Source organism: Eumetopias jubatus, unplaced genomic scaffold (genome assembly GCF_037043125.1).
Source record: "Eumetopias jubatus isolate StellerSeaLion01/CBP00866 unplaced genomic scaffold, mEumJub1_p1.0 scaffold_4, whole genome shotgun sequence".
In the NCBI taxonomy this organism is placed as follows: Eukaryota; Metazoa; Chordata; class Mammalia; order Carnivora; family Otariidae; genus Eumetopias; species Eumetopias jubatus.
In genome coordinates, this window is record NW_028274810.1 from 3,798,495 (window position 1) to 3,868,850 (window position 70,356).

Below are 70,356 nucleotides of genomic sequence, written 5' to 3' on the forward strand. Positions count from 1 at the left end.
CAGCCTGAGCAAACTGGCTGAGGACTGAGGCTTCCCATGAGGGCAAACAAGCTGCAAATCAGCATAGTCAAGGATTGGAGGTGATCCGTTCCTCTGCTGCCTGCTGGGGGAGAGGGTGAATAATCTTCAGAGAAAGACAACATCGTCCAAACAGGCTATCGTTCTTCACGCAACAGGTTCACCATTCAATCACAGTATTCTAGGATTGTAAGGGAAGAGAAGCACGAGGGGGAAAAAGCAAACCATGGAAATTAACTCATGGGTGATGGAGATACTGAGTTATCAGATAGGAACTTAAAGTGGTAGGTCTCAGGGGCACCTGGCCGGCTCAGATGGTAGAGCATGTGACTCTTGATCTTGGGCTTGTGAGTTCAAGCCCCACATTGGGTGTAGAGGTTACTTAAATTATTTAAAAGTTACTTCCAATTACTTTAAAAAGATAAAGTGGTATGATTCGGCTGTCCAGAAAGTAGGTGACAAGATAAAAATTGTCATCCGAGAAATAGAATCAATTTTGAAAATCGGATGAAAATAATAGAAATAAAAGATGTAATAGCTGACATTTTAAAAAGTCAATAGTTGGGTGTCATAGCAGTTTGGAAGAGAGATTATTAACCTGGAAATATGTAAGTAGAAAGAAACTCTCCAGACTTAAGCGTAGAGAGCTAAAAGCAAGAGAAATTGAGAAAAAGAGTGTTACAAAGATATGGGCCGTGTCCTGAAGGCCTAACATAGGTATAATTAAAGTCTCAGAGGTTGGAGGAGCCAGAAAGTGGGGCAGAATAGGTTAATAGGATAGGTTAAACATGCGACTAAGTCAAATAAATCTCACTATACAAACAATAATAATAATAATGTTTATGAATTCAAAATGTACGTTGAAAGAAAATTAATGCCAAACACTCAAAAATGAGGTGAGTAAATGGAACTGAGATGTTCCAGAGTCCTAGCATTGTCTGGGAAATGTAAGAGGTTCTAATGTATCAGTCTTTTGCATAGATTTTAGAGGATACATGAAAGTAACTTATTCGTGTACACAGGAAACAAATATTGAACTAAATATTTAGTATTTATTGAATTAATATTAACTAGAACTAAAATAAGTCAGCCTTTTGGGAATTCTCAGTTTTTAAAACATAATTAACTTTATTTATCGATGCTGTATATATCTGTTATGTCCATCTGGTCTAATCTGTCATTCAAAGACACTGTTAATTAACTTTATGTTTGATGTTAAGGTTGTAAAAATAGAAAGTAGACAGTGACATGTGATAAAGGTCTAAACCCTTGTGACTATCAGGCAGAGCAATGTATTTCCATCGACCCAGGAAGTTTCTTGGCAAAATATTTCAAAGAGGACACCACTCTTCTCCGCGGATCCTTCCTGGGAATGGGATCACACAGGAGCATCAGATAGGCACGTTTAAATGCATATGTTTTAGATGTTCAAAAATGGCTTTATGGTGGTCATCTTTTGCTGAACACACTGTTGGAGGGGGTTGTCCGCGTTATTGCCTTATCCATAGTTTGGATGTTTTTACTGCGCAGTACTAATCCATTCTAAAAGTATACAAGGGTTTGGGTATGGACAATGTGTTGATGGACATGTGGGTTTTATCCAGCTTTGCCTAGTATACATGACATCGCACCAACCTTTGTGTAGAAGCCTCTTTGGGATGTAGGCATTCGTTGTTCTCAGGAAGTAAATAGCAATATTACTAGGAACAGGGTAGGTATATTTTTTACGTTTGCGAGAAACTGCCAAATATCAGGAAAGTAGTTGTGCTTTAAGCACACTGCAGTCAGTATCACACAGTAACCTCATACACATTCGCATGGGGGAGGGAGAGAGAAAACAACTTTAAAAATCTGTTTTCCTAGGCTTTTCGTCCTCACTTTGTTCCAAATATTAAAGCCTCTGTGAATGTGGCTGGGGTCACACCAAGTGTCCCCAGCAGCCTATTCGGGTCTGGCTGCGGAGCCACACAGAGGCTCCAAGGCAGCCCACCCAGGAATCACTGATAAACGCCAGGTAGGGATAGACCTTCCCTCCCCAGTCATGGCTCTGTCACTCTTGGGGTCTGTGCCACTAAGAACGCTTTCTTGCGCTTCCTTTTCATCCCGCCGTTCCATGGCCTGGATTTCACTGGACACTGTTCGATGGGCATGGCCACAGGCCTCTTGTCAGTGGCTTGAAAGCAGCCCAAGGCAGGAACCGGGGGGACCGCTTTTGCCCGGAGGATACCAAAGAGACACCCTTCTGCCGAGAGGACCGCGGAGAAGCGCAGAGCGCAAGGGCCGGCGAAGGACGAGCGCGCGGGTGAGGCGCCGCGGGGCGGGCGGGAGGCCGGGGAGGGCGCGTCCTCCGGGTCCTGGGAGGATTCCCGGCGCCGAGCCGCGGCCACGAGCCGAGAGCACCGACCGCCCCCGCGGTGAAAGCGGCCGCCGACAGCCCAGGAGGGCGGGTGACCCCCACGGCCGGGCGGCGGGGGCGCCTGGGGCCTCAGACGCCCCTGACCGGCCCCCTCCGGGAGCTGGGGAGTCGGCGGGGCCCCCTCGGCAGCGGGGCCGTCGTTCCGGATCTGGAAACCCTGCGCTCGGTGCGGATCCCGGAGCCAGACTGCCGAGGGCCCCCCGGGGCTTCGCCTCCTGGGGGGAGACGCGGGAGCCTAAGCCGGCGCCGCGGTCCCTTTCCCTGCGGCGCCGCGGGGGCTCCCAGGGGCCTTCCGCGCTTAGAAAGACGTCGGTGGCACGACCGAAGGTGTTCAGGGCTCGGGCCCGCGAAGCAGCCACCCGTCCCGTTTCCGTAGTGTAGTGGTTATCACGTTCGCCTCACACGCGAAAGGTCCCCGGTTCGAAACCGGGCGGAAACAGCTCCCTTTTGCCCCCCAGTTCTCTTGTTGTTCTGAAGACAGAAGGGAGGACCGTCTGAGGCAAGGCGGCCGCGGCGGGCGCAGCCCCATTTTCCATTCAGAAAAGCAAACACAAAGCAAGGCTGCAGTTCCCTTGCTTCCTGAAAGCCTACTCGGCACCTCACAGCCTGGCCTCGCTCGTCCGCCGCGAGTCTCAGCCGAGAGCAGCCCACAGCCAGTTCGTCAGGCCCAGAAGGGCTCCCGGGACCAGGCCCACTTCCGGGTTCCGCTACCCCCCCCCCCAGGAGCCCCCCTAAGCTGCTCCCCTGGCGCCTCAATCCGCTCTCCGGGCGGACGGGCCCCGTGGCTCTGAACACCAACCAAGTCTCCCCTGTGGGGCACACGTGGCCTTCCCGACCCCAGCACGCCGGCGCAACGGGTGCATTTGCCCCACAGAGCAAAGGAAAACCAACTGCGCCTGGGACTCCTAGAGGAAGAGTTTCAGGCGCCTCCGAATGAGCCCGCAGGTGCCAGCATCAGGAGAGCCCCTGAGCTAGCTGGCAGGTCCCAAAGTAGAGGGACTCTGCTCCCCACCCGCTGCGAGCCAAGTCCGCCACGCACTCACCGGGAAACCGAGGCTCGGACAGAGAGCACGGCCTCCGCTCTGCCACACACAGGGCTCGAGCTAGACTCGAACGTAGCACAGGCCAGTTACCTTGCGGTCAGACCTCAGAGCCCAAAGCGCCTCCGAGGCTGGGAGAGGTGATGAGCAGCGGGGCAAGGGCTGGGAGCCTTGGGCCGCTGGGAGTCGCCCCCACTTTTGCTCCCTCCGTCTGGGAAATCTAACCTTTACTTGCAGGGTTTTCATCTGCAAGGGCCAAAGCAGGGATCCTGTGTGGATTCCTGGTGATCTGTGCCATCGGATTCGGATTTTCACCGCCCCGGCTCAGGTTCCATTCCCAATCAGGGAGACCTTTGGGCACTGTCTCCTCACTTAGGATTTTCCTTTTCATCCCGGTAAGTGCGGTGTACACCAACGGGCATGTGCAGAAGTGCCTCTACACTGAGGCCCTAAATACCAGAGGTCCAGACTCAGGGTCCTTTGATCTCCTGGCTGGGAGAGGAGAGCTGGGATGAGCAGCCAGGGCAGCGGCTCACCTCCATTCACCTCACAGACCTAACGTCTCACTTCAAGGGTTTTCGTCTAAAGAGAACCTGGGACTTGACTTTATCACTCCTTTCAAACAGACAAACAAACAAACACGCCTTGAAACATACAAAACAAGTTGCAGGAGTGGTGACGTCCTGTATCCCTCAGCTAAGTGCCCCAGTTAGCATTTGCCCCCATTTCCTTTCTCTCTCTCCATAGATATGTTTGAAAGTACCCTGCAGACATCTCAAGAGAACTGGCTGGGCCACTGTTGCTCCTTTCCTTGGGCAATGTCCCTCAAAACCAGCCTCTGCAGGACCTTTCCTCCAAGGCCAGGGGAGGACATTGTCCTCTGGAGGAGGCCCCTCTCGTCCCTTCAGGAACCAGACACCTGTTGCCTTCAGGCTGCTAGAGAAGTTTCGGGCAGGCCGAGTGTTACTTGCCTCTCCCAGATGGTGCAGGCCAGCCGTGTCCTGTGCTTGTAGGAACACGATGAGGTTGTCATGCCTCCAGCACCACCTGCCCTCTGGACTCCTTCTGGTGGCTTTGGTGGGCAGTGGGTCCAGGGCCAGCCTGAGCTCTAGAACCCCCCAGCCCAGGAGACACCCTTCAGGGAGGTGCAGGTGCAGCACCCCTTAGCTCCTGCCCTCCTGACTCTCTGTGCCCTGCAGGGATCTTAAAGGGTCCTGGCCCAGCAAAAGGTGAAGAATCCTTTCTGGTGGTGGGAGGATGAAGGGAGCAGGTGGAAAATTCTTCAAAGGGAAGGGGGAAGTTTTCAAGAGCTTTCCAGAGTTGTCTGTGTTGATGCTGTCAGGTAGGTGGCTGTCCTGTGATGATGGTGCTTAGTCTTGCCTTGTCCTGGCGTTGAGCTGGTCCTGGCTCCAGTCTGAGTCCAAGCAGACACAGGCAATTTCAAGTTTGTATTCAGTTGTGCCTCTCCCCAAAGTGAGGAAGTGCCTGACCTCCTATTTCCAGGACCCCAGTGGGGGTCCAAAGGTGCTATTGATGCCATTGATGGGGTTTTCTCCCTTCCTTCTTTTCTTTTTTTCCTTTTCCTTCCTCCCTCCCTCCCTTCCTCCCTCCCCCCTCCCTCCCTCCCTTCCTCCCTCCCTTCCTCCCTCCTTCCCTTCCTTCCTTCCTTCCCCTCTTTCTTTATCCCCCCCCTCTTTTTTTCTTTCTTACTTTCTTTTCATGTTTTTTTAAGTAATCACTACACCCAAGGTGTGTCAGCTGGTACTCACAATCCAGAGATCAAGAGATGCGTGCTCTACCAACTAAGGCAGCCAGGCACCCATCCAACTTCCTTTCTTGCTGAATCTGTAACTCAGGGAAAAGAACAAAAACGGTTTAGCTGTAGATAGGTTAGTGGTCTCGGTGCCAGGTCCAAGAAAAAAAAAATCAAGTGAAGTCTCGAGTACTTTTAAAACACTTTAGAGGATCTAAATAATTGATATATAATGGCATAGAAGATGTTTATATCATGTCGTATTTCTAAAGAGGACTCCTTGTGTGCATCAGACTGGTTTAATAATTTTGATCTAAAAACTGCTTTATGTTGTCTTCTCGATTTTCTAATACTGTAGAAAATATTGGTAAGATAGTATTCCAGTTTATACAAGTCTTGGGTTTATTTTCTCTTCAAAATCCCAGTGACCCTTAGCTGCCTAAATCTCCTATACTGGTTTTACTGGTCCAACAAACACACTTTAATCCAATACTATTTAAGAGTTTATACAATACGAAATTATGTGTTTCGGTAGGATAAATACATCATATGATACTTTTAATGGAGATTAAGTCTTATAATTCTGGAAATCATAGTGACTCAATTACTCTTACAATTCTGGGGGGGTAAACCTTTTTAGGTATCATATATGATCCCAGCATGCACTTCTCCATTATGTGTCAGGTGCATTTGCAATTTTAAGATCGATTGTGATCTTTAAGTTCTCCCAATGATACTAAATTGAGTTAATTAATGTAGCATCTTAGCCTAGAGCATTTCTAATGAGGAGAGAAGTCACAAAACACCTTTAATATAGAGCTGCTGCACATTTTTAGACATTAGATAGAGTGGCTGATGGAACAGGTTAAGAGGAGTGAACCTTTAGGAGATATCGGTGAGTGTAAAAAACACATGCGATGTCTGCTCCAGCAAGTAAAGGGCTATCAGTGAATGGTAGGGCAACTTTAAAAGATGTGAGCGATTCGGGGGAGGAAAAAAAAAAAAAAAAGATATGAGTGGATTATTGGAGTCCCTGAAAAGACTGGAGGGAAAGAAGCAATTTTTGAGGAAACGACAGAAGAATTTCCAATCATAAAAATCATAAACCCACCCATCCAAGGAGCCAAATGAACACAACGAATGAGTACAAGACACACGAAGAAAACCGTTTCTAGTCACATCCTAATGATATTGCTCAAATCCATGGGAAAAGAAAACCAAATCTGCAAAGCGGCCAGAGGAGAAAGGCGTGGTACCTACAGTTTTCTGCTGGATGGAAGGATTGTGAGAGGGCACTGGAGCAACCTCAAAGTCAAGGAGGATGTCCCCTCCAAAAGAGGCTTTCAAAAATGAAGGTGAGTGACACTGACAGACAGAGGAATGTTGAAAGACCACGTCACCAGCTAGAGCAATTGCTCTTCCAGGACGCTACTCTGTAGAAATATTAGTCAAGTACGCGAACGGTGACGACAGCAGTATTGGTAACCATAAAACCCTAGACTCAACCTAATGTACAGAGTATAAGGAAAGGGTTGAAAAAATACTGGCACAAAAGCAGGGTGGCAGAAACTGCACTGTTAAAAGGCATTCGGAGGGTTGTACTCTTGCGAGGACTTCGGGATTCCCGGCGACCTGCTTTCCTCCAGAGCTCTCCCTCGTGGCCTTCCGATCTTGGCTTCGGTCCTCCTGTTGTGCCCGTGCCCAACGACACTGTCTTGTCCCTTCTAAAAGAAGAACCACCGCGTCCCTGGGTGGGCTCGAACCACCAACCTTTCGGTTAACAGCCGAACGCGCTAACCGATTGCGCCACAGAGACCTTCGCGGAGCCCCCGCCCACATCCCGGTAGAGAGCAAGCGCGCGCTCAGCGCCAGGGGGAGCCACCCGCCTTCCGTCTCAGGCGACTGGGGCCCGAGGGGAGCTGACGGCCGGTGGCTTCCCGGGACCGTTCTGTCCGTTTGGTCCGCCGGCGCCCGCCCTTCGGCGCCGCTGGCGCTCCGCTCGCTCCACTCGGCCGCCGTCGGTGTGGGGGAAGCTGGAGAGAGGGTGAGGTGCGGGCGGTCCGAAGGGGGCAAACGCCAGGAGGCGGCAAGGAAAAGCGGGGGAGGCGTGGACGGGACAAGGAGACTTCCCAGGACGCCCGTGCAGAGGCGCCGGCCGGACTGGGGGACCGGAGAATGGTTTTTGCGGTTGTTTGGTCTTTATCGCGTAGGAGAGCTGAGAGGAAGGGAAGGAAAATCCGAGAGCCGGCGGGGAAGAGAGCACAGCACCCGTACCTGCAGTTTGTCCGAAAAGAAAACAGCGCAGTAACTGGAACGACTTTGCGTCCAGAGTCCTGGAGCGACGGCCAAAGCCTGCCGCCGGGAGGGTGGCGCGCCGTGATCGTATAGTGGTTAGTACTCTGCGTTGTGGCCGCAGCAACCTCGGTTCGAATCCGAGTCACGGCAGCGCTCTCGGGCGCTCGCTGCCCCTCCCCTTTTGCTTTGGGTTTAAGCCCGCCGCGGCTGCGCCCCTTACCTGGGGGCCAGAGAGCCCTGCTTTCCGCAAGGCCACTGGGCGCCGGGAGGTCTTCTTCGTTTCCCCCAAGGAAAGGAAAACTCCCCTCGGCCCTAACCCGGGGACCTCCTCCGCTCTGACTCTGAGCGCAAGTCAGCTGCACGAAATGGCTTCTCTTCAGCGCGGCTCCCAACCAGGACAAGTCCTTGAGTCCCCGACTGTCCAGCGAGGAGCCTCGTGGGCCGGCGTTGCTGGGAAACGGCGTCTCTTTGCTCCTCAGAAAAACCTTAAGGATCTTCAAAGACCAGAGAAAATCTCCCATCGGATAAGTGACAGACCCTCCATAGACCCGCTGAGCGCCTCGAACCTTGGCTCCTGGGAATCTCTGCTTCGGGGGACTTTTTCAGTCCTTGGCCGTCGTCCTCCTTGTCGTCATCACGGCACCCTCTCTAGTCACTCGCGGCATACCCTCAAGGATGGGAAAAGGCCTGTCGGCAGCCGCTTCCCGCCAGATGGTATTCACGGGGATGCCGCTGAGAGTTGTGCTCCTCCCCCATCTTGGCCAAGACTGGGTGTTTCCTATCCTGATCATCTGAGTCGTGCTGCTGGGAGTAGTGCTCTCTCCATGTGATGTTAACATCCGTTTCTCTGGCGGCTAAAGATATTGAGCTCTCTTTTAGGTGCTCTGTAGGCCTCGGGTGTCTTCGTTTCCCAAGGATCTGTTCATGTCTTTTAACCATCTAAAAAACTTGAGTTGTCTGATTTTTTTTTTTTTTTTAATCAGTTTGAAGGAGCTCCTTGCACCTTATAGTTACAGGTTTGGGGGTTTGCTTGCTTGCTTGCTTGTTTTGTCAGATATGTTTTGTGAACATTTTCTCCCCGTCTGTGGCTTGCTGTTTTCACGGTCTCGGGGGCGTCTTTGGATGAGAAGCTATGGTTAATGTTGATGAAGTCTAACTTGTCATGTCTTTTTTTTATATACATATTTTTCCCTGGGTCTTGTTCAGTAAATCTCTGCCTACCACCGAGTCACAAAGTATCCTCAAAAACTGTTTTTGCCTTTAGCCTTTATGTTTTACGAGGCACCTCCAATTAATTTCTGTGCGTAGTGTGAGGTAGAAGTAAAGCTGTTTCCCGCCCCCGATATTGAACCTATTTCCTTTCCCCGTCGAACCGTTTCTGTGGCAAATGAATTCACCAGGTCAGCTGGGGGTCAGTTTCAAGTGTTTCAGCTGAGTCCATTTATCTATTTGTGTCTCCTGATGCCACCGGCACACTGCACGGTCTATAGGGACTCAGAGTGACCCTTCAGGTCCGGTGGCGCAATAAGCTGTGGGGGCAGCAGGTGTGGGGGTGGGGTGGGGGTGCAGAGATCCGGAATCCAGTCCGGGGCCGCCGAGCCATCCTTGAAAGCGGTCCCCGTCTCCCCGGAGTCTACCGGGTGATGTTGGGGACCCCGGGGTCTCACGCCGGGCGCCTCCCCTCCCGCGCCCTCGCGGCGACGTCGTGTCCGCACGCGACCGCCTCGGGAAGGCGCGTCTCAGGGCAGCTCTGAGGGGCGGCGGGGCCGGGCCGGGCCGGGCCGGGCCGGGCCGCGCCGCGGCGACTCGCTCCGGGACTCGCGGACCTGGCGGCCCTCGGAGCGTCTGGTGCGGGCTCTTGTTTTGGAGGGAGCGGGGAGGGAACGTCCTTATGAAAGGGGTCCTCGGAGGACAGGTGACCTCCCCGAAGGCCCAACGCCTTCCACAGCTCAGGGGACAATGTCACTCCCGTGGGAAGCCTGCAGAAGAAGAGCCTTGCACCGGCTCCCTGGTGGTCTAGTGGCTAGGATTCGGCGCTTTCACCGCCGCGGCCCGGGTTCGATTCCCGGTCAGGGAATCAACTTTTGCGCGGGAATCTTCCTTTCCTACCCGGAGGTGTGGTGTGCGGGGTGCGCCCCGCACCGCTCGGACTCTTCATCTCCCGCGCCGGGGGGTGGGGCGGCGGGCCGCTTTTCAGGGCGCACGCACCTGGCTTGCCGGCCTCCCCGGGTCCGCCGCCCGCAGAAGTGACCTCAGAGCTTCTAAGCAGCTGGCTCGTGTTTACGCTACGCGGCAGAGGTTCCAAACCCTGTGGGGCCGCCCCAGGGGCGCAGAGCAGGCCGAGCCCCGAAAAACCCAGCTCTGCAGGCCAAGCCACGGCGCGCTGTTCGCGTGTACCCCAGACACCGGCCCGTGGGCCCAGCTCCTCAGCTCAGTTCGCGCAGAAAAGGCTTACTACGCGTTCGGAAGCCGTGCCTGGACCGATAGCCGCGAGGAGGGTTGAGAGGAAGGGGAGCGCCGGGAGGGGGGCGGGTCCTCCTCGAAGGCTGTCCCATTCGCAGATTAAGCGGTGTAGGGAGGTGACGCTCACTGACCCAACACAGGAGGCAAGGGAGGCGTGCACTAAATGGAAAACTGGTATTGCTTCCGCAAGCCGAAGGTAGGGGTAAAAATCAACAAACACCAGGATACCAAAAGGATGATACCACAGGCAAATCCCACCGTTTCTCCGGGGGCTGTTGCATTTAAACCCTGTAAACTGTACCAGGCACTGGGCACATTTTCTTTTTTCCCTTCGACACTGGCTCCGAAGACCTGTTGGGGTAAACGCGACGTCTTCTGCGAGGCACGAAGAGAGCGAGCGAGGGCCGGGAGAGGTGCTGCGGACCGAGGCTGCAGAGGCAGCGGGAGCCGTGTGGAGATGAGGCCGCGCAGGGGCTGCGGGGCGGTGGGTGCGGAGCCGCTGCTGAAAGGCGGACGGTCCGAGCGGAGAACTCGTGGGTTCTCCTGAGGCGGGTGTGTGTTGGGGGCGGGGGGGCGGGCGGAAGGGGGTCGCTTGAACTCCTTTCGGGAGCGGTTTGGAAGAATGGCGAGGGTTGGGTTGGAGGGGAAGGTGGTGACCCTGAGCGTACCAGAGAGGGAAGGAAGGCTGCAGAGGGGGGTAGGGGGGAAACCTGGGTAGGCAGGGAGACTAGAGTTTGGATGGTGTTTCTTTCACAACGAGTTTCGTCCGTTACATCCTGAGTGCTCTTGACCCTGTGGTCGTTTTTAGCCCCCATGTGGGTCTTTCCTCCTGGGCTTGTCAATCGGGGCACCAAAAATTGCCCTTTTCCCCTTTTGTTCATACTCAGACCCGGGGCTTTTGCACAGTGTGGCATCAAGAGGCTGCTTTTTAAGAGACGGGACACCGTGTCGAGAAACACCGATGACGTGTTGGAGGTGCAGAATGCCACCCGGTTCCAGCAGGCGGCCCCGGAGGGCTTCTCTGGTGATTCACTCCAAGAAGTCCAGGAATTTTAAGTTCATCCCTGCCATCTGGGGAATGATAAAGGTAGAGTTTTCAAAGTAAGAGAATACAATCTACTTCATTTCCGATTGCAAGATGGTTTTTGGTTTGGTTTGGTTTGGTTTGGTTTTGGGATTTTTTTGGGGGGGTGGTGTTCTTTGATTTGTTTTTCCTGAAGCTTGATCGGTACCTTAAAAAAAAAAGAGAGAGAGAGAGAGAGCGCCTAAAGGTAGATGTCAAGCTTGGCACTAACATTCGCACGTGCCCATGCAAAAAGTAAAAACAGAGGCATCAAAGCTCCTTCTGCTCCTAGGTGGATTGCCAGGATAATTTTGTTTTCTGTTCCAGGACCTTGAGGGCTAGGAACACAGAAATGGACATTTTCAGTGCCATCTAGTCCTGCCCCTTCAAGTCCCAGGGCTCTTTGGACAAGGCGGCCTTGGCACTACAAACATCATCAAGAAAGGGAAAGTTTAAAACACCCATGAGAATAAATAAATAGAGTAAGCAAGCACACAAGCAAGCAGGCGCCTGGCTGGCTGACTCTACGGAGAGCCTGGGACTCTTGCTCCTCGGGGTTGCAAGTTCCAGCTCCACGTTGGATGTAGAGATTACTTGAAAATAAAATCTTGAAAAATAAAGTAAATAAAAAGCCCCTGAGGAAACTGTGGCCACAGGTGCTCGACCTCTATTGGATTTAGCCTTGAGTACACATAGCCTGGGTAGTCTGGGAGACCTTAGGCCATCAGCTTGGTGTGGTATGTCCCAAGAGCCTGCCAGAGGAGAACATATTGAAAGGAGAACATACTCATCCTAGGGCTGTAGAGATACCTTCCAATAAGATTTCCAGGGAATCAACTAGCGTCTAGAATTCAGTTACAAGACCTAAGAAGGAAAGCTCAGGTACCTGAAATTTTAGAGATGCTTCCATCAGTCCTTGTATCAGAGCAGACATGAAGACGGAAATTAGGAAATAACTCTGAATCAAACAAAACTGAAAAGACTGCAGCTATGGCACAAGGTGTGCTGAAACCGGTCTTCAGAGGACAAAACACAGCTTTAAATGTAAATCATGACAATTAGGGCTGATCGCTAACGAGCTAACCCTCCATCACAAAGAGTTACCCAAAAAATAAACAAGAACAACAAAAGCAGATAGGACCAGAAATTAAATATAAAAGCAGGAATTTGAAAATTAGAAATGCGAGTTTAAAAATTGAAAAAGAGGGGCGCCTGGGTGGCTCAGTCGTTGGGCGGCTGCCTTCAGCTCAGGTCATGTTCCCAGGGTCCTGGGATCAAGTCCCACATCGGGCTTCCTGCTCAGCAGGAGGCCTGCTTCTCCCTCTCCCACTCCCCCTGCTTGTGTTCCCTCTCTCGCTGTGCCTCTCTCTGTCAAATAAATAAATAAATAATCTTTTATAAAATTAAAATTAAAAAAGAAATGAAAATAAGAAAGAAAATCAGAAATAAATGTACAAAAGAGAAAAGTCAATGGTTGGATCCTTGAAAAGGCTGCTCTGATTAAACTGGGAAGAAGGAAGTCACTGCTACTGAACGGGTAGACACGGGGAAACAATAAATGAAGATCATAAACACGCATATGGCAACCAGTTAAAAGTTTTAGAGGAAATGTCGGTATATTGCAATAGTGATTTGGGCAGGGGTGTGGAGGAGGACTAGTCCTACAAGCATTAAACTTTTTTTAAAAATTAGAATTCAAAAGTCTTCCTGCAAAGGAAGCTCAAGGAGCAAGAAAGTTCATTAGAAGAAATGACTCCCAAAAAAAGAAATTCTAAAAGTATCAAAAGATGGCAGAATCCCCCTACTTATGCGTATGAGTTTGGGTTGAAACCAAAAACCCCAAAAAGTCAATGTGAAAAACAGAAATTACAGGCCTCACTTATTGCTGAGTATACATAGCGGCAAAAGTTCTTTAAAAGACTGAATCAAAATATATATTAAAAAATATGTCATGACAAAATTGGTCTTTACACTGGGGAAACAGTTGATTATCATTAGAAAAAAATGAATTCATCACATCAACAACTTATAGGAGGAAAATCAGAATCACTAAAGCACAGAAAAGGTGTTTGAAAAAATTCATTATCAGTTTATGATTTTTCAAAACCTCTTAGCATAACAGGAAGAGAAGAGAACAGCCCCAATCTGCTAAAAGGTAGCTCCCAAACCAAAAACAAACCCCCCAAAAAACCCTTCAGCACATGTCATAGTTGATGATCAAATACTGACCTTTTCCCCCTACCCTAACCGATTAGGAACCATCAAGAAGCAGACAAAGAGGCCCACCGCAACCAAGTCTCTTCACCACTGTGATGGAGATCTTAGCCAGTGAGGAAAGGCAAGAAAAGGTATGAGAAGTGAAAATGAAGAAAAAGAATACTGTTAAGTATTTATATATGTGAAATAAATTACTGGAACTATTAAGAGAACCGAGTTTCTTTGGTATATACGCAAATAGAGAAAGTGGGCTAAATTGAAGATTCAAAAACCGAAGGTATTCAAAACATAAATGTTCAATGATTATAACATATAAGAATTCAATCCCATGTACTGGGGGGGGCGGGCAGGGGAGGGATGAAAGATGATCCCTACCTCCGCCATAACCAAAATCACTCCCGTGTGGATTAGGCACCAAAATGTGAAACGCAACCGCAAATGAGTTTAGTTGGTGTTACTGTAGCGGGGTATTCCCATGATCTCAAGGATTTAAAAACTAAGCATTTAAAAAATAAGCAAGGACTTACAAAATAAGACAAAAAGACTAATTCTTAATGAAGAGGCTGACTTAAGTCAACTACTTCAAGAATCTCTGTTCATCGCAGCACAGAATCAAGGGTAAAAAGTCAAGGCACAATTTGGGCGCATGTATTTGCAGTCAGCATGATCAACTGGTACCGAAGATACTCAATGAGTTCTTGCAAAACGAGGAGAAAAAGACCCATAGGAAAATCACCAAGGTTGGGGGAAGAAACACAGGAGAAAATTCAAGTGGCTAACCAACATGCAATGGTGCTCAAATTCATTACCAAGAAGGGCTTTCAAAACGGAACCCTAATGAGAGAACATTAGAGATAGGCAAAATAACAACAGCACCACTAATAATTCGATGGGAGTAGGGGATGAGGTAGAAGGTTATGACCCAGCAAAGCATGGGAGTGACTGATTTAGGGCTAATACTATTTTACTTCTTCATCTGCGTGTAGGTTACACAAGTGTGTGCGTAATAATCATTTGTTATATGATGCATACAGGTTCTGTGCATTTTACCTTATGTCTGTTACAATTTTTCAAGCCCCCCACCCCCCAATGGTTCTATGACAGACAGAGAGAATGTTGTTGAGATTCCAAGATTTTGTTTCAAGAGAAAGGTGTGGACATTACTCTTTAGTACATACCTCCAAGGACAACCCCATGCAGACCAGGCCCATGAAGTTGAGTTCTGAGCTCAAAGGGTATTCTCCAAGAACCAACCCTAATTGAAAATACCTGTGGGGGTGCCTGGATGGCTCAGTCAGTTGGCCTTCCCGCGAGGGTCATGATCCCTGGGTCCTGGAATGGAGCCTCAGGACAGGCTCCCTTCTCCCCGGGGAGCTTGCTTCTGTCGCTCCCCCTGCTTGTGCCCTCTCTCTCTCTCTCTCTCTGTCAAATAAGATCTTTATTTTAAAAAAAAGAAAGAGAGGAAGGAAGGAAGGAAGGAAGGAAGGAAGGAAGGAAGGAAGGAAGGAAACACCTGTAAAGGCTAAATTCCTTTAGTCCTGTTATTTGAATACTCTGAAAAGGCTGTAGGCGGTAGCCATAACCATTCAGACCTCTTCTTTGCTTTCTCATCGCTTATTTCACAACACACAGCTCCTTTTTCCTCTCTCCTCTAAACTCTCCAAGAAATTCTCCCGCAGTCCTGTCCTTGTGGGTCTCCTCCCTCCCTCCCAACTTTCCTGCAGCTTCCTCACTGAAGATGGAGAAGCAAGAGGGGGAGGAAGGGGACACCGCCTGAATATGGAGCAAGCTTCTCACAGGCCAGGAGAGTTAGGTAAGGAAGGGAGGCAAAGACAATGTTTTTCCCAGCAAACCGTAAAGGGGAAATTTGGGGGATGTTACAGTCCTTAACACCTTTAGTCCATCCAGTGAGTAATCCATCATTTCCTTGACATAAATCAGAACTCCTCCTCCCTCCCCCGAACCCCACGGTCAAAATCCTGATTCCTGTTTACAGAGAAAATTGTATATCACAGTTCAGAATTTATTCATTAAAATTTCAGATTTCCAAAAAAAAAATTTTTAACCTTTCAGATTCCCAAGAGTTTAAAAATAAGTTAATGACCAAAACGACTTGGGTGTTTCCAACACAGTATCCCCATCGTTCTATACTCAATAGTAGAAAGTCTCGGAATGACAAAACTCTTGAAATGGAATAAATCACGTGTACTTTAAAAATTTTTTAAAGATTTTATCTACTTATTAGTGTGAGAGAGAGAGAGAGAGAGAGAGAGTGTGAGCATGAGCTGGGGGAAGGGGCAGAAGGAAAGGGAGAAGCAGACTCCCCGCTGAGCAGGGAGCCCAGCCCAGAGCTCCATTCCAGGACCGCGGGATCCGGACCTGAGCAGAAGGCAGAGGCTTTAACCGATTGAGCCACCCAGGCGCCCCTAAATCAAGTTTATTTTTAAAACGGAAAGTGGGGGGGCAACCTCCCCCATTGTCACTAATCTTCGACTTTAAGCTACTGTTAGGTAGGCGAATCCTCCAAAGATCTTCGGATGAAAATTAATCACCCGGAGGGTCTAACGCAGTCACGCCCCTACCACCCTCAAATCGGAATCCTTCCCAAGGAGCGCCCAAGAGCTAGAAAACAAACCCGGGCCAACAGTTCCCAGAGTCTTTAGTTCCCTTTCCCTTTTTACAAATACACTCTTCGGGCTAACACCTGTTGAGGCGCATCGCGCGGCACGCGGCCTCCTTCCCCTTCCCCGGAACCGCGAGGCGCCCGCGGGAGGAGCGCAGGCCGCGGCGGCGGACCACGCGGACCACGCGGACCGACTGGGTTGCCGGAGTGCGGCGCCGCGGCGCGAGCGAGGGGCCTCTGGCCGCAGCTCCCCAAGCGTCCACGCGGGTCCCTCTCCACCAGCCTCCGCCTTCCTTGGGCCGCCGACGCCGCCCCGGCCACTGGGGTGTCTGCCGGGCTCCGTGGTGAGACGTGGCCCCGCGGCCGACCCAAGGTCCACCACGGGCCTCCGTGACCTGGTGGCTCTTTGGGTCCCGTGGGTCCTCCAGGGGAAAGGCCGAAAGTAACTATGGTCTTAGGTCCAAATAGTCTAAACCGCAAAGCCCGCGGAGACACTTGCGGGTGGACAGGTAAGAACTCGCGAGTGAGCTGCTTGCTGCGCTGCAGGCCAAATGGCTACTCCACGTAGGCCCAGCCCCAGAGTAGATCGACTCCTTCCTTACTGCTTTCTGCTCAGAAATGCCCTGCGGATTCGGGGGTCTCATTTTCCTGCTCCTGGCGGCCAGAATCAATCACGAAACCACAGGACTTGGCCTGTGCCTCGGGGAAAGCGAGGAGGAGGCGCCTGGTGAACGTCTGAGGTCTGCGGGGGAGGGGAGGAGGAGAGGCACCCGTGTCGCGGGTGGAAAAAAAAAGAAAGAAAGGCAGGCGGGATGCATTGGCCGGGAATCGAACCCGGGTCTCCCGCGTGGGAGGCGAGAATTCTACCACTGAACCACCAATGCCCGGCGCAGAGATGGCACGCATGGTGGGGCTCTAGAAAGTATTTCCAGAGTGACCCTGGGATGGGGCACGGGGAAAAGTAAACGCTCCAGAATAGGGTTTACACGGTTGTGTTTGGGGCACAGAGATAGCAAACCCGCAGGTACTCGGAAGCAACGGCTTGAGAAGGCGACTTCCATCAGGCAACAGCGTAAAGTGGGGACATTCGAACAAAATAGCAAAATAAACAACTGTTTCGTCGGCTCACACCACAACTCTGAGAAAGGCTCTTTCCAACTGTACGACAGACCCGGGCAGGGAAACGTCCGAAACTCATCCAGACCCCTTGATGATGACCCTAAACCTTCAACCATCAACCTCGAACTCTCACTTTACAGAGTCTGAGAACGTAATCTAACTTGCCAGGTTAGGCAAGTAAAATTCTAACCGGGGGAAGACAGAAGCCCCTGACGCAGACTGGAATTAGAAGAAGGAATTAGAACAGCTAAGGAAGAAACACATTTCCGTCAATGGGGTTAGGTCTTTGTAACTGTTTATTTATTTAGAACAAGAATTATGAGTCGGTCTGTGATCATTATAACATCAGTATGTGTCTGCCTCTTAAGGTGTTCAAAGCATTTCGATGGGTATGTGATAGATCATAATTATGACAAGATTACTAGTAAGCTTGGGATCGATCATTGACCGTTTTGGAGAATCTAATCTCGGAAACTGGACTCCCTGCTGCGCTGAGTTGTAGCATTTGTTGACTCTGAGATGCCTATGAAGCACAGGCCTTGGTGTATTGGCCATATAAGGAGCTGGCTAATATTTTAGAAAAATATGGGTGGTTGAAATGTCCTTTGATGACATTGAAATAGAGAGAGATTTCTTTCCCCAGTGTTCCCTGGGGAAATTAAACTGAAGAAGGGAACCTGGAGAGCTCCCCCCCCGCCATGTTGGGACTAGGAATCAGTATGACTTTTTGAACTAGGGAGCCACAGAGGTGCAGTGATGCTGCTCTTTCTAGAAGGCAAGCACTGAAGAGTGAAAATATAAATATCAGAATATCAGACAAAGGCAAAGGACAAAACCAAAGATACAAACCCAAAGATCTTTTAGTCATATTTGACTGGTGGAGTGTAAAACAAAAAGGCACAATAAAAATTATTTTCTTGTGAGTGTGGCTCTCCACTTGGGGCTCATTCTTGTCCTTAATTCTACCAAGACCAGCAAACTAGGATTTACTCCTTAGAAAGGTCAGAAGCCTCACCACCCAACTACCTGCATCCAAGTGTCCCCCTTCTTTGCGCCCCTAATGCCTCTCCCATAGCCACTTCTATCCTTCAGTGAACTTTACTTTTTGATCCCACTACATGTGCTATGTGGCCAAAGGATAGGATAGGAGAAAGAACAATGGTAACAGTGGTTTTGGTTTTAAGTACTATTTCAAATCGCAGAAACCCACCAGGCATATTTGAAGCTTCAAAGACATACTCTTTTGCCAGGTTAGGACTCCACAGCAGGTCAACAAATATGTGTGATCACTGCAAGGCTCAGAGCCCTGCAAAATCCCTATTTAGAGCAATTCCTTAAGGTCTTCTGTCCTGGAATTAACTAAAGAGGTATTGTTGTTATTTTTCTCCCTGTACTGCCACTGCCACTCGTAGAAGCCAGAACCCAGAATCAACCCGTTTTGTCTGTGCAAAAAGAAAACATAATAGCTAACACATACCTGGGGATTGAACCTGGGTCACTTAATGTAGGAGACCGTAATTTGACCCCTGAGCCACCAAAGCTTTGCCTTAGTCTTCATCCTAGATCGAACCATGTAGTCTTCAAAGGACTTTGAAAAGAATTCTTAAAATAAATTTGTATAGACTCCTTTGGTAGACACACAGAACAAACAGAAAAGATACCCAGAGAAAAGGCTTGCATAGGAAACTTAAATCACAAAGCACTATAAAGTTGAAGTATTCAAATAAAAATCGTTTCCTCACTTCAGATGCATTCCCTTTGCTGGCCCATTGCTTAGTGCCTTCCAAAGCCCTTTGCTCCCAACCTTGATGCCAACATATTTTTCCCCCTCAATAGGCATTCAGGATCCAGTGACAGTTTGGGAAGCTGGATGTTTGGGGATGTACCTGAGTTAATCCAGAAAATCTGGGTGATAATTGAGCTTCTCACATCCTACTTCTATTTTGAGTCCTTGAAAGAGGCCAAGGATCAAATGGCTCTGCTTTTTTCTTGCATTTGAAAGAGATGTACAAAAGGGTGAATACGTGAAAATTTCATTCCAAAATCTTCCCATGGACCACACCTTCTTTAGCCGCTCAAGGAGAACACGCCAAGGCAAAACAATTGGATTAGATTCTGGACAGATCCTAGAATGTCACTCTTCTATCCAATGTAAACTGTTTTTGTCCTTTGCCTTTGTCTGATATTCTGATATTTATATTTTCACTCTTCAGTGCTTGCCTTCTAGAAAGAGCAGCATCACTGCACCTCTGTGGCTCCCTAGTTCAAAAAGTCATACTGATTCCTAGTCCCAACATGGCGGGGGGGGAGCTCTCCAGGTTCCCTTCTTCAGTTTAATTTCCCCAGGGAACACTGGGGAAAGAAATCTCTCTCTATTTCAATGTCATCAAAGGACATTTCAACCACCCATATTTTTCTAAAATATTAGCCAGCTCCTTATATGGCCAATACACCAAGGCCTGTGCTTCATAGGCATCTCAGAGTCAACAAATGCTACAACTCAGCGCAGCAGGGAGTCCAGTTTCCGAGATTAGATTCTCCAAAACGGTCAATGATCGATCCCAAGCTTACTAGTAATCTTGTCATAATTATGATCTATCACATACCCATCGAAATGCTTTGAACACCTTAAGAGGCAGACACATACTGATGTTATAATGATCACAGACCGACTCATAATTCTTGTTCTAAATAAATAAACAGTTACAAAGACCTAACCCCATTGACGGAAATGTGTTTCTTCCTTAGCTGTTCTAATTCCTTCTTCTAATTCCAGTCTGCGTCAGGGGCTTCTGTCTTCCCCCGGTTAGAATTTTACTTGCCTAACCTGGCAAGTTAGATTACGTTCTCAGACTCTGTAAAGTGAGAGTTCGAGGTTGATGGTTGAAGGTTTAGGGTCATCATCAAGGGGTCTGGATGAGTTTCGGACGTTTCCCTGCCCGGGTCTGTCGTACAGTTGGAAAGAGCCTTTCTCAGAGTTGTGGTGTGAGCCGACGAAACAGTTGTTTATTTTGCTATTTTGTTCGAATGTCCCCACTTTACGCTGTTGCCTGATGGAAGTCGCCTTCTCAAGCCGTTGCTTCCGAGTACCTGCGGGTTTGCTATCTCTGTGCCCCAAACACAACCGTGTAAACCCTATTCTGGAGCGTTTACTTTTCCCCGTGCCCCATCCCAGGGTCACTCTGGAAATACTTTCTAGAGCCCCACCATGCGTGCCATCTCTGCGCCGGGCATTGGTGGTTCAGTGGTAGAATTCTCGCCTCCCACGCGGGAGACCCGGGTTCGATTCCCGGCCAATGCATCCCGCCTGCCTTTCTTTCTCTTTTTTTTCCACCCGCGACACGGGTGCCTCTCCTCCTCCCCTCCCCCGCAGACCTCAGACGTTCACCAGGCGCCTCCTCCTCGCTTTCCCCGAGGCACAGGCCAAGTCCTGTGGTTTCGTGATTGATTCTGGCCGCCAGGAGCAGGAAAATGAGACCCCCGAATCCGCAGGGCATTTCTGAGCAGAAAGCAGTAAGGAAGGAGTCGATCTACTCTGGGGCTGGGCCTACGTGGAGTAGCCATTTGGCCTGCAGCGCAGCAAGCAGCTCACTCGCGAGTTCTTACCTGTCCACCCGCAAGTGTCTCCGCGGGCTTTGCGGTTTAGACTATTTGGACCTAAGACCATAGTTACTTTCGGCCTTTCCCCTGGAGGACCCACGGGACCCAAAGAGCCACCAGGTCACGGAGGCCCGTGGTGGACCTTGGGTCGGCCGCGGGGCCACGTCTCACCACGGAGCCCGGCAGACACCCCAGTGGCCGGGGCGGCGTCGGCGGCCCAAGGAAGGCGGAGGCTGGTGGAGAGGGACCCGCGTGGACGCTTGGGGAGCTGCGGCCAGAGGCCCCTCGCTCGCGCCGCGGCGCCGCACTCCGGCAACCCAGTCGGTCCGCGTGGTCCGCGTGGTCCGCCGCCGCGGCCTGCGCTCCTCCCGCGGGCGCCTCGCGGTTCCGGGGAAGGGGAAGGAGGCCGCGTGCCGCGCGATGCGCCTCAACAGGTGTTAGCCCGAAGAGTGTATTTGTAAAAAGGGAAAGGGAACTAAAGACTCTGGGAACTGTTGGCCCGGGTTTGTTTTCTAGCTCTTGGGCGCTCCTTGGGAAGGATTCCGATTTGAGGGTGGTAGGGGCGTGACTGCGTTAGACCCTCCGGGTGATTAATTTTCATCCGAAGATCTTTGGAGGATTCGCCTACCTAACAGTAGCTTAAAGTCGAAGATTAGTGACAATGGGGGAGGTTGCCCCCCCACTTTCCGTTTTAAAAATAAACTTGATTTAGGGGCGCCTGGGTGGCTCAATCGGTTAAAGCCTCTGCCTTCTGCTCAGGTCCGGATCCCGCGGTCCTGGAATGGAGCTCTGGGCTGGGCTCCCTGCTCAGCGGGGAGTCTGCTTCTCCCTTTCCTTCTGCCCCTTCCCCCAGCTCATGCTCACACTCTCTCTCTCTCTCTCTCTCTCTCACACTAATAAGTAGATAAAATCTTTAAAAAATTTTTAAAGTACACGTGATTTATTCCATTTCAAGAGTTTTGTCATTCCGAGACTTTCTACTATTGAGTATAGAACGATGGGGATACTGTGTTGGAAACACCCAAGTCGTTTTGGTCATTAACTTATTTTTAAACTCTTGGGAATCTGAAAGGTTAAAAATTTTTTTTTTGGAAATCTGAAATTTTAATGAATAAATTCTGAACTGTGATATACAATTTTCTCTGTAAACAGGAATCAGGATTTTGACCGTGGGGTTCGGGGGAGGGAGGAGGAGTTCTGATTTATGTCAAGGAAATGATGGATTACTCACTGGATGGACTAAAGGTGTTAAGGACTGTAACATCCCCCAAATTTCCCCTTTACGGTTTGCTGGGAAAAACATTGTCTTTGCCTCCCTTCCTTACCTAACTCTCCTGGCCTGTGAGAAGCTTGCTCCATATTCAGGCGGTGTCCCCTTCCTCCCCCTCTTGCTTCTCCATCTTCAGTGAGGAAGCTGCAGGAAAGTTGGGAGGGAGGGAGGAGACCCACAAGGACAGGACTGCGGGAGAATTTCTTGGAGAGTTTAGAGGAGAGAGGAAAAAGGAGCTGTGTGTTGTGAAATAAGCGATGAGAAAGCAAAGAAGAGGTCTGAATGGTTATGGCTACCGCCTACAGCCTTTTCAGAGTATTCAAATAACAGGACTAAAGGAATTTAGCCTTTACAGGTGTTTCCTTCCTTCCTTCCTTCCTTCCTTCCTTCCTTCCTTCCTTCCTTCCTTCCTTCCTCTCTTTCTTTTTTTTAAAATAAAGATCTTATTTGACAGAGAGAGAGAGAGAGAGAGGGCACAAGCAGGGGGAGCGACAGAAGCAAGCTCCCCGGGGAGAAGGGAGCCTGTCCTGAGGCTCCATTCCAGGACCCAGGGATCATGACCCTCGCGGGAAGGCCAACTGACTGAGCCATCCAGGCACCCCCACAGGTATTTTCAATTAGGGTTGGTTCTTGGAGAATACCCTTTGAGCTCAGAACTCAACTTCATGGGCCTGGTCTGCATGGGGTTGTCCTTGGAGGTATGTACTAAAGAGTAATGTCCACACCTTTCTCTTGAAACAAAATCTTGGAATCTCAACAACATTCTCTCTGTCTGTCATAGAACCATTGGGGGGTGGGGGGCTTGAAAAATTGTAACAGACATAAGGTAAAATGCACAGAACCTGTATGCATCATATAACAAATGATTATTACGCACACACTTGTGTAACCTACACGCAGATGAAGAAGTAAAATAGTATTAGCCCTAAATCAGTCACTCCCATGCTTTGCTGGGTCATAACCTTCTACCTCATCCCCTACTCCCATCGAATTATTAGTGGTGCTGTTGTTATTTTGCCTATCTCTAATGTTCTCTCATTAGGGTTCCGTTTTGAAAGCCCTTCTTGGTAATGAATTTGAGCACCATTGCATGTTGGTTAGCCACTTGAATTTTCTCCTGTGTTTCTTCCCCCAACCTTGGTGATTTTCCTATGGGTCTTTTTCTCCTCGTTTTGCAAGAACTCATTGAGTATCTTCGGTACCAGTTGATCATGCTGACTGCAAATACATGCGCCCAAATTGTGCCTTGACTTTTTACCCTTGATTCTGTGCTGCGATGAACAGAGATTCTTGAAGTAGTTGACTTAAGTCAGCCTCTTCATTAAGAATTAGTCTTTTTGTCTTATTTTGTAAGTCCTTGCTTATTTTTTAAATGCTTAGTTTTTAAATCCTTGAGATCATGGGAATACCCCGCTACAGTAACACCAACTAAACTCATTTGCGGTTGCGTTTCACATTTTGGTGCCTAATCCACACGGGAGTGATTTTGGTTATGGCGGAGGTAGGGATCATCTTTCATCCCTCCCCTGCCCGCCCCCCCCAGTACATGGGATTGAATTCTTATATGTTATAATCATTGAACATTTATGTTTTGAATACCTTCGGTTTTTGAATCTTCAATTTAGCCCACTTTCTCTATTTGCGTATATACCAAAGAAACTCGGTTCTCTTAATAGTTCCAGTAATTTATTTCACATATATAAATACTTAACAGTATTCTTTTTCTTCATTTTCACTTCTCATACCTTTTCTTGCCTTTCCTCACTGGCTAAGATCTCCATCACAGTGGTGAAGAGACTTGGTTGCGGTGGGCCTCTTTGTCTGCTTCTTGATGGTTCCTAATCGGTTAGGGTAGGGGGAAAAGGTCAGTATTTGATCATCAACTATGACATGTGCTGAAGGGTTTTTTGGGGGGTTTGTTTTTGGTTTGGGAGCTACCTTTTAGCAGATTGGGGCTGTTCTCTTCTCTTCCTGTTATGCTAAGAGGTTTTGAAAAATCATAAACTGATAATGAATTTTTTCAAACACCTTTTCTGTGCTTTAGTGATTCTGATTTTCCTCCTATAAGTTGTTGATGTGATGAATTCATTTTTTTCTAATGATAATCAACTGTTTCCCCAGTGTAAAGACCAATTTTGTCATGACATATTTTTTAATATATATTTTGATTCAGTCTTTTAAAGAACTTTTGCCGCTATGTATACTCAGCAATAAGTGAGGCCTGTAATTTCTGTTTTTCACATTGACTTTTTGGGGTTTTTGGTTTCAACCCAAACTCATACGCATAAGTAGGGGGATTCTGCCATCTTTTGATACTTTTAGAATTTCTTTTTTTGGGAGTCATTTCTTCTAATGAACTTTCTTGCTCCTTGAGCTTCCTTTGCAGGAAGACTTTTGAATTCTAATTTTTAAAAAAAGTTTAATGCTTGTAGGACTAGTCCTCCTCCACACCCCTGCCCAAATCACTATTGCAATATACCGACATTTCCTCTAAAACTTTTAACTGGTTGCCATATGCGTGTTTATGATCTTCATTTATTGTTTCCCCGTGTCTACCCGTTCAGTAGCAGTGACTTCCTTCTTCCCAGTTTAATCAGAGCAGCCTTTTCAAGGATCCAACCATTGACTTTTCTCTTTTGTACATTTATTTCTGATTTTCTTTCTTATTTTCATTTCTTTTTTAATTTTAATTTTATAAAAGATTATTTATTTATTTATTTGACAGAGAGAGGCACAGCGAGAGAGGGAACACAAGCAGGGGGAGTGGGAGAGGGAGAAGCAGGCCTCCTGCTGAGCAGGAAGCCCGATGTGGGACTTGATCCCAGGACCCTGGGAACATGACCTGAGCTGAAGGCAGCCGCCCAACGACTGAGCCACCCAGGCGCCCCTCTTTTTCAATTTTTAAACTCGCATTTCTAATTTTCAAATTCCTGCTTTTATATTTAATTTCTGGTCCTATCTGCTTTTGTTGTTCTTGTTTATTTTTTGGGTAACTCTTTGTGATGGAGGGTTAGCTCGTTAGCGATCAGCCCTAATTGTCATGATTTACATTTAAAGCTGTGTTTTGTCCTCTGAAGACCGGTTTCAGCACACCTTGTGCCATAGCTGCAGTCTTTTCAGTTTTGTTTGATTCAGAGTTATTTCCTAATTTCCGTCTTCATGTCTGCTCTGATACAAGGACTGATGGAAGCATCTCTAAAATTTCAGGTACCTGAGCTTTCCTTCTTAGGTCTTGTAACTGAATTCTAGACGCTAGTTGATTCCCTGGAAATCTTATTGGAAGGTATCTCTACAGCCCTAGGATGAGTATGTTCTCCTTTCAATATGTTCTCCTCTGGCAGGCTCTTGGGACATACCACACCAAGCTGATGGCCTAAGGTCTCCCAGACTACCCAGGCTATGTGTACTCAAGGCTAAATCCAATAGAGGTCGAGCACCTGTGGCCACAGTTTCCTCAGGGGCTTTTTATTTACTTTATTTTTCAAGATTTTATTTTCAAGTAATCTCTACATCCAACGTGGAGCTGGAACTTGCAACCCCGAGGAGCAAGAGTCCCAGGCTCTCCGTAGAGTCAGCCAGCCAGGCGCCTGCTTGCTTGTGTGCTTGCTTACTCTATTTATTTATTCTCATGGGTGTTTTAAACTTTCCCTTTCTTGATGATGTTTGTAGTGCCAAGGCCGCCTTGTCCAAAGAGCCCTGGGACTTGAAGGGGCAGGACTAGATGGCACTGAAAATGTCCATTTCTGTGTTCCTAGCCCTCAAGGTCCTGGAACAGAAAACAAAATTATCCTGGCAATCCACCTAGGAGCAGAAGGAGCTTTGATGCCTCTGTTTTTACTTTTTGCATGGGCACGTGCGAATGTTAGTGCCAAGCTTGACATCTACCTTTAGGCGCTCTCTCTCTCTCTCTCTTTTTTTTTTAAGGTACCGATCAAGCTTCAGGAAAAACAAATCAAAGAACACCACCCCCCCAAAAAAATCCCAAAACCAAACCAAACCAAACCAAACCAAAAACCATCTTGCAATCGGAAATGAAGTAGATTGTATTCTCTTACTTTGAAAACTCTACCTTTATCATTCCCCAGATGGCAGGGATGAACTTAAAATTCCTGGACTTCTTGGAGTGAATCACCAGAGAAGCCCTCCGGGGCCGCCTGCTGGAACCGGGTGGCATTCTGCACCTCCAACACGTCATCCGTGTTTCTCGACACGGTGTCCCGTCTCTTAAAAAGCAGCCTCTTGATGCCACACTGTGCAAAAGCCCCGGGTCTGAGTATGAACAAAAGGGGAAAAGGGCAATTTTTGGTGCCCCGATTGACAAGCCCAGGAGGAAAGACCCACATGGGGGCTAAAAACGACCACAGGGTCAAGAGCACTCAGGATGTAACGGACGAAACTCGTTGTGAAAGAAACACCATCCAAACTCTAGTCTCCCTGCCTACCCAGGTTTCCCCCCTACCCCCCTCTGCAGCCTTCCTTCCCTCTCTGGTACGCTCAGGGTCACCACCTTCCCCTCCAACCCAACCCTCGCCATTCTTCCAAACCGCTCCCGAAAGGAGTTCAAGCGACCCCCTTCCGCCCGCCCCCCCGCCCCCAACACACACCCGCCTCAGGAGAACCCACGAGTTCTCCGCTCGGACCGTCCGCCTTTCAGCAGCGGCTCCGCACCCACCGCCCCGCAGCCCCTGCGCGGCCTCATCTCCACACGGCTCCCGCTGCCTCTGCAGCCTCGGTCCGCAGCACCTCTCCCGGCCCTCGCTCGCTCTCTTCGTGCCTCGCAGAAGACGTCGCGTTTACCCCAACAGGTCTTCGGAGCCAGTGTCGAAGGGAAAAAAGAAAATGTGCCCAGTGCCTGGTACAGTTTACAGGGTTTAAATGCAACAGCCCCCGGAGAAACGGTGGGATTTGCCTGTGGTATCATCCTTTTGGTATCCTGGTGTTTGTTGATTTTTACCCCTACCTTCGGCTTGCGGAAGCAATACCAGTTTTCCATTTAGTGCACGCCTCCCTTGCCTCCTGTGTTGGGTCAGTGAGCGTCACCTCCCTACACCGCTTAATCTGCGAATGGGACAGCCTTCGAGGAGGACCCGCCCCCCTCCCGGCGCTCCCCTTCCTCTCAACCCTCCTCGCGGCTATCGGTCCAGGCACGGCTTCCGAACGCGTAGTAAGCCTTTTCTGCGCGAACTGAGCTGAGGAGCTGGGCCCACGGGCCGGTGTCTGGGGTACACGCGAACAGCGCGCCGTGGCTTGGCCTGCAGAGCTGGGTTTTTCGGGGCTCGGCCTGCTCTGCGCCCCTGGGGCGGCCCCACAGGGTTTGGAACCTCTGCCGCGTAGCGTAAACACGAGCCAGCTGCTTAGAAGCTCTGAGGTCACTTCTGCGGGCGGCGGACCCGGGGAGGCCGGCAAGCCAGGTGCGTGCGCCCTGAAAAGCGGCCCGCCGCCCCACCCCCCGGCGCGGGAGATGAAGAGTCCGAGCGGTGCGGGGCGCACCCCGCACACCACACCTCCGGGTAGGAAAGGAAGATTCCCGCGCAAAAGTTGATTCCCTGACCGGGAATCGAACCCGGGCCGCGGCGGTGAAAGCGCCGAATCCTAGCCACTAGACCACCAGGGAGCCGGTGCAAGGCTCTTCTTCTGCAGGCTTCCCACGGGAGTGACATTGTCCCCTGAGCTGTGGAAGGCGTTGGGCCTTCGGGGAGGTCACCTGTCCTCCGAGGACCCCTTTCATAAGGACGTTCCCTCCCCGCTCCCTCCAAAACAAGAGCCCGCACCAGACGCTCCGAGGGCCGCCAGGTCCGCGAGTCCCGGAGCGAGTCGCCGCGGCGCGGCCCGGCCCGGCCCGGCCCGGCCCGGCCCCGCCGCCCCTCAGAGCTGCCCTGAGACGCGCCTTCCCGAGGCGGTCGCGTGCGGACACGACGTCGCCGCGAGGGCGCGGGAGGGGAGGCGCCCGGCGTGAGACCCCGGGGTCCCCAACATCACCCGGTAGACTCCGGGGAGACGGGGACCGCTTTCAAGGATGGCTCGGCGGCCCCGGACTGGATTCCGGATCTCTGCACCCCCACCCCACCCCCACACCTGCTGCCCCCACAGCTTATTGCGCCACCGGACCTGAAGGGTCACTCTGAGTCCCTATAGACCGTGCAGTGTGCCGGTGGCATCAGGAGACACAAATAGATAAATGGACTCAGCTGAAACACTTGAAACTGACCCCCAGCTGACCTGGTGAATTCATTTGCCACAGAAACGGTTCGACGGGGAAAGGAAATAGGTTCAATATCGGGGGCGGGAAACAGCTTTACTTCTACCTCACACTACGCACAGAAATTAATTGGAGGTGCCTCGTAAAACATAAAGGCTAAAGGCAAAAACAGTTTTTGAGGATACTTTGTGACTCGGTGGTAGGCAGAGATTTACTGAACAAGACCCAGGGAAAAATATGTATATAAAAAAAAGACATGACAAGTTAGACTTCATCAACATTAACCATAGCTTCTCATCCAAAGACGCCCCCGAGACCGTGAAAACAGCAAGCCACAGACGGGGAGAAAATGTTCACAAAACATATCTGACAAAACAAGCAAGCAAGCAAGCAAACCCCCAAACCTGTAACTATAAGGTGCAAGGAGCTCCTTCAAACTGATTAAAAAAAAAAAAAAAATCAGACAACTCAAGTTTTTTAGATGGTTAAAAGACATGAACAGATCCTTGGGAAACGAAGACACCCGAGGCCTACAGAGCACCTAAAAGAGAGCTCAATATCTTTAGCCGCCAGAGAAACGGATGTTAACATCACATGGAGAGAGCACTACTCCCAGCAGCACGACTCAGATGATCAGGATAGGAAACACCCAGTCTTGGCCAAGATGGGGGAGGAGCACAACTCTCAGCGGCATCCCCGTGAATACCATCTGGCGGGAAGCGGCTGCCGACAGGCCTTTTCCCATCCTTGAGGGTATGCCGCGAGTGACTAGAGAGGGTGCCGTGATGACGACAAGGAGGACGACGGCCAAGGACTGAAAAAGTCCCCCGAAGCAGAGATTCCCAGGAGCCAAGGTTCGAGGCGCTCAGCGGGTCTATGGAGGGTCTGTCACTTATCCGATGGGAGATTTTCTCTGGTCTTTGAAGATCCTTAAGGTTTTTCTGAGGAGCAAAGAGACGCCGTTTCCCAGCAACGCCGGCCCACGAGGCTCCTCGCTGGACAGTCGGGGACTCAAGGACTTGTCCTGGTTGGGAGCCGCGCTGAAGAGAAGCCATTTCGTGCAGCTGACTTGCGCTCAGAGTCAGAGCGGAGGAGGTCCCCGGGTTAGGGCCGAGGGGAGTTTTCCTTTCCTTGGGGGAAACGAAGAAGACCTCCCGGCGCCCAGTGGCCTTGCGGAAAGCAGGGCTCTCTGGCCCCCAGGTAAGGGGCGCAGCCGCGGCGGGCTTAAACCCAAAGCAAAAGGGGAGGGGCAGCGAGCGCCCGAGAGCGCTGCCGTGACTCGGATTCGAACCGAGGTTGCTGCGGCCACAACGCAGAGTACTAACCACTATACGATCACGGCGCGCCACCCTCCCGGCGGCAGGCTTTGGCCGTCGCTCCAGGACTCTGGACGCAAAGTCGTTCCAGTTACTGCGCTGTTTTCTTTTCGGACAAACTGCAGGTACGGGTGCTGTGCTCTCTTCCCCGCCGGCTCTCGGATTTTCCTTCCCTTCCTCTCAGCTCTCCTACGCGATAAAGACCAAACAACCGCAAAAACCATTCTCCGGTCCCCCAGTCCGGCCGGCGCCTCTGCACGGGCGTCCTGGGAAGTCTCCTTGTCCCGTCCACGCCTCCCCCGCTTTTCCTTGCCGCCTCCTGGCGTTTGCCCCCTTCGGACCGCCCGCACCTCACCCTCTCTCCAGCTTCCCCCACACCGACGGCGGCCGAGTGGAGCGAGCGGAGCGCCAGCGGCGCCGAAGGGCGGGCGCCGGCGGACCAAACGGACAGAACGGTCCCGGGAAGCCACCGGCCGTCAGCTCCCCTCGGGCCCCAGTCGCCTGAGACGGAAGGCGGGTGGCTCCCCCTGGCGCTGAGCGCGCGCTTGCTCTCTACCGGGATGTGGGCGGGGGCTCCGCGAAGGTCTCTGTGGCGCAATCGGTTAGCGCGTTCGGCTGTTAACCGAAAGGTTGGTGGTTCGAGCCCACCCAGGGACGCGGTGGTTCTTCTTTTAGAAGGGACAAGACAGTGTCGTTGGGCACGGGCACAACAGGAGGACCGAAGCCAAGATCGGAAGGCCACGAGGGAGAGCTCTGGAGGAAAGCAGGTCGCCGGGAATCCCGAAGTCCTCGCAAGAGTACAACCCTCCGAATGCCTTTTAACAGTGCAGTTTCTGCCACCCTGCTTTTGTGCCAGTATTTTTTCAACCCTTTCCTTATACTCTGTACATTAGGTTGAGTCTAGGGTTTTATGGTTACCAATACTGCTGTCGTCACCGTTCGCGTACTTGACTAATATTTCTACAGAGTAGCGTCCTGGAAGAGCAATTGCTCTAGCTGGTGACGTGGTCTTTCAACATTCCTCTGTCTGTCAGTGTCACTCACCTTCATTTTTGAAAGCCTCTTTTGGAGGGGACATCCTCCTTGACTTTGAGGTTGCTCCAGTGCCCTCTCACAATCCTTCCATCCAGCAGAAAACTGTAGGTACCACGCCTTTCTCCTCTGGCCGCTTTGCAGATTTGGTTTTCTTTTCCCATGGATTTGAGCAATATCATTAGGATGTGACTAGAAACGGTTTTCTTCGTGTGTCTTGTACTCATTCGTTGTGTTCATTTGGCTCCTTGGATGGGTGGGTTTATGATTTTTATGATTGGAAATTCTTCTGTCGTTTCCTCAAAAATTGCTTCTTTCCCTCCAGTCTTTTCAGGGACTCCAATAATCCACTCATATCTTTTTTTTTTTTTTTTCCTCCCCCGAATCGCTCACATCTTTTAAAGTTGCCCTACCATTCACTGATAGCCCTTTACTTGCTGGAGCAGACATCGCATGTGTTTTTTACACTCACCGATATCTCCTAAAGGTTCACTCCTCTTAACCTGTTCCATCAGCCACTCTATCTAATGTCTAAAAATGTGCAGCAGCTCTATATTAAAGGTGTTTTGTGACTTCTCTCCTCATTAGAAATGCTCTAGGCTAAGATGCTACATTAATTAACTCAATTTAGTATCATTGGGAGAACTTAAAGATCACAATCGATCTTAAAATTGCAAATGCACCTGACACATAATGGAGAAGTGCATGCTGGGATCATATATGATACCTAAAAAGGTTTACCCCCCCAGAATTGTAAGAGTAATTGAGTCACTATGATTTCCAGAATTATAAGACTTAATCTCCATTAAAAGTATCATATGATGTATTTATCCTACCGAAACACATAATTTCGTATTGTATAAACTCTTAAATAGTATTGGATTAAAGTGTGTTTGTTGGACCAGTAAAACCAGTATAGGAGATTTAGGCAGCTAAGGGTCACTGGGATTTTGAAGAGAAAATAAACCCAAGACTTGTATAAACTGGAATACTATCTTACCAATATTTTCTACAGTATTAGAAAATCGAGAAGACAACATAAAGCAGTTTTTAGATCAAAATTATTAAACCAGTCTGATGCACACAAGGAGTCCTCTTTAGAAATACGACATGATATAAACATCTTCTATGCCATTATATATCAATTATTTAGATCCTCTAAAGTGTTTTAAAAGTACTCGAGACTTCACTTGATTTTTTTTTTCTTGGACCTGGCACCGAGACCACTAACCTATCTACAGCTAAACCGTTTTTGTTCTTTTCCCTGAGTTACAGATTCAGCAAGAAAGGAAGTTGGATGGGTGCCTGGCTGCCTTAGTTGGTAGAGCACGCATCTCTTGATCTCTGGATTGTGAGTACCAGCTGACACACCTTGGGTGTAGTGATTACTTAAAAAAACATGAAAAGAAAGTAAGAAAGAAAAAAAGAGGGGGGGGATAAAGAAAGAGGGGAAGGAAGGAAGGAAGGGAAGGAGGGAGGAAGGGAGGGAGGAAGGGAGGGAGGGAGGGGGGAGGGAGGAAGGGAGGGAGGGAGGAAGGAAAAGGAAAAAAAGAAAAGAAGGAAGGGAGAAAACCCCATCAATGGCATCAATAGCACCTTTGGACCCCCACTGGGGTCCTGGAAATAGGAGGTCAGGCACTTCCTCACTTTGGGGAGAGGCACAACTGAATACAAACTTGAAATTGCCTGTGTCTGCTTGGACTCAGACTGGAGCCAGGACCAGCTCAACGCCAGGACAAGGCAAGACTAAGCACCATCATCACAGGACAGCCACCTACCTGACAGCATCAACACAGACAACTCTGGAAAGCTCTTGAAAACTTCCCCCTTCCCTTTGAAGAATTTTCCACCTGCTCCCTTCATCCTCCCACCACCAGAAAGGATTCTTCACCTTTTGCTGGGCCAGGACCCTTTAAGATCCCTGCAGGGCACAGAGAGTCAGGAGGGCAGGAGCTAAGGGGTGCTGCACCTGCACCTCCCTGAAGGGTGTCTCCTGGGCTGGGGGGTTCTAGAGCTCAGGCTGGCCCTGGACCCACTGCCCACCAAAGCCACCAGAAGGAGTCCAGAGGGCAGGTGGTGCTGGAGGCATGACAACCTCATCGTGTTCCTACAAGCACAGGACACGGCTGGCCTGCACCATCTGGGAGAGGCAAGTAACACTCGGCCTGCCCGAAACTTCTCTAGCAGCCTGAAGGCAACAGGTGTCTGGTTCCTGAAGGGACGAGAGGGGCCTCCTCCAGAGGACAATGTCCTCCCCTGGCCTTGGAGGAAAGGTCCTGCAGAGGCTGGTTTTGAGGGACATTGCCCAAGGAAAGGAGCAACAGTGGCCCAGCCAGTTCTCTTGAGATGTCTGCAGGGTACTTTCAAACATATCTATGGAGAGAGAGAAAGGAAATGGGGGCAAATGCTAACTGGGGCACTTAGCTGAGGGATACAGGACGTCACCACTCCTGCAACTTGTTTTGTATGTTTCAAGGCGTGTTTGTTTGTTTGTCTGTTTGAAAGGAGTGATAAAGTCAAGTCCCAGGTTCTCTTTAGACGAAAACCCTTGAAGTGAGACGTTAGGTCTGTGAGGTGAATGGAGGTGAGCCGCTGCCCTGGCTGCTCATCCCAGCTCTCCTCTCCCAGCCAGGAGATCAAAGGACCCTGAGTCTGGACCTCTGGTATTTAGGGCCTCAGTGTAGAGGCACTTCTGCACATGCCCGTTGGTGTACACCGCACTTACCGGGATGAAAAGGAAAATCCTAAGTGAGGAGACAGTGCCCAAAGGTCTCCCTGATTGGGAATGGAACCTGAGCCGGGGCGGTGAAAATCCGAATCCGATGGCACAGATCACCAGGAATCCACACAGGATCCCTGCTTTGGCCCTTGCAGATGAAAACCCTGCAAGTAAAGGTTAGATTTCCCAGACGGAGGGAGCAAAAGTGGGGGCGACTCCCAGCGGCCCAAGGCTCCCAGCCCTTGCCCCGCTGCTCATCACCTCTCCCAGCCTCGGAGGCGCTTTGGGCTCTGAGGTCTGACCGCAAGGTAACTGGCCTGTGCTACGTTCGAGTCTAGCTCGAGCCCTGTGTGTGGCAGAGCGGAGGCCGTGCTCTCTGTCCGAGCCTCGGTTTCCCGGTGAGTGCGTGGCGGACTTGGCTCGCAGCGGGTGGGGAGCAGAGTCCCTCTACTTTGGGACCTGCCAGCTAGCTCAGGGGCTCTCCTGATGCTGGCACCTGCGGGCTCATTCGGAGGCGCCTGAAACTCTTCCTCTAGGAGTCCCAGGCGCAGTTGGTTTTCCTTTGCTCTGTGGGGCAAATGCACCCGTTGCGCCGGCGTGCTGGGGTCGGGAAGGCCACGTGTGCCCCACAGGGGAGACTTGGTTGGTGTTCAGAGCCACGGGGCCCGTCCGCCCGGAGAGCGGATTGAGGCGCCAGGGGAGCAGCTTAGGGGGGCTCCTGGGGGGGGGGTAGCGGAACCCGGAAGTGGGCCTGGTCCCGGGAGCCCTTCTGGGCCTGACGAACTGGCTGTGGGCTGCTCTCGGCTGAGACTCGCGGCGGACGAGCGAGGCCAGGCTGTGAGGTGCCGAGTAGGCTTTCAGGAAGCAAGGGAACTGCAGCCTTGCTTTGTGTTTGCTTTTCTGAATGGAAAATGGGGCTGCGCCCGCCGCGGCCGCCTTGCCTCAGACGGTCCTCCCTTCTGTCTTCAGAACAACAAGAGAACTGGGGGGCAAAAGGGAGCTGTTTCCGCCCGGTTTCGAACCGGGGACCTTTCGCGTGTGAGGCGAACGTGATAACCACTACACTACGGAAACGGGACGGGTGGCTGCTTCGCGGGCCCGAGCCCTGAACACCTTCGGTCGTGCCACCGACGTCTTTCTAAGCGCGGAAGGCCCCTGGGAGCCCCCGCGGCGCCGCAGGGAAAGGGACCGCGGCGCCGGCTTAGGCTCCCGCGTCTCCCCCCAGGAGGCGAAGCCCCGGGGGGCCCTCGGCAGTCTGGCTCCGGGATCCGCACCGAGCGCAGGGTTTCCAGATCCGGAACGACGGCCCCGCTGCCGAGGGGGCCCCGCCGACTCCCCAGCTCCCGGAGGGGGCCGGTCAGGGGCGTCTGAGGCCCCAGGCGCCCCCGCCGCCCGGCCGTGGGGGTCACCCGCCCTCCTGGGCTGTCGGCGGCCGCTTTCACCGCGGGGGCGGTCGGTGCTCTCGGCTCGTGGCCGCGGCTCGGCGCCGGGAATCCTCCCAGGACCCGGAGGACGCGCCCTCCCCGGCCTCCCGCCCGCCCCGCGGCGCCTCACCCGCGCGCTCGTCCTTCGCCGGCCCTTGCGCTCTGCGCTTCTCCGCGGTCCTCTCGGCAGAAGGGTGTCTCTTTGGTATCCTCCGGGCAAAAGCGGTCCCCCCGGTTCCTGCCTTGGGCTGCTTTCAAGCCACTGACAAGAGGCCTGTGGCCATGCCCATCGAACAGTGTCCAGTGAAATCCAGGCCATGGAACGGCGGGATGAAAAGGAAGCGCAAGAAAGCGTTCTTAGTGGCACAGACCCCAAGAGTGACAGAGCCATGACTGGGGAGGGAAGGTCTATCCCTACCTGGCGTTTATCAGTGATTCCTGGGTGGGCTGCCTTGGAGCCTCTGTGTGGCTCCGCAGCCAGACCCGAATAGGCTGCTGGGGACACTTGGTGTGACCCCAGCCACATTCACAGAGGCTTTAATATTTGGAACAAAGTGAGGACGAAAAGCCTAGGAAAACAGATTTTTAAAGTTGTTTTCTCTCTCCCTCCCCCATGCGAATGTGTATGAGGTTACTGTGTGATACTGACTGCAGTGTGCTTAAAGCACAACTACTTTCCTGATATTTGGCAGTTTCTCGCAAACGTAAAAAATATACCTACCCTGTTCCTAGTAATATTGCTATTTACTTCCTGAGAACAACGAATGCCTACATCCCAAAGAGGCTTCTACACAAAGGTTGGTGCGATGTCATGTATACTAGGCAAAGCTGGATAAAACCCACATGTCCATCAACACATTGTCCATACCCAAACCCTTGTATACTTTTAGAATGGATTAGTACTGCGCAGTAAAAACATCCAAACTATGGATAAGGCAATAACGCGGACAACCCCCTCCAACAGTGTGTTCAGCAAAAGATGACCACCATAAAGCCATTTTTGAACATCTAAAACATATGCATTTAAACGTGCCTATCTGATGCTCCTGTGTGATCCCATTCCCAGGAAGGATCCGCGGAGAAGAGTGGTGTCCTCTTTGAAATATTTTGCCAAGAAACTTCCTGGGTCGATGGAAATACATTGCTCTGCCTGATAGTCACAAGGGTTTAGACCTTTATCACATGTCACTGTCTACTTTCTATTTTTACAACCTTAACATCAAACATAAAGTTAATTAACAGTGTCTTTGAATGACAGATTAGACCAGATGGACATAACAGATATATACAGCATCGATAAATAAAGTTAATTATGTTTTAAAAACTGAGAATTCCCAAAAGGCTGACTTATTTTAGTTCTAGTTAATATTAATTCAATAAATACTAAATATTTAGTTCAATATTTGTTTCCTGTGTACACGAATAAGTTACTTTCATGTATCCTCTAAAATCTATGCAAAAGACTGATACATTAGAACCTCTTACATTTCCCAGACAATGCTAGGACTCTGGAACATCTCAGTTCCATTTACTCACCTCATTTTTGAGTGTTTGGCATTAATTTTCTTTCAACGTACATTTTGAATTCATAAACATTATTATTATTATTGTTTGTATAGTGAGATTTATTTGACTTAGTCGCATGTTTAACCTATCCTATTAACCTATTCTGCCCCACTTTCTGGCTCCTCCAACCTCTGAGACTTTAATTATACCTATGTTAGGCCTTCAGGACACGGCCCATATCTTTGTAACACTCTTTTTCTCAATTTCTCTTGCTTTTAGCTCTCTACGCTTAAGTCTGGAGAGTTTCTTTCTACTTACATATTTCCAGGTTAATAATCTCTCTTCCAAACTGCTATGACACCCAACTATTGACTTTTTAAAATGTCAGCTATTACATCTTTTATTTCTATTATTTTCATCCGATTTTCAAAATTGATTCTATTTCTCGGATGACAATTTTTATCTTGTCACCTACTTTCTGGACAGCCGAATCATACCACTTTATCTTTTTAAAGTAATTGGAAGTAACTTTTAAATAATTTAAGTAACCTCTACACCCAATGTGGGGCTTGAACTCACAAGCCCAAGATCAAGAGTCACATGCTCTACCATCTGAGCCGGCCAGGTGCCCCTGAGACCTACCACTTTAAGTTCCTATCTGATAACTCAGTATCTCCATCACCCATGAGTCAATTTCCATGGTTTGCTTTTTCCCCCTCGTGCTTCTCTTCCCTTACAATCCTAGAATACTGTGATTGAATGGTGAACCTGTTGCGTGAAGAACGATAGCCTGTTTGGACGATGTTGTCTTTCTCTGAAGATTATTCACCCTCTCCCCCAGCAGGCAGCAGAGGAACGGATCACCTCCAATCCTTGACTATGCTGATTTGCAGCTTGTTTGCCCTCATGGGAAGCCTCAGTCCTCAGCCAGTTTGCTCAGGCTGCTGTGCTGTAGACGGCTAGGGCTCCCACCTGAGACCTTGGCATGTTTCCTCAGGCCCCTCCTCTTCGCTAAACCCTGAACTTTGGTTTGTATCTCCTTAGCCCCATGGTAGTGCTGAAAATCCCACTCTCTTTTAGCTACACTCTGCTTGCCTTCATAGCCTCTTACGTGCACACTGCTTAATTTGCAAATGTATCGTGGGGAAGTTCCGTCCGGAGCATCCAGCTCACTCAACCCACTCCGGGATCTTGGCTCCTCAAGTCTGAACCTTTGGACAGCTCCACATGTCCTACCTCCTTCTCCTCTTTCTCTGTCCAGATCTATGAAATTCCTTAATGTGTGGCTGTTTTCTCTGGCTCTTAGTAGCTGCCCTCTCTCCAGTTTCTCAATCTCTTGTTCCTGCCAAGAACTGGCAAATGCCCTGAGGGGGAAAAGCTAGAAAATTAGTTTTATTCCATTGAGTTTCTCTTCCGTCTTCTCTTCTCTCTCTTCTCTGGAACTGAACTGACCGTTCTCCAAAGACTTCAGACAGAATTCCTTCAGTTCAGACTTTCTTTCTTTTTGGCGTGGATGCTGGTTTGCTACAAATACTCCATCATCACTGAAAGATGAAATCTACGACTTCCAGATAAATTATACTTACTCCTTTTTTTTTCCTTAAAGGGATCACTGGTGCATCCTTGAAGGTTTCTTAGAATACTTGGGATAAGTCTCACTGGATAGTAAAAGCTCTTGCTAGAAGCATGTGCAAAAGACTGTCCACCATGAGCTGAACAATCATCATGCCTGTCCAAGGTGCAAGGATCTGATGAAGCTGGAACCAGTTCCCTGCTGCGCTATCTCCACTCAGTTAACTCACTATCAAAATACCAAGTAATCAGTTTTCCAGGTGCTGGTCACTAATATGGCGGAGAAGAGGCCAACCAAACCATTTAACACTCCTTTATTCTGAGGAATGTCGAAGGTCAGCAGTGGTACAGTCAGAAGTGGAAACCAAAGTCTTAAGTATCATACTACTAGCAGCTTTCTCAGAGCTTCACTGTGTGACCCGCACACAGTTCCTCGGTACTGTACCGTGTGTAGCGTATCTAGTGCACGTAACAACCCTGAGAGCGTGTAGGTCCTGACCACCCTTGTTGCAGACGAGAACACTCGGGCACTGAAAGGCTGAGCTGACTTTCCCTGGGCCCGAGCCCGGTGATGGTGGGCGCCAGCACTCAGAGCCAGGCCGTCTCCCTCCAGAGCCCCTGTGCCTGGCCGTCATGCCAGTGCTCACTGAGAAGACTTCACCGAAATGTGCCTCCCCCGCTTCTTGCTCAACCTCCCTGATTTGGGGGAAAAAAAGAGAGAGAGAGAGAGAGAGAGAGTAAATTCAAAGTAAAGCCTACAAACACTGAGGACTAATTGATGAAATAAAGAAGAAAGAGCACACAGAACGATTTAGTCTTCCCCAGAAACAGACTCCGAGGCCCCAGGGATGAGGTAATCTCATCATCAGAAGTGTTTATGAGATCTTGATTCTTCTTAATGGTCTGAACAAGGAAGTTCCCTAGAGAGGTTCGCCAAAAAACAAAAAAAAAAAAAAAAGAAAAGAAAAAAAAGAAAAAAAGGTTGTGCCTTTTGTGTTCAAAGTGCAGGGAGACAGACCGCTGAGCATTCTTGCCTACCTGACTTAGGGCAAATGGGAGTGCCCCTGGAGTGACAAGGGAAAGGGAGGCTAGCCCATAAAAATGAGACAGAATCGTGCTTTTCAAAGTTCATTAGTGAACATAGCACTTCCATATTTGGCCCCATCCATGTACCTTTATCATCGATTAGCTAATATTTTCCATACTTTGATTTACATCTTTTACATAGTCAGTTTATTTTTAAAGTTAACTGTGTATCAGCATCACAACTGAAATACCAGTAGGAACTGCCACAAACAGGATGTAACTCTAAAATCCCATAAAAGGAAAAAATCGTGTTGTTATAGTTAGTAACAGAAGTAATAAGCGAGCCCAGGAGCCTCCACAAGCGTTCCCTTGAGGTATGGGCAGGGGCAGCCTTTAGAGTAACCTAGGGCGACGCCGGGGCTGCACTGATCAATGCAAGACCCTGGCCATGCCTGGTTTACCACTGCCCTGCAGTAGCCAGGGCACGGAATGGTTCCTCTTTACCAGCCCAGGGAAAACAGGAAAGTCCTCCTCTCCATTATAGCTCAGGGAAGGTGGAGAGATCACACAGACACAGGAGCTGCCGGTCCTCGGGATGTCCTAGAGGGACTAAAATGCATCTAATGCTGAAGGAGAAGTCAGGACCTTGAAATAAACAAATCTTAATGTGTAACTGACGTGCCAGATGAATGAGCCAGATGTGCAGTTTCAAATGCGGAGGCCACTGGACTCCCATGGCAATTGAGTGCTTGAAATGTGGCTAGTGCCGAGACACTGAATTTTCACATTTGTTTCTTGTACTTCATAATTAAGTTTAAATAGCTACACGTGGCCAGTGGCTACAGTATAGGACGGCCCAGGTTAGAGAATAAGCATCATACCATAAAATCATCTGCTTTATTTCTCTGTAGCAGTAAACAGATTAATGACACCTCACTTTTAATATCAATTCTTTTTTAAAGATTTATTTGAGAGAGAGAGAGTGCACACGCAGGAGCAAATGTGGGGTGGGGGGTGAGAGAGAGGGAAGGAGAGTCTTAAGCCCACTCAGTGCTGAGTGCAGAGCCCAACAGTTCACGACCCCGAGATTAGGACCTGAGCCTAAACCAAGAGTCTGATGCTTAACCCACTGTGCCACCCAGGCACCCCCAACAATTCTGAACGGCTTTCTTCAGCTGCCTAGATACAGCTGAATGTCAGTTCAACTCCAGGGGCCATCTCCCCTGCTGCCTCTGCTTCCTCATCAGATCCACACACCTTCCCCAAGCAAAGGAACAAATGGGAGCCTCAGCCAGCCCTGCTCTCTCACAGGTGGGGTCTCGGTCCCTTGGATGGTCATGCGGCTCTACCCAGGTGGTGGCTTCACGCCGTTCCCCACAGGTTTGACCGATGTTGCGGAAGCACTGTTGTACAGCCAGTGTTGTACACTGCAGAAGTTTCCTTGTTTTGGCAAGTTCCTGGGACAAGAGCATGACTCCAGGCTCTGGTTGCAGGAGGTCACACAGAGCCATGCAATCTCTGTGGGGATTAGGTGATGCAGCAGTAAGAGAGTCATATCAGCCATTGTGGGGCTCTGGTAGAATTTTTGTCCCATCCCCAGGACACTGCATCTGATTCCCAAGAGCAGCGTTTTTACTGAATTTTGCAAAGCGAATTTCTCGACAGCACAGACAAGACTGCGGAACAAGAACGGAAGTCAGAGAAGCAATGGCTTTACTGGTCATTAAAGAGTAAAGACACAGTTCTGAGGTAGGACTTAAATGGTGATGGCGAGGTTTTGACCTTCCATGGGAGCCAGAGGGCCAAGCCCAGCAAAGCTCTGGCACCTCAGGGGCTTTGACTCTGGATACCAATACCCTTCATTCCCCAAGTCTGTCCCAGAGAGTGAAAGAGCATCCTAGACAGAGCGAAAGCACAACAGGTCTCCGAGGTCCACCGGAAGCTGAGGGTGGGACACAAAGGAGAGTGACACAGAGAAAATGACAATGGGTGTGCTGACCATAGGGTAACTGGGGATTGGCCTTATTTAAAGACTAAAAAGGACCTGTCTTCGGATGTTCCAAGGGGTACATTTTCCAGAGAAGCGTCTCCAACGCTGAACGTATTTCAAAGCTAGCTATGATGTGTATACAGAGGTTAATATGAAAATTATATTTCATTATTAGTAGGAAAGAGATTTTGAATGAGTTATCTCACTCAAGTCGACTTATAGAAATGTGAAGACATAAGGATGTTGTCACTAAACAAAGAGAAAAACAGGATGTATAAAAGAGACAGAAAAGAGAGGGGAAAGAAAAAAAAACCCACAGAAGGCTTGAGAATATTTTGTTTTTGTTTTCCTTTCCTTGGCAAACAGATGAGCTGGAAGCTGGCAAACAGCTAGTCTAGACAGTTCATTTGGTGAAGCTGCCTAACTCATCAGGTCAATATTTTTGGCTATTTGTGAATGCTCCCAAAAGTTCTTGAAAGTATAGTTGTGGGATGAATGTGGTGACTCCCTGCCCCCGCCCCCCCACTTTCTGCAATACCTGCCAGGGTCCTTCCCTTGGCATCTCTTAATGAAGCCTAACTGAACTACTTTCTCCATCAGGATTTCTCAACTTCACCACCACCCCTGTTGAGTCATAATTATTCTGAAAAGAGCAGATTTTGTTCTCTGCTTGACACACCTTTAGCAGTTGGATGTCAGCTTAAGGTATTGGCTGTGAGCAATACAGAAGTAATTAGATAGCAGATAGCGGAGGAAAGCCAAACATCCGAGGAGAACAAAAAATATCACAACAAATAGTTTCAACTTACTTTGCCTACTTGCTTTGGCCAAACCAGAAGAAGAATCAACTTCACTTTCGCACAGCCAAGTGGCTTCAAACGTTTTCAAACCAAGGCCTACTAAATATAAAGTACAAAACGTGTACCACTAAAAAACCTTTACCAACGTAAGCCAACCTGAACAAGCACCGAGGTAGTACCAACTAAAGTACAGAACTTTAACAGAGCACAGACATCTTCCTCATGACTTTTCCCACCCAAGAGCTCACAGAGGCATCTCCATCCCAAACCCCCACACCACACTGCCCCACACTTCTATCAATATATGTTAATTTTTCTTGGCCTTTGCTTTCACAGACATTGAATCGTAAAGCATATACTGTTTTTTGGGGCTGGGGAGAGAGGCGTTGGTCTGACTTCTTTCACTCAACATCATGTCTGAAATTTATCCATGTTTTCCATGTAGTTGTTTCCATATTCCTTGTATGAATTATGTCTCGATATATTTATTCTGCTCTCGGACGTGTGAGTTGGTTCCAGTTTAGGATATTATGAATTTACATGAACATTCTTTTATATGTCTGTTAGTGGACATATACATTTCTCTAGGACAGCCCGTTCCAATGGAAATATAATGCCAGTCACATGTAATTCTAATTTTTCTAGTAGATACATTTTTCAAATGATTCTATTTATTTACTTGAGAGAAGGAGAGCTAGAGAGCACAAGCGGGGAGAAGGAGAAGCAGGCTCTGACGTGGGGCTTGATCCCAGGACCCTGGGATCATGACCTGAGCTGAAGGCAACCACTAAAACCACTGAGCCACCCAGGCACTCCATAGTAGATACATTTTAAAAAGTAAAATGAAAGAGATGAAATCTATTTTAATATTGTACTAGACCTACTATATCAAAACTATTGTCATTGCAACATGTGATACTAACAACGTTTCAGGTGTTCAGTAGCTGCATGTGGCTTGAACTTTCATATTGCACAGCACAGGACTAAGGTATGTAGCTAAAAGTCGAATTTCTGGGCCATAGTATATAACCATGAATGCATGACCCTCAGTTGACACTGCCAATTTTTTTTTCCAACAGTTTTGGAATTTATTTTTACTCTTTCCAGAATTAAGAGATTGCAGTGCTCCTCATCCTGTCAGCATTTGGGATTGTCAGTCTTTTAAAAAATTTTTTAAGTCAGGTTTATAGAGATGTAATTTACATACAGTAAAATTCATGAACATTAGATTATGGTACATTCTTTTCAATGATATCATTTCTTCACAAAGCTGGATTTTGGTGGTTGCTGTGATAAAAAGCAAGCACTATGCAAAAAACAACAATAACAACAACAACAACAACACGTGACAAGGAATGAAGTTTGAGAAGGTCTGAGAAGCTGTGCAGTGCACAACACCAAGGCATAAGATTTTGAAATGTCAGAACACTGAAAACAGCAAATTACTCTGTTAAACTTTTTCAGAAAGTCAAGAGAACACGTAAGAATATCCACAGCACCACCCACATACCCACAATATACAGAAATATATATGTGATCTCAGCAAACAATAACATTCCGAAGTAAATACCAGAAAATACCGACCAGAATCCTCAGGACAACAGACAATCAAAAAGTGTCACAGGCTAGATTAGTTGTCATCTACAACCTACCAGGGAATAGAGATCCCTGTCAACTGCCACTCATCAGAGATTAGCCCCAGGAAAATACTTCATAAAATTAAAGCACAATCACACACTGATGCCTGCTGATAGGAGAAAATAATGATGCACGCACATTTAGAGAGAGAGAGAGAAGAGTTTTCCAATCACCCCACTTAGTATGTAAAAGGCAAAGAGCTCACTTTCTGCTCATGAGATTCAATAGAAGAACTCAGCCAATAACACTAATGGTTCACGTGGGCAGGAAGAGTTGGTCAAGGGTAGGATTCTATTGGCTCCAATGATATGTCTCAGATGGGCTAATTTTTATGGACATAGCAAAAAAACAAAAACTGCCAAGGAATACTGTAGAGACAGTTACCTGCATGCCAGCTCACCATTGCATAGCAAGGAGAACAGGCATTGGAGATTGTTTTCATCAAATAAAAGCAAAACCAACATTTATTTTTTAAAGTTTTATTTAGTTAAGCAATCTCCACAGCCAACATGGGGCTCAAACTCACGATCCGGAGATCACGAGTAGAGGCTCTTTCAATTGAGCCAGCGACGTGCCCCCAAATTTATTTTTAAAAAGAGGAAAAGCCATCTGGAGCCAGAGAGACTTTCCTCCCCTTGGATAAGCTACTTAGCAGGAAGCAAAGCCATCACTCTAAACAGTCTGCCCTAAACTTAGCTGACTACAGAAAACAATGACAGTGATTGGAGGACTCTGTATTCAATGACTGCATCCTGAAAGGTTAGCTGTCCAACATATGCAACAGAATGTTTCTGTGTAATGTTCACGATGTCCCTCTGTTGTACCTGCCCTTTAGTTAAGTCAGGAGGGCACCATTTCCCTTATCAGAATATCACAGGGGCGCCTGAGTGGCTCATTTGTTAAGCGTCTGCCTTTGGCTCAGGTCATGATCCCAGAGTCCTGGGATAGAGCCAGAGTCCTGGGATGGAGCCCAGCATTGGGCTCCCTGCTCGGCGGGAAGCCTGCTTCTCCCTCTCCCACTCTCCCTGCTTGTGCTCCCTCTCTCGCTGTGTCTCTCTCTGTCAAATAGATAGATAAAAGCTTTAAAAAAAAAAGAATATCAAAGAGATTCAGAAAGATTGTTGTCTTGGCAAAGAAATGAAGAAAGGGACATGGACAGGCTGGGAAATAAATTGGAATATAATTTTTAGGCACTGCTTCCTTGGAAGGCAAATTTGCAGGATTTCCTAAAATTAGAATCCTAGGAATGCTATAATATAGTAGTTGCACTTCCAGTTCTGTACACTATTGAAATACCTGCACAGGTAGCCAATGGTATGTGTACAAGAATGATGGTTGCAGCCTATTCAGAATCATAAAAACATATAACCAACCTAATTGCAAAAGCAATATGAAAGCGGTTAAATAAATAGTACACACACTATAGAAGAAATGCCTCTGTCAAAAAAACGCAAAGGATAATTATGATGAGGATTCCACTGCTCAGGACATTATTGATAGAGTAATTACCAAATCCAAGCACTTCCTGGGCACAGGTTACCCCTGTTGGCCTCATGCTACAGATGAAAATACTGAGGCACATCAACACCAAATGTTGGCGAAGATGTGGAGCAGAGGAACTCTCATTTATTGCTGGTGGGAATGCAAAATGGTACAGGCACTTTGGAAGACAGTTTGGCACTTTCTTACAAAACTAAAAATATTTTCTTAATATAGGAGCCAGCAATCAGGCTCCCTGCTATTAGTCAGAGGAGTTGAAAGTTTCACCCACAGAAAAACCTGCCCACCCATGCCTATAGCAGCTTTACTCACAATTGCCAAAACTTAGAAGCAACCAAGATGTCCTTTAGTAGGTGAAGGGATAAATGAACTGTGATACATACAGACAAGGAAGTAATACTCAACACTTAAAAGAAATGAGCTGCCAGTCCTTGAAAAGACATAGAAGAATCTTAAATGTGTGAATCTTAAATGTGTATTACTACGTGAAAGAAGTTGATTTGAAAAGGCTACATTGTATGATTCCAACTATATGACCTTCTGGAAAAGGCAAAACTGTGGAAACAGTAAAAGGATCAGTGGTGCCAGAAAGTGGGCAGAGAGGTTTTTCTGGGGTAGTGGAAATACTTTGTGTGATACTCTAATGGTGAATACTTTCATGATCCATTTGTCCAAACCCAAAGAATGTAGAACACCAAGAGTGAACCCCGAGGTAAACTATAGCCTTTGGGAGATTATGATGTGCTAATGTAGGTTCATCAGTTGTTTAACAAATGCAGCACTCCAGTGGGGGATGTTGACAATGAGGGAGGCAATTCATGTGGGGGTGGAGGGCAGGAAGTATGTATGGGAAGTCTCTGTACCTTACCCTCAATTTGTTGTGAACCTAAAACTGCTCTAAAAAATAATAGTCTTAATTTTAAAAAAAGTAAGCACCCTTAAGAACAATCTTCCCAAAGTAAGCAATTTTGAACAATGAATGCAAATTTAGACTTTTCTAAAACTGAGTCACAAAAGTTTAACATTCATCCAATCTTTAAGGGCAGAATAAAAAAATTTACCCCACCAGAACCTGGGTTCTTATTTCTGTCTGAGTTCCTGTTCAGGGGTATAAAGATGATAGGCCAGCAGATATTCTGAGAGAATGAGGTTGGGGAGGTGGGGTGGGTTGGTGTTACTTAAGAGTTAGCTGATGTGAGGTGGTAGGACCCAGAATCCAATAACATAGATTTTATGTGAGGAAATCTGCAGGTGATAAACAGAAGGAAAGACGCCGAATTGAGTTAAAAGTCAGACACACGTCCCTGGGTGGGCTCGAACCACCAACCTTTCGGTTAACAGCCGAACGCGCTAACCGATTGCGCCACAGAGACCCGTTTCTTGTCATTTCTTTCCTCCTTAGGTAGTAAGTACCTGCTAACCTCCCGGACGTGCCACCCGCTAGATAACAGAAGTTCCAAAGCCTTGGAAAACCAGGATCGGAGTCGACGCAGCGTGTTCATCAGGTGAAGCCCCGCGTTGAACGATTCTGAAGACAAAAGGGCAACCCAACGGTCTCGTCCCATGTGCCCCACCGCCTCAAATGCTAGCGTCCCCGCGGTCTGAGGCAAGTTGGCTCCACGGGAAGCTGCAAGTCGGTGGGCTCGCCTGATTGGCACTTGCCGTTTCTCCGCCTTCACCAGACAGCCCTTCGTCGCCACGCCTCCTCTTGCCCAGGACGCATGTGCGTGCTGGAGGGGGCGGGAAGGATATAGGCGGTCAGAAGGAGAGCATTTGTCCACCATGCGGGAATGTTTTCGGGGCTGGAGGGGTGCTTCTGCTGCCTTCTTCGGTTTCCTGTGCCAAGCAGGGTAGCTCTACGAGGGCAGTGGTCATGGTGATGGTCGCTTTTGTGTCTCGTCGCCGAGAACAGGGTCACACATGCACCAGGACGCTCTCCTGGGACTTACTGAATTCCATTGTCTTTAGCTTTGGGGCCCTTGACGAACTGAAGAACCCCGTGAATGGAAATAATGAAAAGCTTTTCAAATGGAAATTTCTCTTTTCAAACTTCTCAAACTTCTACCAGTTCATTGCGCAGCATCCCCAGCTGGGCAACAGGAAAGGCCTACGGCGGGCCGTCCGCACGGGGGAGCTCCGCGCGCCCAGCTCCGCCGCACGCGTGCTCCGGGCGCTCTGTGGGGCGGGCGTGGGCCCAGGCCGCCTGAAGGTGGCGGGAGGAAAGGGAGGCGCAAGGACGCAGAGAAGCTGCGGAGGCAAGTCCCGGGGCAATAAGACTCCCTAGGCGACCTGCGCAGCGGTCAGGGCCCGATCCTGGAGAGAGGAGAATGGTTCTTTTATCGTAGCTGAATGAGGAGGAAGGAAGGAAAAAGAGAGCCCGAAAGAACGAAAACCGCGTAGACCTGTAGCTCTCTTAAAAAAGGGAGAGGGGGCACCAAAATATTACGAAGGCTGTTAGAACGACTAAGAGCACAGCGGTTGCCAGCCGGCCGGTGGCTCTCGGTCCCTGCATAGTGTTTAGTACTGTGCCTTGTACTTGTAGCAGCCTCGGTTCCAATCCGCCTCAAAGCCGTGTCTTGTCAGGTTGTGGCAAGGGTCTGTGCCACGTGCCCGCGGCTCGAGAGCTGTTTCCCGTGACTCCGCAGCTCTGCGCTGAGAAAAGGGGAAACCCCACGGTGCACGCTTGAGTCAGTCATCTTGAAATGCTGGACTGTCCCAAATCTGGAAGGAGGTGAGGGAGGTGCCACCTTGTATTGATCTCTTTCTAAAAATGAATGGTGAGGCTACAGCCATTTTTCTGGTTGAGATATTTCAAACATCAGTGGGGCCTTTTCAGACCAAAAAAGAAACGAGATGAAATGAGAGTTCGCACTCCAACTGGATACTTTAAATAAAATCTAACAAAATAAAATCTTAACTTGATAACATTTCCCCCGCCCCAATTTTTTTTCGAACAGTAAATGATTGAACATAGAGTGCACAAATCTTAAGTGCAGAGCCCAGTGAATTTTGCTAAAAGTAACTGGTATCTAGATCAAATTAGGGAAAATTTATATTAGTCCAAAAATTTAGAGTTCCTTTCCACTTGTTAAGAATCAAAGGTGGAATGAAATGGGGTCACTTGCGTGAAGGGGTTTTAAAATGGAGCCAGGAAGCCATTAAGGAGATGGGCTTTTGTGCACGTCTCCACTGGGTAGAACCAGGAAGTTTTGAATTGCGCCAAACCCCAAATATTACAAGGACTGAGCCCGAAAACCTGTAACTTGCCACAGGAAGAGACTTTGCTTAGTGATAGCCTTAGCAATCAATCATAGCCAGTCAAGATTAGCTTTCCACCATCAACAACGGAAAACTAGCTAGGGGCGCTTCGGTGGCTCCGTGGGTTGAGTGTCAGATCCAGGATCTGACGGTCGCGAGTTCAAGCCCTTCATTGGACTCTGCATTCCACGCTTCGTGGAGCCTACGGGGGCCGGGGGGGGGGGAGTGAAAGTTCTCACTAAGCAACTACTTAGATTGCTATGCAAGTGTGTGTGTGCCAAATTGCAGTTCTTTGATCTCAGTCTTGCTTAATTATCGCCTCCTGACAATTTTAGGTTGACATGCCTGCTGACTGTAAGAAGCAGGACCTGAGGTGACTTCAGCACAGCAGGGCCGGTGTCTCCTGGAAACCTGTGCGGTACCCATAGAAGACTTCTGTGCTCACCGATTGTGTATGGAGAGCCTTCCCCTTGCACTGTGAGTCCTCTTAGGTACCGACCTCCCTCCTTTTGGTTGAGGTCGTTGCCTTTCTTAGGGATCAGGTGGGTGACTGCCCAGAGAAATGCCCATTATGCCATGGAGGGTTTTCACTATTGAGGAGTACTCTTTTGTTTCAAAAGGTGGGAAAACTTGTGATTCCCAGTGTTTTACAACAACTGTTGGATAATTTAAAATTGCAGTGACCATTCCAGAAAACCTTTGGGGCACCCTTAAAAAAGAGGATTCCAAACTTCTCTGAGACAATGGAATGCATTCCTTGAATAGTATACAAAGGACAAAATTAGTCCAAAACAGCTCTAAAAGCTTCCTTACACAGCATGCAAATAATAATAATAATAATATTTTAATAAAAGACTTTGGTCATCTGAGCAGGTAACCTTAGTCTGTCTGCTAGAAACATAATTTGGATCCAGCTATTCTTTTGAGCTTCCTACCTGAGACATAACTAAAATTTAAAAACAAACTATAAGATCTCTGTATTTGTGTGTGTATATGTATGTTATACATATGGTATTTTGCTACCTTGGGATGGTATTGCCAAAATTAATTTGTAAAACACTTCCACTTAATTGGCTTAAGGAAAATCAACTGCTTATAAATTAAGTATTCCTAAAGTTCTCAGAAATAGAATAAAATCTAACCCAAATGTCTTTCAAGTTCATATAATCTAGGATAATCTTTGATAAATAAAAGCTAATTCAAGTTTGTTGGTTTAACAAAAACAAGAATATCTTCAGAGTTATCAGCATTAAATATAATGCAGATAAACAACTTCTTCTACCTGGGTTTACTAATCAAATAAGCTTATGTTATCTTTGTGTTACAAAATTTGTCAACCAAAGAAGTAACTTAAAATGATGGTTAGTTAGTTGGGGGACCTGGGTGGCTCAGTCAGTTAAGCTTCTAACTCTTGATCTCAGCTCAGGTCTTGATCTCAGGGTGGTGAATTCAAGCTACACATTGGGCTCCACCCTGGTTGTAGAGTCTACTTAAGAAAAATGATGGTTAACTGTTTAAAGTCTAATCCAAGTGGGCGCCTGGGTGGCTCAGTCGTTAAGTGTCTGTCTTTGGCTCAGGTCATAGTCCCAGGGTCCGGGGATCGAGCCCCGCATCGAGCCCCGCATCGAGCCCCGCATCGAGCCCCGCATCGAGCCCCGCATCGAGCCCCGCATCGAGCCCCGCATCGGGCTCCCTGCTCAGTGGGAAGCCTGCTTCTCCCTCTGACCCTCCCCCTGCTTGTGTTCCCTCTTTCGCTGTGTCTCTCTCTGCCAAATAAATAAATCAAATCTTTAAAAAAAATAAAGTCTAATCCAAGTATAATTGTTAAAAACAAATAATTTAAATATGAATAAGATCAAAGTTTGTACCGTTAAACTAAATAATGGATATACATTGAATATCTAAATCATTTCCAAAAAAGATAAACATTAAATGCTAAACAGTTTATCTAGCTTTGGCTTTTAATTTTTACCAAAAAATTATTATGAGAAAGAATATATCTCAAAAATTTTGAAATGTTTTTATGAGTTTGCTAATATACTACAGGATGCTAATTTATGATAGTTTACAATTGCCTGCTTCTTAATAGTCACTGAAAAGCAAAGATTACAAATGTTCAAAAAGGTTGGAAAAGGAGCTAAAAATACAAATGAATCAAAGAGAAAATGTCAAGACACTTAGAATAATAAGCATACATTAACTCTGCATATGTCATGTGCATTGACGCTGAGAGAATGCAGACAAGGGAGCAGGTGCACTTTTGGAAGAGAAGAATCCGTGAACTTTTGTAAGAGCTTTCCCCTTTTTCCTACTGTGGAAGGATTTATTGTAAATTCTGGTTTTTCAAACTGTGGTCACAAACCATTGATGAGTTATGATGAACAATTATTTAAGTAGAAAGTACAAATATTATGTATATCTGTTTATATAGATGAAGGGATGATACATGTATCTTCAATTTTATCTATAATTTATAGATTTTATTATAGGTGTATTATCTATATATGAATAAAACAGAAAAATTTTATTAAAAAAGTAGAAAGTACATGCATGGCATGTACTGAAAATAGGCAATACATGGCAGTTTATTAAACTTTTGCTTCAATTACTTATATGGTTTTATATGTGTATGTGCTGAGACATAATACACAATATTTCTTGCTGTGAAATGATCCAACATGTTTGAAAGCCACTACTTTTGTACAACAGTAAATTGAGCGACAAAGGTTCTGTGTGGCCAGGGAGAAGGCCAATACAAGAACAGTCATCCTTTCTGTCCTGTACATGCACAGTGGTCACTCCTCAAAGCCAGGCTGCAATCGCTCTTTGATGGGCTCATATTTTGTTGCCTTGTCTTTTTTTTTAAGATTTTGTTTATTTATTTGACAGACAGAGACACAGCGAGAGAAGGAACACAAGCAGGGGAGTGGGAGAGGGAGAAGCAGGCTTCCCGCGGAGCAGGGAGCCCGATGCGGGGGCTCAATGTGGGGCTCGATCCCAGGACCTTGGGATCATGACCTGAGCTGAAGGGAGACGCTTAAGGACTGAGCCACCCAGGCGCCCCTGTTGCCTTGTCTTTTAAGATTTATAGCCAGGCAGCAATCTTTGTTTAAAAGAACTTCACCCTTTTCAATCTTAAGCGTGAATGCTGCTTGACATAGCTTTACATCACAGTTCAGTGAACCAGTGGCACCTGGAGCGAGGAATTTTCTTGTGTTTGGTTACACAGCTGTGATTGCGGCCCACTTTCTCTTCTTGAGAGCTTTATGCTTAGCCTGGCCTCTGCACCAGTCACATGTTTTGGCCCTCACAGGCCTCCCTCCTGGGTTTTCTGCGGGGTGCAAAAGCCCTGTTGTACGAGCAGGCTTTGCTTGATTTAGCTACTGCACAGATCCTGGGACTGCTTTCAAGTGTTGTTGCCCCAATACAGCAAAAGGGATTCTAAATGGTTTGTTTCCTGTCTAGATCCAGGCTCATCCCTTTCTTTCCAAAAAATGGCATATAAATGAATTTCTACCAGTGACTACTGTCTTAGAAAAAGTATTGGCAAGTCAGCCTTTAGTTTTCCTTCATCTTTCATTCTTTCTTACCTTCCAAAAGCTGGAAGAGTTGTCTGTTCTGAATTTATTCAATCCCCTAATCTTTACTGATGGTTACTTATCCCACCCTATGAATCAATCACAGACTCTCAGGACCCCTTTCACGCAGTACCATCAATGCAGACACACATACATCACACACAAATGCACATACACACTTATACACATAGTTACATACAATTCCAGTGAAGTCAGGAACATGATAAGCATATTTTATCACAACTAATTACCATTGTTCTGGAAAGTCAGTGCAATTAGGCAGGAAAACAAGACCAGCAGTATAAATATTTGCAAAAATGAAGTCAAAATATTTTATGTAATAGGTCTACAGTGTAAGAAAATCAATGGTAAAACTTTAGGAACTGATAACAATTAAAATCACACTTTACTGCTGAGTGGAACATATTTAAAAAGCTGAATGAATATATTGACTTTCTTTTAATTATTTGAAATGATGTCTGCATGTCTGCATGTATGTGTGTAAGGACGAGAATATTAAAATGTCAACAGTGGTTATCTCTTTGGGTGATAAGATCACAAATACTTGCTTTTTCCTTACTTATATTTTCCAAATTTTCTATACTGAACATACATTGTTTTTATAATAAAAAGATAAGTTTAATGAAAAAAAGGAACCTCCCCCATTTTTTAAAACTACTTGCAATTCTGGGATTCTGGTGATGGCTTCTTTGATATTGATGCCCTCTACCATCTGTTTAGAACTTGTCCCCATCTTTTAAATCTTTATTCTGCCCACTCAACTTAGAGCAACCCTCTTCAGCAATATGGGAATCCTGTTGCCCCCCACCCCCGTTCTGTCATTCCCAGTCTAGCAGAACAATGTCAGGATGAACCTATAAAAATGAATGGATTTCAAAAAAAAAAAGAATGAATTTCATACTGTAATTTACTTATATAAAACCGACACTTAATATTCTTTCATTTGCTAAAAGGACAAAGTTTTCCTGGTCTGCAACCTGAGAGGAGATTAAAAAAGGAAAGCAAAGATTTTGTGTTTTATCAAAATAATTTTCTATGCTTTATCGGTCTTTTATGGATTTTGCTCAACTATGTAACCTCCTGGTATTTGCCTTTAAAATTTTTTGTTGTCACTGTGGTCAAATACATAATTAAGTATTGATTCATAATTGCAATCCTATTTAGTCAGGTGTCTAAAACCTTTTGATATTTTTGACAAACTTGCATCCATGTTGGCCATTATCAAGTTTCCTGGAGATTCAAAATTAGACTCAGCAAAAGCAAAGACAAATTTTTGGCTGATCAAGCATCAAGGACTACTGCCTTAAAATCTATCAAAACCAAGGCCCTCATAGGCAATTAATTCCCTCCCAAAGGACAATCTACAACTCCTTTTTAAGGATGTTCAATTCAGGGGCCCCTGGGCGGCTCAGTTGGTTAAGCGTCTGCCTTTGGCTCAGGTCATGATCCCAGGGTCCTGGGATCAAGCCTTCATGTTGGGCTCCCTGCTCAGCGGAGAGCCTGCTTCTGTCTGCCTCTCTGCCTACTTGTGCTCTATCTCTCTGTCAAATAAGTAAATAAAATCCTAAAGAAAAACAGAAAGAAAAAAAAGGATGTTTAATCTAGAGCATCCTGCAAAGAAAAACCTTATTAGGCTGACAACGGTTGTAGTTTCAGTCCACTGACTAATTTATGGTATAGCCACAGTCCATAAAAAGACCCCTGATGGAAATGACTCATCAGCTGATGCACTGGGCAGCTGATAAACTTAGAAATTTCATGAAACAATATGGGAGGGCCAAATTTCTAGGATCACCAAAGAGGCACAATTGATGGGTACAGTGTCTTTTTAAAAAAAAAAAAAAACAGTAACTTGTTATTTTCTTTATAACACTTTTCATAATCATTTTATTGGGGAAGCTCCTTTATCTATTTGTCTATGAAGTAATATGACAGTATTTGTAATGTGTGTCCTTACACTCCTTCTTGTGGATCTCTTTGCATGAAATGAAGAATTCCGTGAATGGGCTTATACTTGGCATTTTAACTTGGAGAACACCCTTCAGATTCTTTGGGGAATTAATCATGAAGGACTGTTGGATAGAGATATTGGGCCTGTTACTTGTCCTCATAACTTGTTGCTGTATTACACAAGCAAGTTAGTTGGTGGTAAGACTCCTTAGTTGGTGGTAAAACCCTATAATATTGAAAAACTCACTGCTTTCATAGGTTATTTGCTGTATGGACTGAATCTCTTACTTGTTAATTCCTCTCTCTTGCCTGAAACCCATATACTAGCCAAAATACCTAACTGTCTTTATCTAAGTTCTTCTTACAATGGCCTGTTATTAGGAATAAATTGTAGCCCCTGGGTTAACATATTATTTTTTCTTGTGACTCTCATTGCTGATGGTCAAGCCTTATCATATCTTTTTGCCCCTACCCTGCAAAAAACCTTCTGATTCTACAAACCTGATTGTTGATTTGTGCCAGAACAAACCATACTCATGAGATACCTGAATTAATAGCTTGGCTTCTATCCCTAGAAAGATAAGAAAAATTTTACTGTAAAAATGTATAGTATTCTGTATCCTTAAAAATACTCAACAACTTTCTTTTCTTTGGCGAATAACTTCCTTGCCCCACCCTCCTTCCTATAAAAACCTTCCATTTTGTACAATTCTTTGGAGCATCTCTCTGCTTGCTACATGGGATGCTGCCTGGTTCATGAATGGCTTAATAAAGCCAATTAGATCTTCAAATTTACTTGGTTGAATTTTGTTTTTTAACACAGTCGATCCTCACCCCACCCCCACTGAAATAATCACCATTCTGATTTCTATACCCATAGATTAATTTTGCCTCTTCTTGAAATTCCCATAAATGAATATACTTTTTGTGTCTGGCTTTTTTTTTTCATGCAACATAATATTTTTTAGATGCATCCATTTTGTCATGTGTATCAGTAGATCATTTGGTATTATCAATGAGTGTTATCCCAATGTGTGAATACGCTATAGTTGATGGACACTTGAGCTATTTTTGGTTTTGGATATTGTGAATAAAGCTGATACGAATATTCTTATAGGAATCTTTTTGTGCACTTGTATGCTCTTTTTGTTTGAGTATAAACCTAATAGTAGAATTGCTAGGTCATGGGACATTTATATATTTTTTTAAAGATAGATTTATTTATTTATTTATTTATTTATTTATTTATTTATTTATTAGAAAGAGAGAGCATTGGGGAGGGGCAGAGGGAGAGGGAGAGAGAATCCCAGGCCGACTCCGCGCCCAGCACAGAGCTGATATGGGGCTCGATGTGGGGCTTGATCTCATGACCCTGAGATCATGACCTGGAGATCACAACCTGAGCTGAAACCCAGTCAGTTGCTTAACTGACTGTGCCACCCAGGAGCCCCTGGATATTTATATTTTTAACTTTATTAGAATCTATCAATTTCCCAGAGTGGTTGTACTATTTTACTCTCTTACCAGCAACATTTTTGTCAGCATGAGTGTTCTCTATCACTAAAATTTTAGCCATTTTGATAGGTATATAGTGGTATATCACGATATTTTAAATTTGTGTTTCTAAGGAGTCATAATACTGAGAATTCTTTCTTATGCCTATTGGCAATAAAGAAATCTTCTTTTGTGAAGAGATTTCAAGTGTTTTGTCCACTTTTATAATTGGCTTAACTTTTTTTTTACTTTTTACATAAACTTTTTATATTAGAATAGATTTAGATTTATAGAAAAGTTGAGAAGATAGTACAGAAGATTCCCATATACCCTGCATTCAGTTTCCCCTACAATTTAGTATCTTACATTAGAATGGTATGTTTGTCATAATTGAACAAATATATTATTACTAACTAAAGTTCATATTTTATTCAGATTTCCTTAGTTTTTACATAATGACCTTTTCCCAGGATTCCACCCAGAATATCACATTATATTCTCCTTATGCTCCTCTTGACTGTCACAGTTTCTCAGATTTCCCTTGTTATTGATGACCTTGAAAAATTCCTCAACTGGGATTTGTCTGATGTTTTTCTCACAATCAGACTGGGGTTATGGGTTTGGGGAGGTAAAGTACCATTCTCATCACTTTGTATTATGGGTATTGTTAAAAAGAAAACCATGGGCCCAAAATGGCATCATTTAGGTTAAGGCCCCAAGTAAGTAAACCAAAAATTAATACCTAGCCTAACTGCAGTTTCAACCCCCCAGAAATGTAACCTTTAACCAGTCAACATGGAATTTCTTCATTAATACTAGAAACTTTACTGGTAGGCCCCTTCCTCTCACTTAGGAGGGCAGTCTTGCTTAAATAATACATTCCTTGCTGATAAGTTTTCCTTGTTCTTGTCTTTCTTTCTTCTTTTTTTTAATGCCTTCTCTTTGCCTTTAAAAACCTCCTTTGGGGGGTATCTGGGTGGTATGGTTGGTTAAGCATCCGATTCTTGGTTTCAGCTCAAGTCCTGATCTCAGGGTCGTGATCTCAGGGCTGTGGGATCCAGCCCCACGTGGGGCTCTGCTCTGAGTGTGGAGCCAGCTTGGGATTCTCTCTCCCTCTCCCTCTGCCCCTTCCCACCCCTGTTCCCTCTCTCTCTCAAATAAATAAATAAATCTTGTAAAAAACAAACAAACAAACAAAACCTTTTGTTTAGCCCAGTGTTGCTCCCTTCTGCTTACTGGCTGGGATGCTACCTGATTCAGGAATCATTTAAAAAACCAGTGTGGTCTTCAGATTTACTCAGTTGAATTTTATTTCTTTTTTTTTTAAGATTTATTTATTTGAGAGAGAGAGAGCGTGAACGTGGGAGTGGGGTTGGGGGTAGAGAGAGAGGCAGATTCTCACCGCCGCCCACCCCCCCGCCCTGGGTGCAGAGCTGGACCCAAGGCTGGATCCCAGCTGAAACCAAGAGTCCAAAACTCAACCCACTAAGCCACCCAGGCGCCCCTGAACTCTATTTCTTAACAGTATGTACTATTACCATGACTTATCACTGTTGATGTTAATTTTGATCAGCTGGCTGAGGTAGTGTTGCTAGGCTTCTCCACTGTAAAATCACTTCTTACCCCATTTCCATGGGTAAAGGAAGTCACTGTGGGTAGCCCACAGTTAAGGAGGGTAGAGTACATAAATTTGGGATACTTCTGCATGGGACATTTGTCTGTTTTCCCTATTCTTTTATTTATCTATTTACTTATATCAATATGGACACGTGGATATTTATTTTATATTTCGGGGTTATAACCCAATGTTATTTATTTTGTTGGCCAAATTGTTTCAGTTTTAGCCACTGTGAGCTTTTTCAGTTGATTTCTGTGTTCCTTTGAGATAACCCCATCATTGTGGAGTTTGTTTTTTTCTTTAGTACTTTCTTATTTTCTGGCATTGCAAAATGCTCTAGGATCACCTTGTATATTTCCTGCCCCAGTGTCAGCCATTTCTCCAAAGAGCGTTGATTCCTTTTTATTTTTTTAACTTTTATTTTTTTAAAGTAGTCTCTATGCCCGATGTGGGGCTTAAACTCACGACCCTCAGATCAAGAGTTGTGTGCTCTTTCAGCTGAGCCAGCCTGGTGCCCAGAGCCCTGATTCCTTTTATTGATGGCTTGACTTTTTATTATTGGTGTCTAAAATTTTTTTATATTCAGAATCGGAATCATTTGCTAGATAAATGTATTGCAAATAGCTTCTCCCAGGATGGCTTGTCTTTTTACTTTTTTATAATTTTTATGAGCATAAAGGTTTTGTGTTTTTTTAAATGAAATCCAATTTATATATATATTTTTTCTTTTATTGTTTGTTTAAAAGATTTTATTTATTTATTTGACAGAGAGAGACAGCGAGAGAGGGAACACAAGCAGGGGGAGTGGGAGTGTGAGAGGGAGAAGCAGGCTTCCCACGGAGCAGGGAGCCTGATGCGGAGCTCGATCCCAGGACCCTGGGATCATGACCTGAGCCGAAGGCAGACACTTAACGACTGAGCCACCCAGGCGCCCCTTTTTCTTTAATTGTTAAATCTTTTTTTTGTTCCCTGAGAAATCGCTCCTACCCCAGGATTGGGAGCATACCATACTATATTTAATTCTAGGAGCTTTAGGCATTGTATTTTTGCTTTTAAACTTAGATGTCCTCTCAAATTCATCTCCTGAACACAGAAGGCTTGGGAATACTAAAGACTGAGAATCACGGTGTATCCACCAACAATATGACCTCCAGAAACCTACTCTACATGTTTTATGTAAAGACATAAACAGTGTTTTCCTGCTCTGCTGTGGTGCTTTCCTCCCTTTTCCTTCTCTCCTCCCCCAGCCCCTGGGCTACAGAAGTAGTCAAAGCACTGGTATACCCAATCCCATGGCTTTCCTTCTTAGCTGCCATCCAGGAATCAGGAAGCTTCAACTCTGCCAACATCACCACCTCCCACACCTACTAAACTCATGACTAGAATCTAGAACGTGACTGTCAACAAAAAGTGTCCAAACACTCATGGTTCCATAACCTTATTTACCATCAGCAACAGCAATTAAGTTTGCCTCTCGTGGCTTCTGCCAACTCTCTCTCTCTCTCTCTTTTTTTTAAGATTTTATTTATTCGAGAGAGAGCACAAGCAGGGGGAGGGGCAGAAGAAGAGGGAGAACAAGGCTCTGGCACTCCTTCTGCCAACTCTCTTGAGTGCATCCAATTTCTGTCCAGAACCTGACCTGCAAGGGAATTTGAGAAATATAATAGTTTTTAGGTTTTCAACCTCTTCAACTAGGAGAATGAAATGGATTTTGAGTGAATCAATCTACACTTAAGGTTATTTTAGTAGCACCTGGGTGGCTTAGGTCATGATCCCAGCGTCCTGAGATAGAGCTCAGTTTGGGCTCCCTGCTCAGTGGGGAGGGAGCCTGCTTCTCCCTCTCCTTCCTGCTCTTCTCCCTTCTCCCTCTCCTGGTGCTATCTCTGTCTCTCTCTCAAATAAATAAATAAAATCTTTAAAAAATAAAACTATTTTTTTAAAAAGATTTTATTTATTTATTTGAGAGAGAGAGAATGAGAGACAGAGAGCACGAGAGGGAAGAGGGTCAGAGGGAGAAGCAGACTCCCTCCTGAGCAGGGAGCCCGACGCGGGACTTGATGCGGGGACTCCAGGATCATGACCTGAGCCGAAGGCAGTCGCTCAACCAACTGAACCACCCAGGCACCCAATAAAACTATTTTAAATCCCACCCCTCCCACCCCCCCAACACCACCCCACACCCAAGAGCTCTGTATGTTTTTCAGAGCCATTCCTTTTTAAAATATGCAAAGAGAAGATGGGATAAAAGAACATATACTAAACTCCTTAACTGAGCAGTGACATGGAATTCCAAAAACGGTATAGGAAAACAATTTATCTAAGCAGACCTGTCTAATTAAAAAAGGCAGGATGAAACTTTTTTTAAAAAAGCAAAGCAGAAACCACACACCAAGGTGGTGGAAGTGGTACTATGACAGGAATTCCCAACACAACACCAATAACTGGATTACAATGGATCCAATGTTCTCAGATCGCATAAAAAAGTAACTTCCAGATATAGCAGTATATTAGAAGAGTTAAATCTTTTTTTTAAGCTTTTATTTTATTTATTTGATTAATTTTATTTATTTGACCGAGAGAGATGCAGTGAGAGAGGGAACACAAGCAAGGGGAGTGGGAGAGGGAGAAGCAGGCTTCCCACCGAGCAGGAAGCCTAATGGGGCTCAATCCCAGCACCCTGGGACCATGACCTGAGCCGAAGGCAGACGCCTAACGACTGAGCCACCCAGGTGCCCCAGAAAAGATTTAAATCTTAAGAGCAGTAAAAATCTATACCAGGCTAATTGTAAACAGAAGGATAAAAGAGTGCAACATGAATATCAGACAAAGGTAAAAAGCAAAAGAAAGTTTTAAATTAGATAGAGGAGTAATATGCCGGCATCCACTAGTACCCGTAATCTACTCTAATATTTTTCCTGAACCAGCCTTTCTGGGTGGCCAGGTCAGAGCATGTGATGAAGGGAAGACATCTTGGACAAATTTTCATTTATTCGCTTTTATAGAGGTCTGTGTCGGGCAGAATAATTTTAAAAGCAAGATTCAGTCCTTGGCCTTTTCCAGGGACTCAAAAGAGGCATAGAAGGAGAGAAACTCAGTTATCACCCCGATCTTCTGGAGTGAGTCAGACATCCTCACCCCACCAGTCCAGCGTCTGGAACCATTACTGGGTCCTGAACGCCTACTTGGGGAAAAGAACTGGTGTTCATCTCAGGTTTGGGAGGAAAGGATTTGGGAGGTACCAAGCAATGGGCGGTCAGCAAGGGAAGGAATCAACTTTCCATGGGTCCACAACAGATACGGACCAGAGATAAGAAAAAGAGATATGAAACTCTGGTGTTTTTCTACAGAGATCTGTTACCAACTTGTAAAGAGCCTACTTCAGAATAGCATTGCCTGACATTAAATCTCCCATGCAAGCCTTTGCTATGGGTGTCTTTTTTGTTTTTTGACTATGTTGTCCAAAGAGAGCACTGTGAAAATCTAGTTTGCAGTTGCTTTTTCCAAATCCTTCTGGTGACTCTTTCGGATTTGACCTAGTACAGCACATCAATGGCAGGCATGGTTGTTTCAGTGATGGAGCGCTAGCCTCCCCCTTGGGAGGCCTGGGTTCAAATCCCAGCCAATGCAGCATGTTCAGAAGTTTTACTTTGAACTCTCTATCTATGGTTCGGGCAAGTTAGGTACCTTTGGGTTCTGACCTTCAGGGAACAGCTGCCACATTAGGGGAGGAAAGTGAGAACTAAACCCCTCTGGTTATTTCCAGGGCAGAAGACATTGAGGAATTTGTGTGAACAGGGACTTTGGAGAGGCTATGTCCTTCAGGTAGCAGGTGTGTCTGATGGATCTCTGAAGTTTTGCATATTTGGGTCTAAAGCCAGTGTTACTTTTATTCTTTCTCCTGGTGGCCCCTGGAATCCAAAGAGTCATCTGGTCACTAATTCACATGCTGGACTTGAACAGACCATTGGGCCACGTCTCACTATGGTATGGGGATCAAGAAATGAAATTCCCAAATTGAGAGAAGTTGCAGGGCTAGGCAGACACTCCGGTGGAGGGTAAGGAATTAGGGGCACCAGGAAGGGGGGGATACTTGTGGGGAAGAATCCACAGGGAGATGAGGGGAACTCGGTAGAGGTAGGCCTCAGTCTTTGGTGGTCTTGGTAAAATCAAGGATGAGTCCCCAAGTGTAGAGCAACATGTACAATAAAATCGTTTGCATTACTATTGCCTTATAGTCTCAGGGGAATCTTCTATTTAGGGGTTCATTTTTATGCTCATGGATGGGTAAGCAGCACTGGGGTAGGCCATGGCAATCATCCGCCTTGGAGTTTTGGAGGAGACTCTGGGAAAAGAATGCCCAGGGATCATCAGGTTTGTCTACACCTGTTTTCATCTATTTTCCTCAACAAAGCTTATGTGGGTCCCAGATATCAAACTACACCTGTCACATTGGCAAATTGAGTAAGTGCCACTGGTAACTTCTTTCTTGAAGGGATAAGAAGTGACTGAGCCTGTGCCATGGGAGTGAGATGCAAGAGCAGAACTTATAATGCTTTTCTCCATATTGTCTCTCTGCTCCCTCTGAACATCAACCTTCCACACACACCAGTTCAAAATAGCCTTCAGTCTCTATGGAGGTTTATAATTTTTTATAATTCCTGTAAGTCATGTTTCTTTCTTGCTTCTATAATTCTTCCAGGGTTGGTTTTTGAGTTGCTGGTCAGCAACCCAGACTAGTTCAATATACTGGATCATTTGTCTGGTTTTGATACTGTTAGAGTAGGCAGTTAGGTTCTGACAGGATACCTGGAAGTCAGCAATGAGGAAGTCATGGGCAGCTATCGGGAAGGTCAGAGGCCTGTCCCTGCAGCACTCTAGAAGAAGACAGGCCCAGGATGGCAGGTGCCATGACAGGAAACTCCCAACCAAATTAAGGAAAAAATTGGGAAACCCAGCCTCCTACCCCAAGTAATGAATATTCCACCCCCTAGTTAACAACTGTCAATAAAAGACAGAAACCCACCCCCAGGCGTGCAGCTCCCTCTTGCTCTAGCTCGATCACTCCACTTTTCTCTCCTTCTGTCCCTCTCTCCCTCTCTTCAGGACTGGCTGGATCGAGTCCCCAGGGCCTGGGGTCTCCCCAGTTCACCTGGCAACAATATGTTAAAAAGAAAACCAGGCCCCAAATGGCATCACTTAGGTTAAGACCCCAACCCAGTAAGACAAGACTTACTACCTAACCTAACCGCAGTTTCAACCTCCCAGAAATGTCACCTTTAACCAGTCAACGTGGAATTTCCTGGTCCATACTAGGAACTTCACTGATAAGCCCCTCCCTCTACCCCTAGGAGGGCAACCTTGCCTAAACTATGAATTTCTTGCTCAAAATTCCTTTTTCTTTTATTTTTATGCCCTCTGTCTCTAAAAACCTTTGTTCTGTGTAAACTCAGCAGAGTTCCCCTGTACTTGCTAGATGGGATGCTGCCTGATTCGTGAATCATTTAATAAAGCCAATTAGATCTTCAAATTTAATGAGTTGAATTTGGTATTTTTAGCAGATTTGGTGCAGCATAGGGATCCAAAGTGAACTTCTGATGGCTTTCAGGGACAATGAAAAACAGGCATGGTACTTTTTGAGCTCACTGTCTTTCTTGCCCTTTTCGAGGACTCTTGGTAAGCTTCTCTTGGTTTTGAGCTCCCCCCCCCTTTTTTGTGTTTGAGCTACTTATCTAATTGGCTTTGCAATCCGGGGGTAATGGGGGGTAGTCTAGACTGACAGAGCAGCAGTCCTTAGTCCTTGGTTCAGTCCTCTCTGCAGTTCCCTGTTGGAGTCCTGTCCCCATTTCCAGTCCACAGTTCCCATTTAATAGGATTTGCTGGTTGGTCCTTTACTCATTTCCTGTCCACTCTCCATTTACTGGAGTCTACTGGTTTAGTCCACGCTGGGAATTGCTGGCGGTATGCAGGGCCTTCTCCTTGCCAGTAATATCTTTTGGTTACTGCTGGTGTGTTGAGGGGCCCTTGTTTGTCTTGTTTTGTGTGAACAAATGCTTAGCTAGTAGGATTCTGAGACTCTAAAGAGTCAAGTGCGCCACCTTCTGGCCAGCCTGCTTACATTATGTCTAAAAACTAGGGTGCCAGGAGCTGTGAATATCTATAGAAAAGGCAGAATTTTACTAAAAACAACTTGGAATTACAATGGCCATGATGGGGAACATTGTAAGTAGATAAGACAATTTAAGAAGTGTATTTAAAAGTAAGGGTTTTCAAATTAAACAGCATGGGATACCTGTTTTAATTGGCAAGCAAAAGCCTCCAGAAGTCTTCCAATTCATTAAAAGAATCATTGCAAAAGGCTCATGGAAAATTAAACAAAAGACTCCTATTATTCCCTTCTATCCTCCTTTGAGTACTCATTCTACTAATCCTCCATCTGGATTGTTTTTCTACTCTGAAAAGACTACACAACTGTAAACAAAAGTCCTCCCAAGTTGATGGCTATATAGACGCTTCCATACTTACCTTCAAAGGAAGGTCCCATATGGGCCCCTCCCAGAGTTGATGAAAATGAGGGATTTTCTGGTAAACTGCTATATTATTCCTTTAAACAGTCAAGGGGGAACTGTGGTAGATACTAGAGCCTGCAGAGGGGATCCTGGAAAACTGGCAGAAGCCAGTGAAGGCTGAAAATTCTTACCAGAATCAGTTCCAAATTTCTATCTTTAGTGCCAGTTGAGAGAGGGAAGGTAAAATTTCACATTGTCCCTTTCTTTTCAAATCCAAGCCCATTATGATCCTTTCTCCCTGGGATAGCTATTGTCTTCCTTTTTGTCTCATTTTGCATTACTGGACTAGGCTTTTTGTCTGCCTGGGGCATGCAAGTTGTTGGTTCTTTGTTTTGGCTATCTGTGAGAGTGACTGGATTTTGGAAAGGTAATATCCTTTGCACCCTCTTTGGGGACTCAGCTTACACCCAAACGGGGTTATTCAGTACTGTCAGAAATATTTAAAATTAAAGCTCTACCCAGAGAGAAAGAAACAAAGCAGATAATGTAGTTGGATAGGAGGCTCAGCCTAAGGTGTCATTTAACTTAAAAAACCCAAATCTTTGAGAAAAGTGACAGCAACTGTCCTTATCTTACATAACTTTTGCAAAACAAAAGTTAGCTCTGGAGGCAATTCAGAATTCACCTATTCCCTTACTAATCCCCAAACCTCCCCCTGTTTATCTCAAAAAGACTTGTAAATTATTGGCCTTAAAAAAACAAAGTAACTATAGCGTCTTTGCACCCATCTGTATGTGTTTGTGTGTGTGTATATATATATATATATATATATATATATATATATATATATAAAATGTCAAATATTTTTCTACCTTTGGATGGTATTGTTGAAATTAATTTGTAAAAGAGCTCTATTTACTTGGTTTGAAGGCAAGCGCTTGTAAGGATTGGGTACTCTAAAACTCAAAAAAAAAAAAAAAAGGAAAAGGAAAAGAAACTGGGGCACCTGGGTGGCTCAGTCAGTTAAGCATCCAGCTCTTGATTTCAGCTCAGGTCTTGATCTCAGGGTTGTGAGATCAACCCCACATCAGGCTCCATGCTGGGTGTGGAGCCTGCTTAGGATTCTCTCTCTCCCTCTCCGTCTGCCCTTCCCCCACTTCCTCTCTAAAAAAAAAAAAAAAAAAAAAAAGGAAAAAGAAAACAAAAGAAAAGGAAAAGAAACTAACCCAAGTGTTTAAGTTTATATGATCTGGGAAAATACTAAATTATAAAAGCTAGTTTAGGGTTGATGGTTTAATTAAAACAGACACATCTTTAGAGTTGTTAGCATTAAATAAATATAAAACTTTTATTCTACTGGAGTTTACTAGCCAAATAAATTCATGTTGTGTCTGCTTAAGAAGTTTTCCCAAATCTTTTCGGTAATCTAAAACTACAGTTTTGGGCGCCTGGGTGGCTCAGTTGGTTAAGTGACTGCCTTCGGCTCAGGTCATGATCCCGGAGTCCTGGGATCGAGTCCCACATCAGGCTTCCAGCTCAGCGGGGAGCCTACTTCTCCCTCTGACCCTCTCCCCTCTCATGCTGCTCCCCTCTCATGCTGTTTCTTTCTCTCTCTCAAATAAATAAATAAAATCTTTAAAAAAAATAAATAAAAAATAAAACCTTACAGTTTTGTTAAGTTAGGTTAAATGAGAAGTTAAATTCATTAAATATCTAGATCATTCCAAATAAGATAAAATATTAAGATATTAATTACTAAATAATAGGTTTATCTATTTTTGGTTTATTACAGAGATACTAAAAGATACCTAAATGTGTTAGTGCCACACTAAAAAATTTAAAAAGGCAAGGGCTTCTAGAAATCGTAAAATATACTACTAAATTTGCAAATCTAAAGAAGCTTGTGATGCAGGCAGACTGGGTCCGAGGACCCAGGGAGGGTCCCACAGGACCAACCAAGAAGGTCTTTGGCTTCTCGCAGGACAGAAATCAAGCACAAGCCAGAGAAAATAAAAACAAAGTTTACTGAATAGGGTGAGTGACAGGTGGAGAAGAGCAGACCAAGTGGCTGGAAGACAGGGCAAGGAAAGGAGATTAAGTCTCATTGCTTGAGGCTAGGGGTTTGTATTGGAAAGAGTCTAGGGTTGTGTTTCTTTAGGAATCCATGGTAGGATCCAATCAAAGGTGAATGTCAGGGGAACAATAGGTGTTATTGCATAAATTACGGAAGGTAGGGATATTGATGCCAGATCAGCTGAAGTTTGTTTGAAGCTCATGTCCTGAAACATGTTTTGGATCTGGCTCTTCTTAGGTGTTGACAGGTGTTTGGGGTCTAGGACAAAACTCAGAGAATGATTAACTTTCTTGCTTTCCCCTTGAAGTGGGAACATAGCTTCTTTAGCTTATTCAGAGACAAAATATGGAACATGAGTAAATGGGGACCTAGCAGAAAAACAGCAGAGATGGAAACTTTCTAAAATGGAACTCCTTCAATTTCCTACCTCACTGCTGTAACAGTTCACAATTCCTTACTACTTAATTATATCTAGAAATTAAGATTTCTAAGAGTTAAAAATTCTAATAAAAGTAATTAAGACTACTGGAAATAATAAGGGAAATGTTTCCATATACAAGGAAAGTAAGATACGTGTTTTTGGTAAGAAAAAGTATGAGGAATGGAAATACATTTTTGTTGAGGGAAAAGAAAGTAATTTTTTCTTAGTGACTGAAGTGAGACTGATAATTTGAAGAAGGAAAACTTAGGACAAAATCTGAAAATTTTTTTAAGTAAGTTCTACCTCAACATGGGGCTCAAGCTCACAACCCCAAGATCAATAGTTGTGTGCCGCACTGACTGAGCCAGCCAGGCGCCCCCAAAATCTGAATGTAAAAAGAAAGTTGTAGAAGGTTTGTAAAAAAAGTTTTTGGAGAGAAATTTTAATATGTGATCAAGCTGACTTTCATACAAGGCAACAGCAATAGATTCTATAAAGGTTATGATACATTTGGATAAAGTCCATTTTGATTCTGTAAAAAATGGCCCCTCGTTGCCAAATTTTTGCCATCTTGATGTCCTGTAACATGGCAATCAATCTGCTCCTGAATCAGAAGAATTAAGGTGGGTAAACAATGGCTGTAAATTAAATGAACAGTTGGGGCCAATGGAAAACCAAGATGATCACTTGGTTCTTCATGGCTCCCTAACAAACCCCATTTTTTGGTTTTTGCATTCTTTCACCTACAATGCTACATTTAAGTTGACTCAAATTATAAATACACATTGGTGGGAAGACTTGTATAAAATTACAAAAACAGTCTACCAGCCAAGTCTGACCTGTCAGGTCTATAATCCTGGAAAAACTTTTTGCTCTAGAAGCCTCAAACCTCCCTCTGGACCCTTTGAACACCTGCAGCTAGACTTCATTCAGTTGCCACCTAGTATAGATTATCAGTATGTTCTTGTTATTGTATGTTATGTTTTCCACATGGGCTGAGGTTTAGCCTTACTGCAAGGCTGATGTCCCCACAGTAGGAAAAAAACTGTTTCAGTGTGTTTCCTATTTGCATTATACCTTCCACAATCTTCATATCACTGGACAAATACAAACCTTAACGAAAAACTTGCAGACTTCTTGGAATTCTATTCCTTGTCAGTGTTACCAGCTACTCTAAGTGTGTAGTGTCTTATGCTCAGTCCTAACATCAGTAGGTTAAAGAAGCCTTCCCAGATCCCAATTCAAAAGATGGTTAGTAAAAAAAAAAAAAAAAAAAAAAAAAAGATTCTGTTAGTCACAGTCTGTATAGCCTGATGACTGGGTATTCTGGAAGTGTCATCAGAGGAAGACAGCCCTTTGAGCCTCATTCAGAGGAAACTTACCAAGTGTTTGTGACCACAAACTGCTGCAAAACTAGAAAGCATTGAGCCTTGGGTACACATTACACGACTAAAAATGTTTCCACCTGATGCCTGGGCCTGTGCAGGTGCTGGAGACTTCCAAATCAAATTGATGAAGAGAAGTAGCTGACATCGAGGTAGACTGCTTCCGCCCAAGACAATGGATCAAGACTTCATACTTTAAACATGAAACCCTTTCTCCTTCTTTTCCTTTCCTTTACTCTGGCATTGGCCTGGAAAGATTAGCACCTTCATCTTTATCTCCCTGGCCATTGCTAAGTGGGAGTAACCTCTGGAATTTAGAACAACCTTTTATTTCAGGCTAGGAAAAAAAATCTAATTGTGCCCCTAGCTTTTCACAAGCAAAATAAGGCATCTCACTGGTCAAATCCCAATTTACATTGTGAGTTAGAGAGGACCTACCTGGAGGCTTTCATGGTTCAGGATTCACTCCTATTGGCAGATCCCTACTTCCCTTGTAAGGGATAAAAGTAAATAAGGCTATGATCAGGAACTTCTTAATTCTTTTTTTTTTAAAAGATTTTATTTATTTGATAGAGAGAGACACAGCGAGAGAGGGAGCACAAGCAGGGGGAGTGGGAGAGTGAGAAGCAGGCTTCCCGCAGAGCAGGGAGCCCGATGCGGGGCTCAATTCCAGGACCCTGGGATCAGGACCTGAGCCGAAAGCAGATGCTCAACGACTAAGCCACCCAGGCACCCCAGGAACTTCTTAATTCTTACAGTTATTACAGAATCTGCTGTGAAAGCAGTAGCTGCCTGGCAGAGATCCGTAGAATCTCTGGCCAAAGTTGTTCTTGATGATGAAATAGCTCTTGATTATCTTTTAGCTGAAAAAGAGGTGTCTGTGCTGTGGCCGGCAATACCTGCTAAACCTGGATTGACACTTCTGGGCAAGTTAAAACCCAAGATATTTTTTCCTCAACACCCTCCCTCTCCCCCTTGCTGTGAACACACAGCAAGATAGGGGCAGCTTGTAAGCCATGACAGGAGGCCTCAGAATGAAGCTGCAGGGGAGGCTAAACTCTTCCTGTCCCTTTTAGGGTGTCCAGCTGGGCCTGAGAATTAAGTTGATGTAAAGCAGACTAACCAGGAGAAAAGCATAAAAGTATTTTACATATACATGGAAGCTTTCAAGGAAAAATAAAGACCCAAAAAGGGCTTAGGCTTAAGAGCTTATTGTACTAGGTTGAGCAAAGAGTAGAAATTGTGAAAAAGTAACCAAAATATAGGAAGAGGCAAAAGACAGATAAGGGTTATTTTAACAAAGTCTGTTTGTATAGATTTCTCTCAGATTTCCTATCTCTGGTGACAAGAATGTTTCTTTCCTCCTGGTAGAGGGAGGGAGTTTTATCTCCTCTTAGGAAGAAAAAGGGAGGTCAGAGCACCCTTCTTGCATCTGCTCTTTTTCAAGTATGTCTTTAGCTCAAAATAATCCTTATGCCAAAGTGGCATATTTTGGGGTACCGTATTTGTCTACATTCAAAACCTACATTGGTGGCACCTTAATCTTGGACTTCCCAACATCCAGAACTGTGAGAAATAAATTGCTTGTTGTTCAAGCCACCCAGGCTGTGGTATTCTGTTATAGCAGCCTGAGCATACTAATATACCTATCCATGATGCTGGGACTTGGTAATTGACAATTTCTGTAATTTTTGTTCCTGCTTCCAACTAGGACCAACCAGAGAAAGCCAGATGTGCAGTGCACCCCAACCAATCTCACAGGAAACCTAAATTCTAGTTAGTGTGAAAATTAATAAAGGTAAACCTCACTAAAATAGAGTTGGGAGGCCAGAAGGGGGAGTCATACCACTCAACATCAGTTACAGGAAGAATTGTCAATTGTAGATCCCAACAGAAGAATTCTCAACAGGAAAGAATCAATGACAGGCCCCAAAAGGAAAAAGAATGTAGATTGTATCTCCTACCAGAAACTGACTACCCCCTAAGTTCAGCAAATGAGAAACCATCATCACCCTGAACTCTTGCTTTTCTCCAGTGGATTTTTTGTTCAAAACAACCCCCCCAACTTCCTCATTCTCCTCCATAAAATGACATTCCCCTCCTTTTGTTTATTCAGCGTGCCTGTGGTTTTGCTGTAGCATGCATGTCCTAAATTGCAATTCTCTGCTATTCCCAAATAAACCCGTTTTTGCTGGGAAAATAACTTATTTTTAAAGTTAGCACCTGCCTGTGGCTTACCCATGCAAACAATCTCCAGTCACTGCATACCTGAAGCCTTCCCATTTTTCTACTATAAAGCTTTCCCACTCCTCTGCCTTCCTTTCAGTCTCTGCAAAATTGCGGGCTGCAAGCTCTGAATAGCCTTTGCTTTTCTTTTTGGGTCTTTGCTTATTTCCAGGAGTGTCACTGTAGGACTGGCAAGGACTCTCTCCTTGATTAAACTTTAGTCAGTCTCCTCTGAGCCCTTCTCGATTAGTCCTAGCCCTTGGCCTTCCAAGCCCAGTTCCAGCAAGAATCCCCCCACCCTTGATATCTAAAGAAGTTTCTATTAGTAATTTTCCAATCACTGATGCTCTCTCTCTTACCTTTGGCTATAGATCCACAGTAGTCTTTGCTGTATCTGGAATTTGCCCTCAGTATAAAACTGAAGTCTCTTTCCCCTACTGCTGTAGCTAAAGCAAAACATCTGTCTTGCAATTTTTTTAAAGATTTTATTTATTTGAGAGAACATGAGAGGGAGGAGGGTCAGAGGGAGAAGCAGACTCCCCTCTGAGCAGGGAGCTCAATGAAGGACTGGATCATGACCTGAGCTGAAGGCAGTCGCTTAAGCAGCTGAGCCACCCAGGTGCCTCTCTCTCTTGCATTTTTAACAAGTGTCAGTGCATTCCCTTACAGGCTGATGCCTGCCAGGTCTTTCCACTCAGGCTGTTAGCGAGTCCAAGCTCGTTCTGCTCCCTGCATGCCAGGCCAGTAAGTCAAGAGGGAAGATGTTGGGGCAGAGAAAGGGACTTTATTCAGAAAGCCAGCAAACCAAGGAGATGGTGGACTGTTTTCCCAAAGAACCATTTCCTCTTGGCATGAAATTCAAGTTTCTTTTATGTTATCAAAGAGGGAAGCAGGAGGGGGTTGATGTCTGTAGACATCTGAGGAAGGTCATGCAAGTTTTTTTGTCCTTGGTCAGTTGATCTTTGTGTACAGGAATCTGGTCATGTCAATCCTGTAAATCTTAAACATAGCATAGTCATTTCTGTACTTACTTCCTTATCTCCTCAGGTGAGCTCGACTTCAGGAAAAAAGCAATTTTTGCAAAACTTAGCTGTCAAATGCCTATAGGCAGAGCTATGCAAGCAGATATTTCTATGCTATAGGTCACAGCAGCAAGGGAAATAGAAGCAATACAGAGTAGGACATGCTGTTTCTCTCTGTTACAAGGCTGGTCAGATTCCCCAGAA

At 46.2% G+C, this 70,356-nt stretch overlaps 11 non-coding genes across 11 annotated transcripts; 5 read left to right on the forward strand and 6 right to left on the reverse strand.

Moving 5' to 3' along the window:
* Positions 1–2,800: 2,800 nt before the first annotated feature.
* Positions 2,801–2,873, forward strand: TRNAV-CAC (transfer RNA valine (anticodon CAC)). The gene has a single exon. It is a non-coding gene; the product is annotated as a tRNA-Val (tRNA).
* Positions 2,874–6,969: 4,096 nt separating this feature from the next.
* Positions 6,970–7,043, reverse strand: TRNAN-GUU (transfer RNA asparagine (anticodon GUU)). The gene has a single exon. It is a non-coding gene; the product is annotated as a tRNA-Asn (tRNA).
* A 557-nt stretch (positions 7,044–7,600) lies between these two features.
* TRNAH-GUG (transfer RNA histidin (anticodon GUG)) lies at positions 7,601–7,672 on the forward strand. The gene has a single exon. It is a non-coding gene; the product is annotated as a tRNA-His (tRNA).
* Positions 7,673–9,527: 1,855 nt separating this feature from the next.
* On the forward strand, positions 9,528–9,599 carry TRNAE-UUC (transfer RNA glutamic acid (anticodon UUC)). Its single transcript has one exon. It is a non-coding gene; the product is annotated as a tRNA-Glu (tRNA).
* A 7,102-nt stretch (positions 9,600–16,701) lies between these two features.
* On the reverse strand, positions 16,702–16,772 carry TRNAG-CCC (transfer RNA glycine (anticodon CCC)). The gene has a single exon. It is a non-coding gene; the product is annotated as a tRNA-Gly (tRNA).
* A 3,465-nt stretch (positions 16,773–20,237) lies between these two features.
* Positions 20,238–20,308, forward strand: TRNAG-CCC (transfer RNA glycine (anticodon CCC)). The gene has a single exon. It is a non-coding gene; the product is annotated as a tRNA-Gly (tRNA).
* Positions 20,309–27,419: 7,111 nt separating this feature from the next.
* TRNAE-UUC (transfer RNA glutamic acid (anticodon UUC)) lies at positions 27,420–27,491 on the reverse strand. The gene has a single exon. It is a non-coding gene; the product is annotated as a tRNA-Glu (tRNA).
* Positions 27,492–29,346: 1,855 nt separating this feature from the next.
* On the reverse strand, positions 29,347–29,418 carry TRNAH-GUG (transfer RNA histidin (anticodon GUG)). Its single transcript has one exon. It is a non-coding gene; the product is annotated as a tRNA-His (tRNA).
* Positions 29,419–29,975: 557 nt separating this feature from the next.
* TRNAN-GUU (transfer RNA asparagine (anticodon GUU)) lies at positions 29,976–30,049 on the forward strand. Its single transcript has one exon. It is a non-coding gene; the product is annotated as a tRNA-Asn (tRNA).
* A 4,095-nt stretch (positions 30,050–34,144) lies between these two features.
* Positions 34,145–34,217, reverse strand: TRNAV-CAC (transfer RNA valine (anticodon CAC)). The gene has a single exon. It is a non-coding gene; the product is annotated as a tRNA-Val (tRNA).
* Positions 34,218–45,898: 11,681 nt separating this feature from the next.
* TRNAN-GUU (transfer RNA asparagine (anticodon GUU)) lies at positions 45,899–45,972 on the reverse strand. Its single transcript has one exon. It is a non-coding gene; the product is annotated as a tRNA-Asn (tRNA).
* Between the last annotated feature and the right edge of the window lie 24,384 nt (positions 45,973–70,356).